The 60,948-nt window shown below is 43.3% G+C and overlaps 1 protein-coding gene across 1 annotated transcript; it reads right to left on the bottom strand.

Annotated features, from left to right (window-relative positions):
- Window positions 1-6,553: 6,553 nt before the first annotated feature.
- SERPINB5 (serpin family B member 5) lies at window positions 6,554-44,354 on the bottom strand. Its single transcript, XM_079982810.1, has 14 exons — window positions 44,198-44,354; window positions 36,510-36,687; window positions 35,199-35,336; window positions 34,202-34,319; window positions 31,396-31,538; window positions 27,625-27,792; window positions 25,239-25,625; window positions 19,201-19,395; window positions 17,877-17,987; window positions 16,604-16,723; window positions 14,210-14,327; window positions 12,689-12,822; window positions 8,719-8,874; window positions 6,554-7,152 (listed from the first exon to the last, which is right to left on the bottom strand). The coding sequence occupies exons 2-14, from the start codon at window positions 36,675-36,677 to the stop codon at window positions 6,748-6,750; spliced, it is 2,361 nt and encodes a 786-aa protein (XP_079838936.1). The 5' UTR covers window positions 36,678-36,687; window positions 44,198-44,354; the 3' UTR covers window positions 6,554-6,747.
- Window positions 44,355-60,948: the final 16,594 nt, after the last annotated feature.

The raw sequence follows: 60,948 nt of genomic DNA, 5'->3' as shown, positions 1-60,948 counted from the left end.
AGAAGGCTCGACCTAATGGTTACATAAAACGACTGCCCATGTATGGGCTGATTCGCTTCATTTCATTAGGGGTGTTGGATAAGCCGCCAAACCATCTTGTCATAGCTTCTCCACCACACTCTTTTTCCAAGAGCATGTGTGTGTTTGCTTGACTACTGCAGATGAAAAGGTGGCAGTTGTCTCCCAAGCTTCACACTTTTTTTTATTAGTCCCCTGAAGGGGAGGGAGAGGGAGAGGATAAGGGCAAATTGTCTGTTTGTCCACACTGGTGCATCATGCCCCAAAGTTCCCATTAATATTACACAGGCACTGTCACGGTATTGTTTTCAGCTCCAGCTAAGCTAAAACTCAAAGCAAACATCTCATTACCCAGGCATGTGATTTTAGCATACAATTTTAACATGTGATTTTAGTTAATATACTTGTTTTAAAGTTTTACATTAAGTTTTTATGTGCACATTTGTGTAACTTGCTTTTAATGCTTACTTTTATTGGCATTTTAATGAAAGTTTTAGAGTGCTTTTTGTAAAGCACTTGGAGGTCTTAAGTTTGAATAAGCAGCAGTGTGGTGTAGTGGTTAAGAGCGGTGGACTCGTAATCTGGGGAACCGGGTTCGTGTCTCCGCTCCTGCACATGCAGCTGCTGGGTAACTTTGGGCTAGTCACACTTCTCTGAAGTCTCTCAGCCCCACTCACCTCACAGAGTGTTTGTTATGGGGGAGGAAGGGAAAGGAGAATGTTAGCCGCTCTGAGACTCCTTAGGGTAGTGATAAAGCGGGATATCAAATCCAAACTCTTCTTCATGTAATTATGTGAAAATAACAGCAGCAGCAGCAAGTAAAAATAAGCCAGAAGTGCACTCTGGAAAAGTGTTAACATCCCAGGCTGTGCAGAAAGCCCATTCAATTCCACTTCTAGCTTAGAAGGGACAGAGCAATGATTCTGTAGCACTGGGTGTTCTACATCTGGAAAAGTTATCCATTACCAGTATATTCCTCATATGAGATTGACACTTCAGGTGACTCCGAGTAACCCTGAAAGTAAATGAAAGCTAATTGCTTCATGATCCCTAAGCTATCATTAATGGAGATTAGCAGAGCATCCGTCTCTTCAGTGCCTGCCTTGTTGGCACGTATCACTAGAAATGGCAGCAAGAAGTGTGTTTATAGAAATGTCTTCCCTGTGGGGATTAAACCAGTCTGTGCGTTCGGGAGCTTTAAATCCAGTCACCAACCTCATCTGATTCTTCGCAACTCCTGAGTCATGTCTGCACGTTACCTTGAAACGTCAATCTTGCTTTATTTCTCTCCCCAACCCCAACCCCCCCAAAAAATCAACAAAAAAATTTCCAGATGACTAATTAAAAATAATGATAAAAACTTCATAAGGGGTCGTTTGGTTGAAGCTCCTCAAAGACTGAGAATGTAAAACATCTGAAGGCTTACGTCTAATTCCCTGAAAATGTTTGCTGACCCCTACTGAAAAGGTTTGCTGACCCCTGCTCTAGTGGGTTCCTGTAACTGAATGAGAGTTCAGGTTAGCTAATTTCTCTGCTGTTCCACTGATATTTGCAGCCCGTTGCCATGCATCTGGACTCAGTGGCGTAGCGTGGGGGTGCAGGGGGGGCCGGCTGCACCAGGTGCAACATCTGGGGGGGCGCACTCGCCGCCTCCGGAGTCGCCGAAGAGCCTCGGGCGCAGGCTGTAGCAGAGCCCGCCCCATGTCTCGCGGAACCAATGAGCTGTGCGCGCGTCCAGGCTGAAGGCGTCCAGCAGGCAGCGGCTCTCAGCGCTCGCTGCGGTCCCCGCGCGTCAGGGCCGCGGTGGCCCGCCAGGCAGCCCCTCCTCACAGCCCCGCCACCGCCGCTGCTGCTGCAGCTGCTGGGCCATGTTGCATTTTCCTTGCCTCTCTGCCCTCCTCCTCCGGGCAAGCGGCGTCGTTTGGGCGGCAGTGCCAGCGGCAACTCGCCTCAGATCACCTGACACGGACCTGATCATTGTTGACATTTATTAATGATTGGAAACCCCTTATGGACTTTTTTGCACAAAAAGGAAAATGAGCTTCTGATATCTGGCTTTGAAGACTGAACAAAAGTTTGGTTTAAGGAAAGTAGAAGAGTTGGATGTTATTATAAAGTAAGGGTTTTGTATAAGTTTTTTAAGCTGATAGTTGGAGAATTGGGAGTCTTTTCTTTCGTTTACTTCTCATGTAAAAATATGCTTGATATTTGATGTTGATTTCTGTATATATATTTTCAAGCTTTCATAAAAATTGCTTAATAAGCTGGGGAAATGCATGCTAGGAAAATGTCATTGCCCTACAATCCTTTTTTAAAAAATAAATGCATACTTCAGACATTTTCAGCTGGTAAAATAACCAGATAAGTCACCACTCCTTGAAAACAAGATCATTATAATAGGTAATAAAGATTGCATCTAAGAGTCAGTTTAGACATACTTAATGTTCAAGCAGTTGCAGGCAGTATCAGGATCAAATTAGTCCATGATAATGATGCTTATGAATGTATTTTAAGTAACCCATGGCCACACGCAACTGATGGTGATGCTGCAATTCTTCCTTTGATTACACAGATTTCAAAGGAGCTCAGGTAGCACAGCACATTTTCCACCTGTACGTAATGCAGGAGGATGCAATAACTTCTCTTTTTAAAAATAGGTGAAGGGCAAATCTCCCTCTCACACATACCCCTGGATTGATTCGGAATTCAAAACAAAGCAGAAAATAGCTTAGTAATTCTGTATCCAGTACACCTTCAACTATTATACCTAAAAGAAAAGCTTATGTGCTTTTAACAAAAGATTTTTAGAACTTTTTTTTTCAATTCATTATATATCATCTCCCAGTAAGTCTTAACCTTTTCGTCCACCATATGTGATAGAATGTACCTTCTTTTTCTTTGCATTTCTAGCAGATATCTGGTTCAGATTTATATATTTTAGCTAATTTACTCGGTGTCAATTATTTTCATGCAATCAATCTGCTCTCTCTCCTATAGAAAAGCAAGGACCCTTGAACCATACCTCCTTATGGGCCTGTCTCTCACTGTGCTTGATGATCAGGGCTAATGTTCTCATGCGTTGCAAAAGAGCTATTCTGCTTTTCCTCCCTTGTAGGATGTGGAGTGGAAGACTTTTAGCACCAGTGATAAAGGGAATAATGGCAAATGAGGTGTGTCAGCTTGTACTTGAATCAATGCACACATTCCCATTTCATCTCAGGCAGCAAAACAAGACCCCTGTGTCTCCTGATACTAAAAATTGTCCTTAATTGTAAAGGGAACAATTATTCTCCAATACATGCTGTAAAAAAAGAAGAAAGAATCACAGATCATCTTATGACCTTATCACTTCAGCGTGCTTTTATTTCCACCTTCAGCTAAAACGAGATGCTAATCCAGCCAGTTTCAAAATGCCATAAAAATATGCATCTTATTCCAATTACCATTTGTGCTAATTTCAGTTTCCAGCCCTTATCTCACTGCAATGATGCTCTGTTTTCCATGGGGGCGAGGCCTGAGCAAGCAAAAAGCTGCTCGGGTGGAAAATTAGTTGGGGCCCTTGGTTGACTCAGTCAAACATCAGAATCTCTCAAAGTGGCAAGGGGGCAGATTCCAGATTCAGTCAGTATACTCATGGGGACTCAGTTGTCCTCCTTTCTCCAATGTGGGGGGAGCTTATTCAGGGAGGCAGGGTAGGGCAGCATAAAATGTTCATTTGCAAGCACCCCTACTCAGTTACTTGTGATACACCAAATGCTAGTTTAAATGTCAGTAGAAGACTGGCCTTAAGTAGTGCTGTTTTTCTAGCAAAAGAGGTTCAGGAACTCACCATGCATGCCTCCCTTGTTCACTTAGAATGGCAATGGCACCCACCTGAGAGGTGCTATTGGAAGTGAGTCCTGGTAAGTTCCTGATGGAAAAAAAGTCCTGCCACTAGCCATAAATGATAGCTCAGCAGGAAGCCCGACATGCCTTGGACTAGCGAGCCACGATACATGCCTGCCAAGCCTCATTTGAGGGGCTGAAAGACAAATTGTGCATTCAAATTTCTAGCCGCCTGTTTGCTGAGGCCAAAGGTACGGCTCGGTTCTTTATGTTCTATGTGTAAAGTGCTCCCCCTGGTGATCATTGCTAACTTGCACTCTTTCGTGTTTGTTTGGGAGCGCTCCTAGGTAAAATGACCCCTGACCGTTAGAAGAAGAAGAAGAGTTTGGATTTGATATCCCGCTTTATCACTACCTGAAGCAGTCTCCAAGCGGCTAACAATCTCCTTTCCCTTCCTCCCCCACAACAAACACTCTGTGAGGTGAGTGGGGCTGAGAGACTTCAAAGAAGTGTGACTAGCCCAAGGTCACCCAGCAGCTGCATGTGGAGGAGCGGAAACACGAACCCGGTTCCCCAGATTACAAGACTACCACTCTTAACTACTACACCACACTGGCTCCCAGTTGTAGACGTGGGGTTGTGGCGCTCATCTCGCTTTACTGGCCAAGGGAGCCGGCATTTGTCCGCAGACAGCTTCCAGGTCATGTGGCCAGCATGACAAAGCCGCTTCTGGTGAACCAGAGCAGCACACGGAAATGCTGTTTACCTTCCCGCCGGAGCGGTACCTATTTATCTACTTGCATTTTGACATGTTTTCGAACTGCTAGGTTGGCAGGAGCAGGGACCGAGCAACGGGAGCTCACCCCGTCACAGGGATTCGAACCACTGACCTTCTGAGTGCTCCTACTTTCCCTTTATTTTTCCAGTATTAAGAGGATAAGAAGCTGCCTTCTTATTGGTGTGTCTACCTCAGTATTGTCTACTCTGAGTGGAAGCGCCTCCCCAGGGTTTCAGACAGAAGACCTTCCCAGCCCTACTTGGACTGAACCAATCTAGGACCTGCTAGATGCGAGACAGATGAGCAAGACCCTCTCCTAGCCGCTTTTACTACTGAATGTGGTCTTTCAGTTTTAATGTAGCATCTTGTGCCCCTCCCCACCCTGCAGCAAGTCTGCTTCCTAACTTGCTCTGCTGCTGCTTTCCATTATGGCAGAGAAATCTCTTGGCATTGGTTAGTGCTGGTAAAATAGTAACTCAGTGTTTCCCAAAAGTGTGTGATACCACCCCTTCGGGGGCATTGGAACGGTCCAGGGGGGCTGTAGCCTCGGGTGCAATGGGAGGGGGCATTGAATAAAAATAAGGGGTGTGGAAGCATAAAGAAAGCAGAGAAGAAAAGAAAAATGGCAAAACCATTTGTACATGTTTCATCTGCTGGGAGCCTCTGCACTAGCTGAAAACATGGTGGCCAACATCAACTTTGGTAGAAGGCAGGTGTAGGGAGCATTTTTCAGGGCCGTGTCCCTTGCTAGGAAACTTTCAGGGGCCCACTTGATGGTGGTGGTTGGAGCCAGGTGCAAAGGCGGGTGGAGCAACAAATGTTTATTTAGAGAGGCATCCATCTGCCCAAGGCATGATGGACAACAACAACAACCAGGGGAAAGAAAGACGTACAGAATAATTGCCACAAACAGGAAGAACAAGGATATACAGTGGTACCTCAGGTTAAGTACTTAATTCGTTCTGGAGGTCTGTACTTAATCTGAAACTGTTCTTAACCTGAAGCACCACTTTAGCTAATGGGGCCTCCTGCTGCTGCCGCGCCGTGGGACCCCGATTTCTGTTCTCATCCTGAAGCAAAGTTCTTAACCTGAAGCACTATTTCTGGGTTAGCGGAGTCTGTAACCTGAAGCGTATATAACCTGAGGTACCACTGTAGTTTGAGTTCCTCACTTGTAGTTTTGTAAATCATTTAATGTGTCAACACGAATAGAAGCTATTAATATTGCAGTTGTTGTATAAGGGATTATTATTAAGACCAGAATGTACTGGAAATTAGTAAGACTGAATTTTTTTGAGATTATTTTATTTGGTTTTTCAGATTTAAAATTTACAGCCACATATCCAACATACAACGTACAAACAAGAGTCCAATGAATTTCTTGAACTTCCCTTTTCCCCATTGTTTGTCCTACTGTTAAGTCATTTCCTCCTGCATCTTTTATCATAATCCAAATCTTTTATCTCTCCATTGTATCTAAACTACAAGTGATATTCTGAAATTACTGGTAATAAGATTTTGGAATGCAGAAATAAAGCAAAGAATCAAACCATCAAATCTGGCACACAGGGAGCCATTTTTTCTAAATTATGCAATTTGGTATTTGAACAATTGGTATTAATAATTGTATTATAAATTGGTATTGTTATAATGAGGCTATTATTGCATTTGTTATGTACTGAAGTTCTCACCCTGGGCCAGCAGGGGGATACTGTAGATAGTTCAGGTCCACATATGCAAATAAGGGATCGAAAGTGATATTCAGTGATTGGATAGTTACAGAAAATGTTTACTGTTGAGTTCTAGTGGGCTGGCTGAACCCTTCAGTTCTGTTCTGGCCTGTGAATAAACAAGAGCTGTTTGAAGAATCACTGTGTCATCTGATATGTTCACCCACAACTTAACAGCATTGTAATTCAAAACTAATAATTTTTTTATCAAAAATAAAATAAAATAGAGAGGCATCAAGGGTCACATGCAACTCCCAGGCCGAAAGTTTCCCATCCCTGGTGTAAGTGGTCCCCTATTGCAAAAAAAATAAAAAACAGGCCTTAATATTACATTGGACAAGGCACTTTGTTTTCAGCCCTTTTCAATAAGCTGAAAGAAGGAATCCGACTTGTGTTTTAAGGGGAGCAGAGTTTGCCAAGGAAAAGGATGGCATTGCTAGGATTGTGCCGGATGCAGAAGAGGAATGGGTGATTAGCCTCAAATAGTTTATAGGACGGCAAGGATCTGTTGGAGACCACAGCGCCTGTGGCAGCGGCTGCTTTTGTCCCCACTTCGTCAACATCCACAAAGGCTTTGTGAAGCACTTTGGATAAGTAGAGTTGATCCGAGGCAGCCATCCCAGAAAGGTCGGCTCTGGATCTGTCAAACACATCAATCATCCCCAGGGCTTGCAAAGGCGAGTTGAGGTCGAAGGACTCTTCAAGCTTGAACTGGGGGAGATACACCTCAACATTCTCCTCTGTCAAGTTTTCTGAAGCAGTCCAGCATGCTAAATTCTCACTGGTCATGGTGTTTTCAACCTGTATGGCAAAAAAAAAGGATTAAGAAACAACATGGCTAAAATAAACATCACCAGGGCCCTAAGCTACTTGAAGGGACGCGGGTGGTGCTGTGGGTTAAACCACAGAGCCTAGGACTTGCCAATCAGAAGGTCGGCGGTTCGAATCCCCACAACGGGGTGAGCTCCCGTTGCTCGGTCCCTGCTCCTGCCAACCTAGCAGTTCGAAAGCACGTCAAAGTGCAAGTAGATAAATAGGGACCGCTCCGGCGGGAAGGTAAACGGTGTTTCCGTGAGCTGCTCTGGTTCGCCAGAAGCGGCATAGTCATGCTGGCCACATGACCCAGAAGATGTACACTGGCTCCCTCAGCCAATAAAGCTAGAGTCGGCCACGACTGGACCTAATGGTCAGGGGTCCTTTACCTTTACTTTAAGCTACTGAAGGTCATGAGGCCCTTTATATGTCCAGCTGTCCTTCGTAAACAACAAATTGCTGCTTTTTTGTGTTGAATATATATGGTAATTTATGGACCCAATAGGTATCTAATGCCATTTGCACATGTTGTCATGCAACCAGTCCATGCAGAATGTAGGCACCCTATATATAGAAATGAGCAAACCAGTGATATTTTAGGGAGCAGGCTAGCTACTTTCATCGTAGGAGCCTACACAACACAAAACACTGTTGCTGTGTGTAGGTTTTATTTTATTTGTTTTTTATCTTATATTTTGGAAATGTACATCCAGGTTTTTTTCTTTAATTTTTTGGGGGGCCCCCAAGAGAGTGGGGCCCTAACCTATAGCTTGTTTAGCTTATACGTAAATCCAGCACTGAACATCACATACAGGAAATATATGGGATACAGAACTCCTCTTGCAGAAAAATGAAATTTATTAAATGTGCCAATATGATTGGAAGTAAAAACAACTTTGTAGCTGCTGATAAGGGGTCAAGATCAAGACTGAATGTAATAGGACTAATTAAGACTTCAGAAGCAGGACGAAATAAAATGATCTCACCTTGAAATCTAGCACATGGGAGGCCACACAAAATTTATAATTGGCTTTATAATTAATATATATTTGAATTTGAATTGTAATTTGAGATTGATATAATGTGGTTTATATTGGATTTTAGTAAAATTAGTAAAATTATTTACAAAACCAAACATGATTCACTCTAAGTTATGGGGGCAAATCATACCAAGGTAGTTCAAAACAGTTGAGTTTGTTTTTTAAAAAAGTAGGGATTTTTTGAAAGAGCGGGGCTTGAAAATGAGAGGTGCCCTACACTTGCGTAACACATTGAGACTCATTTTAAGGTGATCCAGATTCTTGCTTGGGTTGATCCTCACAGTGATCCTTCCTTGCCCCAATTCCAGTAAGCATATCTCCTGGGTTTGGCCTTAATAGAAAACGATGGTTAATTAAACCAGGAAGTCTCCAATCATGGTGTGCAAGGACAGAAAGAGGAAAAGGGAGGCATGAACAAGGTTCAGATAAATTAAGATACGTATGTCAAAACCAGACCATTATTCTGCAACTCTGTGATTTATGTTTCAAACATTGTGACTTGTTTGTGACTTACCTGTTTCAAATTGCCGATGTCATCTGGCAATATAATGATCATGGACAACACTTTGCCATGGTATGGGAGGCAAAGGATCTGTGCATCCCTCTCCATTGTGTATCCCAGCTTAAATCGACCTTTCTGGTGCATCATCTGTACACGTTTACTTTCATTCTGTTTCGAAAGGCCGTAGAGAAAGACTTAGGTTTAGCAGAAACACACACACTCTGGTTGTCAATAAATATGGCAAGAAGACTTCACTACTTTGGTCAGCCGAATGCACAAATGCTGAACAACTGTTTGATAGCATTGTACAAACCAATTCTTCAGATGGTCGTAGCTGGCAGGCGACAGGACTGGCTAAGAATGGGAGCTGTGGGACTATATGGAACTAGTGGAAATGACTGGCAGAATCCGAGACCAGGGAGAAGAGTCGGTGGAAGAAGACTGGAAAGAGTTTAAAGATTATTTACAGAAATATTGTAAAATTAATGAATGCTAGAAAAATGTTGGAATGAAGTTATATGGCTTTAGTAGAAATGTTATAAGGAATTAAGGATAAATAGATTAATAGAGTATTAAAGGAAAAATAAGGTTAGAATGTGTTAAGATAATTATAGGATTGAAAACAGAGGAAGAGGGAAAGGAATTGTTGAAAAAATTAACAGAAGTGGAATACAAAAAGGGAGGTGTGAGGAGGTCGCGGAAATAAGTGAATGAAAGATAAGATATTGAAATTATTTGATGTGTTTTGAGTTGTGTTTGTTTTGTTTTGTTGGTTTAGTGTGTTGATGTTGTATTGTATTGTTTTTTCTTTTTTGTAGTGTTTAAATTGTTGAAAAAAGTAATAAATATTATTTTTTATAAAAAAAAAAAAGAATGGGAGCTGTGAGGAAATAGATGATTAAAATCTCAGTTCAGCCACAAATTTGCTAGGTGAGGCTACTATGCTTCTCTGCTTGACAGAGGGTGGATCAACACACAGGAAAAAATGCTATAAATAAGTCAGAAATTAAATTGTTATAACAAAAGAAAAAAACATGATGTAAAAATCACATAGAAAATTTCTTTTTTCTCTGGTGCCATCTGGTGTTACATATTTATTCTGCATTCAAAGTGAGGGGGGGGCGGTTACAAATATTGCTGCATCCAGAGTTGCTGTTGGGTTACTGAGCTAACGTATGTGATGTGCTTTGAATATTTGAAGTGAATTGAGTGTACGCTCCATTTTTATGTCCACCAGAGATGCCCTTATTTTCTGCTACCTTTCCTTGGTGAAAACACTGCCTCTCCCCCCGCCCCTTGGTGAATTTTTTAGGAATGCCTTTTGACCATTTTTGTAGCATTTGTAGTAAATATTGCTGAATGTTCTGCAATAAGTTGCAGGTGTTCCATGTATTTCTTTAAAAACGTAGCACTTAATATAATAAAAAAAATCTAAATGATTTAGTTGAAAACATTTAAATACAACAAATGCCTATAAAATTTCCTGAAAACAAGATAAAAATGTGACTGTGTATCATAAATGAAACTGAGCACTGTACAAAACAAAAAATTAAAAACAAAGAGTCAAAGTCCCAGTAAGTGAGGGGAAGCATATATATCTTCAGCTAGTGGGTCAAGACCCCATGGAAATATATGGTAAAAAATATATGGTTTTTAAAAAAGGATCCCCAAATGCATGTTTGCATTAAAAGCAGGTTCTGAGTCTGAAAGGGTTGGATATATAAATTTTCTACGATAAGTACAGCAAAATGCGTTGAGGGATTAAACATTTTACTACATGGTCTTAAATTTTAAATCCCTTTTGCAAGATATTCCTGTGGCAACACACAGCCTGGTAGTGGAATGGAGGTCCTGGGCGTGGAGCATACTTATTTGTTTAACCTATTTATTAAATGTACCGTATTTTTCGCCCCATAGGACGCACCAAGTTTTTTTGGGGGGAAATAAAGGAAAAAAAATTATTTCCCCCCCAGGCGCTTGTGGGGCCGGCAGCAGGGAGAAGCGCTCTTCTCCCCGCAGCCCGCCTGCAGATCAGGTCCGGGGACAGAGGGAGGACGCGCTGCGCCTCCCAGCTGTCCCCGGAGCTTGCGGGGCAGGCAGCGGGGAGAAGCGCTCTTCTCCCCGCCGCCCGCCTGCAGATCAGGTCTGGGGACAGAGGGAGGACGCGCTGCGCCTCCCCAGCTGTCCCCGGAGCTTGCGGGGCTGGCGGCCGGGAGAAGCACGCGTCTCCCCGCCATCAGCCTCCAAACCACAGCGGGAGACAGCGGGATGACGGCGTTCCGCCTCCCCGGTGTCCCCCGACCTTGTGGGACTGGCGCTGCGGCTCTCCTGAAGCCTGGAGAGCGAGAGGGGTCGGTGCGCACCGACCCCTCTCGCTCTCCAGGCTTCAGCGAAAGCCTGCATTCGCCCCATAGGACGCACACGCATTTCCCCTTCATTTTTGGAGGGGGAAAAGTGTGTCCTATAGGGCGAAAAATACGGTATATGCTACCCTTCGGTTGAGGACATAGGGCAGTTTACAATATAAAAATGCGAAAATGCATTATATAATGACGAATTGCACATCTAAAAACATATCCACATGAGCTAAGCTGATGGACTACGACGAAATGGCAAAGCTGTCTGGAAAGCTCAGGAACCAAGAAGGCAAAAACTTTTTTTAAAAATGGGAAAAATTCATAATTTATTTATGAGACCACTGCATGCAAATGAAAACATTAGCAGGATTTTTACCTCACTTGTAATGTAGCAAACACTATGGAAAAGATGGATAGGTATAAGATATATAATATGGCAGTTGTAAATGTTGACAATAGGACCCATAGATAGAATGGGGGGAAGTCTCAAGTCATCTCTATATATGGATATGTATTTGGATTGTTCTTTTTTTTATTTGTAAAATCAAATAAAAATTATTTCAATTTTAAAAAAAAAAAAATCTCCAAATGTAATCGTCCTCTCTGTCGCTGTAGAGATTGTTTAGTAATAGAGGAGCGCCCTCTTGTGAACCCTTGGAGTAAAATCATTTGCATTATACAGACTTTAGCTTGAGCTACACATATAGCTGGAGGAGACTCTTGAGAGTCCCATGGACTGCAAGAAGATCAAATCTATCCATTCTGAAGGAAATCAGCCCTGAGTGCTCACTGGAAGGACAGATCCTGAAGCTGAGGCTCCAATACTTTGGCCACCTCATGAGAAGAGAAGACTCCCTGGAAAAGACCCTGATGTTGGGAAAGATGGAGGGCACAAGGGGAAGGGGACGACAGAGGACGAGATGGCTGGACAGTGTTCTCAAAACTACCAACATGAGTTTGACCAGTTGCAGACGACTTCACTTAAACTTAAAATAGCTTATAATAAGTCTAAACCTTAACACTAAGGATACTATTTACAGAACACCACATCAGAAGGAAAGGAGATGGAAAGAGAAAGTGAAACTCAGGCTCCTTCTGGCCTCTTATTATAAGCAGCATGACCTTGAAGAAAAGATAACAGAACCATTTTAAACCAGCTGTACTGTACTCAGCTTCTCTGAAGGAATAACCCAAACTTCTGCTTGTTTCTTTCACACACATAAGCTTCCAGAACCCTCTTGAATTAATTAGAATAGGAAAGATCTCAACACATCAGATCAATATTTTTCTGCACTAAGAAATGCAAATTGACATATATATCTAGCTCAGCAGCATTTACACAGACTAGCAGGCATTCTCCAGAGCTTCCGGTAGAAGTCTTTCCTAAACACATGTAGAGATGTTGAGGACTGAAGCTTGGACCTTTTGCATGAGTTATGGCCTCTTGCCAAAGGAAGTGCAAGATCCATGGCTTGAGCCAGCCAGCCAACCAAGTCCTTGACCTGTTCTACTACTCAGCTGAGAAGGCATTAGAGTGCCACTGGGCCGCCATTTTGTAACATACTTGAATCAGCATTGAACATTCACACAATTCTAAAACAATAGATTCAGTTGTGCCACGATACCTCATTCAGCTTAAATTCTCGTTCTGTCGGGTCAAACTGGTGTTCCCAAGTTGCTTTAAAGTAGACGGCATTTGCCAGCACCAACATAGTGTCTGGCTGAATAGTTCCCGGAGGGAAAAGGTCCTTGATGTTTCCTTAGAGAAAAGAAATTTGAATTAATGTGGATTTTTAAAAAACATATAACCTCATCGTCTTTCATACACAGTAAAAGCGACTGAATTGTTTTTGATTCACAGAACCGAGGAATTGTGCTTATCACACTTCCCCCAACCCCTCAATTGCTGTCTTATTTTTATTATTTATAGACTACTCTCCATCACATTGAGGTTATCCCGGGGCAGTTTCCCGAATATAAAAATAAATACAACTGACAATAAGAACCGAATGATCAGCACAGCAGCATAAAGCTCCAATAACAGTGGCAACTCTCATTATGAGCTCCTCTAGGTTGGACGCGGGTGGCACTGTGGGATAAACCACTGAGCCTAGGACTTGCCGATCAGAAGGTCGGCAGTTCAAATCCCCACGACGGGGTGAGCTCCCGTTGCTCGGGCCCTGCTCCTGCCAACCTAGCAGTTCGAAAGCACATCAAAGTGCAAGTAGATAAATAGGTACTGCTCCGGCGGGAAGGTAAACGGCATTTCCATGCACTGCTCTGATTTGCCAGAAGTGGCTTAGTCATGCTGGCCACATGACCCGGAAGCTGTACGCTGGCTCCCTTGGCCAATAAAGCGAGATGAGCGCCACAACCCCAGAGTCGGTCATGACTGGACCTAATGGTCAAGGAGATATGGAAGGTGTTTGTAGAATTTGTACTGTTAAAATGAAAAAGGGTCAAACCATTACAAGAGCTGTTGAAATTTTGGGAGGTTGGATAGTTACAATGAAATGGTCTCAGTGGTGGGGTGTATATTTTTATTCTTATTTATTTATGGTTATTACTTTGTCAAAATAGAAGGAGAAGGAGAGGAGGAGAAGGAGAGGAGGAGGAGGAGGAGGAGGAGGAGGAGGAGGGGTGTATATTGTTATTCTTATTTATTTATGGTTATTACTTTGTCAAAATAGAAGGAGAAGGAGAGGAGGAGGAGGAGGAGGAGGAGGAGGAAGAGGAAGAGGAGGAGGAGGAAGGAGGAGGAGGAGGAGGAAGAGGAGGAGGAGGAGGAGGAGGAGGAGGAGGAGGAGGAGAAGAAGAAGAAGAAGAAGAAGAAGAAGAAGAAGAAGAAGAAGAAGAAGAAGAAGAAGAAGAAGAAGAAGAAGAAGAAATAATAAAGGCCTGGGATACTGCAAGAAAAATAAGGTGGTGATCTTGGTTTTGTGCTACAAATCAATGATTCCTGCAACACTGAGTGCTTCCAGGCTGTTGCTTTTCCTGAGTGGGGTGATGGGTAAATTCACTGGGAAGTGTGGAATAATACTTGATGATGTAACATGGTCTAACATCCCCACAAACAAATGAGAATGGATGCTCAGGAGGAATGCTCAATAAACACGTCGTCGGGAAGTGACCTTCAGCTTCCTTACCCTTTGTCTGCCTGGCAACTTCAAGGTTAATCTCCTGCCTTGCTTCTTCAGTAGCATTTTGAAAGTCGACCGTTTGCAGTGTAGCTCCAAAGATTTCCTTCATGCGTGTGAGATATTGCTGTGGAGTTTTTAAAAATGAAAGAGAAATATTGTGAATTCCCCAGGCGAGCCATTTGTAGATGACGGTATACAGGTACTAATCACCTCTTACCTAGTGCCTTGCTGGGTAATCATGAGACCTTCCCACAGAAAGGGAATCATCCACCCCACCAGAGCAACACTTGATATGCAGTGTAGACTGCAGCTTCCTCTTCTGGGGCATTTGGCCACAAAAGTGAGAGGCAGATAAACACTCAGCACTCATGCAAAGTGCACAGAAAATTTAGCCAACCATTAAAATATAGTCAAGGTAATTCTAGTTATACACTTGTCAGGATGCTGCCAGTGGCCCCCGGCTGGTTGCCCAGGAAAGTATAAAGACAAAGGAAAGTTTCTCGCAGTCCTTTTTTATTTCAACGTTACAGAGAGAGGCCATAGAACCCAGCCTCTTGGATAATGGCGTTGTCCCGAGTGAATCTCCACCCCTCATCTCTCCCACTTCCTCATTTGTCATCAGCATCACCACCTCCTTTACAGGTGCCACTAAGTACCCTCTGCCTTCAAGCTCTTTGCTCTCCTACCTTTAAGGCTCACCGGTTTCTGGGAGATGGTGGGTCTGGAATGCTTTCTAATGACAATGTGTCAGTCGGCCATTCTGGCTCTCCCATGATTTCCCAACTTTCCCCCTCATCTGCCTCTGAGCTGTGACCTCCCTCAAACTACTGTTGTTAATCTATACTGTCTTCCTCTTCCTCCTCCCTGGAAGGGTCAGGATGAGGAGGCCTCCACCATTCCTCCTCTACCCAGTCCCTGACAACACCCCTCCTTTCTGTTCACAACACCTTTTTTGGATCTAAGGGGGCACCTTTGGCCTTCCATATGATGCTTGTCTCTCAACTCCCATCACCGTCAACTGGTATGGACAGTTGTTAGGGCTGAAGGAAGCTGGAATCCAACAACATTTGGAAGGCTACATGTTTCCCACCCTTGATTTAATGATGAATGTAGCCTGGGTTCAGAAGACTATCATTTAAACCATTTTAAATTATTGGCAACAAGCCCTGGTGAGCTTCCACCTTCCCTTTCCTCCTCTTCCTTCTTCATGCACAAGAGGACTGTGAAAACGTTTGTGATGGCCTGGGATTCAGACTCGGATGCTGAACCTGAGGGACCTCAGCCTGCACAGGATTCCCCGCCTCCAGAACCAGCTGAGCCGGGGCTGGGGCATGAGCCTGAAGGGTCCTCACTTGTGCTGGATCCTCAGGTGCAGGCACCAGCTGAGTCTGCTCTGGCTCCTGAGGTGATGGAGGACCCATTGCCTGCAGGTGCTCCACTCTCAGCCCCATCAGGGGAAGGTGAGGTTGCCTCTGGGTCCGGTAACCCTCCAGCCTCTCCTGAGCTGCAGAGGCTCAGGGCAGAGAGGCGGAGGGAACTAAGTTCCCACAGGAGGAGTGTTCGCCTCCAGGCCAGGAGAGGCAAGTCACCAGAGGATCGGGCCGCCCTATGCCTCGGGGCAGATAAAAGCCGGCCAGCCCCAGTCCCAAGAGCAACATTGTTGGTTGCTAGTTCCTGCCTGAACCCTGACCTGCTTTGTTGCCAGAGCTCCTGACCCAGCCTGGCTCCCTGCTTGCTTGCCTGTTCCTGACTTCACCCGACTCCCTGCCCTGCACCCAGCTTCAGCTACTACAGACTGCCTCCATGTTGCACCTTCAACCACGAACCGGACTTGTACCTCGCCTCTCGGGTAACCCATGGGACCAGCACAATGTCCACTTTCATTTTCTTTTTTACTAAGCCACAATTTCCCAGGATGACCTCGGCCCAGTGGGAGTATATATCTCCACCCCCCCTATTCAGCCCAGACATTGAGGTCCAGCTCCGAGGGCCTTCTATTGGTTCCCTCACTGCAAGAAGAGAAGCTACAGGGAACCAGGCAAAGGGCCTTCTCAGTAGCGGCGCCCGCGCTGTGGAACACCTTCCCGTCAGATGTCAAGGAAATAAACAACTACCTGACTTTTAGACGACATCTGAAGGCAGCCCTGTTTAGGGAAGTTTTTAACGTTTGACATTTTATCATGTTTTTTAATATTCTGTTGGGAGCCACCCAGAGTGGCTGAGGAAACGCAGCCAGATGGGCAGAGTATAAATAATATTTTATTATTATTCTCATTATTATAATTCTGGGATATCCTGCTCAAATCAGGACTGTTGACGTGTATAAGAGACCTTTTGCATGCATGTGGGCAGCTCTGCAACTGAGCTACGACTTTCCTTCCACAGTGAGAAATCACTTACCTTTAAAAATTCATATCCCTTCTGCATGAACAGATTGTTGGCCACGTTCAGCTCATAGTCGTTACTGAGATTATTCAGCTGAAACAGAAGTTTCTTGATCTCTGGAAAGATTCCTTCTTCCTAGCCAGAGTATTAAGAAAAAGATTTCAAATGAGGGGAAAAACCCAAGTAGATTAATGGATGTAGAAATGTTTGGCAGCAAGAGCTCATTGCTATCTATTATTTTTAAGGGCTTGTAATGAAAAATGACAGAGGCCAATCATCAGCAACAATTTACCAATCAGGTATCCCGAAGCTTCTAAAATTGGGATTGCCCTTCTTCAGTGAGCCTCTGGAGGTTGCTGCAGTCAGTGTATGGCTCGCCTCATTGCGTGCATCAGCCCCTCCATTTGGATGCTTGGCCAAAGGGCCTCTCCCTCCCCTAGTGGGTCTTCAACACTTGTCACAGGATTGCTGTATATGCTTGCATTCTAAAGACTTCCTGCCTAGGGAGCTATGTGGGTGTGTTGCTGTATATGCTTTCCCCCCATTCTGTTGTGTGTTGTGCTTCAAAACAGTGCTTGAAAGGAGCATAAAGGAATCTGTTCAGAAGGATGCTTGAGGGCTTCCAGTTCACTACTGGCAGTGTCACTGGGGCTGATGGACTGGGGAAGCCATAGCAACATCGCATGTGTGGTTCAAGGGATTTGTGTTGGGGAGGGTGTCATTGTCATTGTGAATTACAGTCATACCTCAAATTGCAAACACCTTGGCTCCCAAACAAATCAGCTCCTGAATGATCGAAACCCGGAAGTGAGTGTTCCAGTTTTCAAACAATTTTCAGAAGCCGAACATCCAGTGTGGCTTCCACGGCATCTGATTGGCTGCAGGAGCTTCCTGCAGCCAATCAGAAGCCGTGCTTTGGTTTCCAAACATTTTGAAAGTCCAAGGTACGGCTGTGATTGACTCCCTCCAAAAGTGGGCGACATGCGGCTTATGGGTGCGATTGCTGGCACTGTTCCTGATTGGTCCATTTCCCAGGGGTGCTGTAGGTTTGCCTGCCATTTTTATGTCATCTCCTGTTTTCCTGTGTTGCTTGCTTTCCAGGCTGAGCAGATGTGGCCATTCTACCAGTGTGTTGATGGTATATCTACCCACCGCCAACTCAGTGCAATTGGTGTAGAGGCTTGCTTGGCCTGACTTCCTTGCCACATTTCTGGCTACAGGTCTTGATAGTACCAAAAAAATAACCCGCCGCTTAGTCCTATGGCTTTAAGAATAGTTCTGGACATACCACTGAAAACTGAGCTGCAGTATCTCTCTTGGGTTCTGACGCAAGAAGACACATTTTCCCCTCAGAAGCAGCTCGTCTTGCGCTTCCCAGAGTCCTATTGAAGTGTAGCACCTATAGCAAAAACAAGTTGTAAGCAATGCAAAGCATCCAGGATAGGAAGGGGGCAAAAAAAAACCCCACTTACCTTGATTAAATAAACAAGAGACTACAACTGCTAAAAATATTGTTACTGCTGAAACAGCTGCATTGGTTTGTGGCAGTAGTTGTTTTAAAAGGAAAGCAAGAAATGAATATGAAAAATGAAGAACGTAGCTTACAGGTTTGTACCAACGGCTTCTTTTAATCACTCTTACAGCTACTTTGAATATATAGTGTTTCGACACTCGTTTTCTTACAAATTTTCTGCTTTGCTAACACTAGTCGAACAAGTTCCTTTGTTAAGGCAATGGCCACAGCCTATCAGGTAAGTACCCATCACCTGCATTTTAAAGAGTGAGCTCTGCTGCCGTAGAGACACGTGGAAGGGCTTTTCCCCATCTCACACCATGGGAATGCCATGCCATCCTAGGATGGAGAACAATAGGCCAAGGGAGAGCTGTGTATGTGTGAGTCTTGGCTGACAATGGAAGCTGAAGACATAGAGAGTTGTCTTACAATGTGCTGGGGCGAAAGCTGTGGCTCAGGTTTCCCTGGAAACCTAGTGGGAAAGCAAGATCTGTGGGAATGTTAATGCTGTCAGCTCCTCCATCCTATGCTCAGGTTGTATAGGTGTGTAAAAAAAAGCCAGCCATATATCCTAATGACACCTCAGTCCCACTGACCTTCATTCCAGAGAAACCAAGTCTTAGGTAAGTGGAGGGATGTTATTGGGTTGTTGTTAATAATAATAATAATAATAATAATAATAATAATAATAATAATAATAATTTATTTCTACCCTGCCCATCTGGCTGGGTTTCCCCAGCCACTCTGGGTGGCTTTCAACAGAACATTAAAACAGAATAAAACTTCAAACACTAAAAAGTTCCCTAAACAGGGCTGCCTTCAGATGTCTTCTAAAAGTTGGATAGTTGTTTATTTCCTTGACATCTGATGGGAGTATTGTTTTTATTCTGATTATATATGTATAATCAGATTATTCTGATTATATATGTAGTGGTTTTTTCTGTGAACCACCCTGAGACCTCCTCCGGGTATAGGGCGGTATATAAATTCAATGAATAGATAGAATAGATAGAATAGAAGAAGGAGAAGAAGAAGAGCAGGAGCGCCTGCAGCCTCTTGCCACTTAGAGATGCCATTGTATGTATTTGTTGATGCTCACCTCTTCCATCTGAGTTTTGCTGCTTCCCCTGGCACCAAGTTGTACCATGGCGAGGGCGGATGTGATACTTATTGGAGAGAAGAAGATGTTTTTGCAAGTGTCACTTCTATTCAGCTTCTTGTAAAGATCAAGACCAAAAGCAATAATTGCTGTAGGAAGGGGGTCCTTGGTGAAATGCAGATCCATGGTGACTAGCTGGTGAGGGGAGAGAGGGAGAAAAAAATCAATAAATAGGTAGCTAAATGATTGATTGCTCAAGTTAGGAAAACTTAACTTCGTGGAACTGGTTGAATTCTGCTGCAGATATATGACTGGAAAGGCACACACCCAAGTGGAAAGTTTTTTTCCCCACAGACCATTTTTCCTCCCAGAGCATTTCAATATTGAAAAGATCTCTTGAGGAACACCTTTCCAAGCCTATTTCTCAATTGTTCACTTTATATTCAAAGGGTACGTGCAACTGGAAGTTATTAGCAACGCAAAAAGGAGAATGCAAAAAGCTGTAAGATTCATAAGAAACTTTTGATGGCGTTGTAGAGGAAAGTAGGGTTGACACCAGGCAGGACATAATGTAGTTGGGACCACATTTGCATAGCAATTAAAACAAATAAGACAGGCTGAAAGGCCATGCTACAGCTTTTCAAAAGTAGTCCTCAAGCATTACAACCACCACCACAATAATAATAATAATTTGTATACTGCCCTATACCCATAGATCTCAAGACAGTTTACAACTTGAAAAGTGTGTGTTGCTTTTAATCTTTTTATCATATCTATGCACTATAATGTCAAAATGTACAAGACTGAAATATCATGTGAAGTCTTGTAATCCATCCTTGTTTTCAATGTTTCAAAAGTTAGTACCTGAGAGTAGGGATTGTTGCCAGCTTCATTAATGTATGAACCCAGAATTCTAGAGTCCCCCAAACTGATGCCAAAGTTTGGTGCTAGTTTTGTGCTAGATGGGGTATTGGTGCTAGATGGGGTATCAGTTGCAGCACCAAGTTTCCTTCCCAATTTACATATCATGTTTAGGAGGTGGGCGTGAGGTTTTTCATCTGGACCACATCAGGGGAGAAATAGTTAAACTTTCCCTCCCCCCCCCCCCCGGAGTTCTACTGCTGCTCTGCCCATCCCTATGGCTGCTGTGTTTTTAAAATATCTATATATATGATAATTAATTGTATTCACCCAATTAACATCATGCCTAGCTTGGCCCCGTGGCTGTAGGCATGTGAACACCTTGATTTTAACAAATTAGCCTGAATTTGTATTGTATAATGAACTGAAGGTATAAGCTGACATTTCATTTGCAAACCCACAAATTTGGGCTTCGTTTACAACCCTTAATCTGTTGTAAACGAGATGACTTGCGAAATCAACCTTTAGGCTTATTGTTATTTAAACAATAATTTTAAACATATATTTACCTCCTTGTCTTCGGGAGTCAAGAGATCAGTATATACTCAGTATTCTCTTCCTCTGTCTCCGGCTTTCTGGAGGAACTGGAATATTCAAGGTGTGGTCACGCCCACTAATAAATATTCCACATGACTTCATGATCATTCCCGACTTCTGGTCTTCCCGCACTGATTATATTTTCTCAGATTTAGATTTGATTACACAGAAAGCTGTATATTTTAGGAGAATTCTCTTTCTTCTCAGACTATCCAAATCTGCTGCAACAAATGTCTCAGCTTCCTTTTATCACATGGAATTAGCAAACTCATCCGAATGTACTCAAAGCAGAGAAGCAGGAGTCTGCCTATACAAATTATATCAAGTTATATGAAAGAAAGGAATGAGCAGGATTCATTTTATGTTCCATTGCCTAAAGTAACTCTCCCAGTGGCTCATATGTGTATGTACGTGTGTGCGTATGCATGTACACACACACACACACACACACACACACACAGATGTCAAGATGATAAAGAACTACACAACTTTTAGAAGACAGCCCTGTATTGGGATGTTTCAATGTCTGACTTTTATTGTTTTAATATGTTTTGGAAGCCGCCCAGAGTGGGATATAAATTTTATGTTTGTGTGTAATTTAATAATAGTAAGCAAAATGAATACTAAATACAAGATAAAAAAATAAATAGAAAAGATAAAAAATAAATAGAAAAGATAAATAAGATAAATAAATAAATAGAAAAGATAAAAAATAAATAGAAAGATGGTAAAGAAAAGAGGGGATACAGCAGATTTGAAAAAACACACTTTGATAGAGAATTAAAGTCAATACATTACAAGGCGACACATCATGTGCTCTTTCATTCCCATACTGAATAAAAAGAAATACATTTATTTTGATAATTATTATTTGATTCCAACCAAGCAGCTCTTGGTGCTATCTCATACCCTCATAGCAGCTAAGAGTCTTATCTGTATGTCTGCTGTCTCCTCCCACATTCTGCCTTTAGGCTCTCACCAGATGCAGAATCATGGAGTTATCTCCAGCCAAATTTTGTACCTTGTCACCATTCCCGTAACATAATTTTTATTATTGTTGTTATCTAGTCTGATGAAGAGTTCTGTAGAACTCCAATGATAGGATTGGCCTAATAAAAGTATTGTTGTAATATGGATGTTGGGGCTGTTCTCACTTGAAATGGAACTGTTTAATTCAAACACGTAAATAAGCTTAGGAAAGTGAGTAGCCTGCAGAAAAATTACCAGACTGCTGGTAATTCTGTCCCTCCTTTGGCAGCCTGTTTGGTGACTATGCTGAGGTTCAAGAAGGGGTGTGGTACCCAATATCCTCCTCCACAAGTTTCCTCACTTGCTTCCCTCACTCATCTGCATGCAATTTGTTGTTGCCTGTGACTACCATCTTAGTTTTTAAATACAAGGCTGCTTTAATTGGTAATACCTCTTTGTATGTTGGGACGCGGGTGGCGCTGTGGGTTAAACCACAGAGCCTAGGACTTGCTGATCAGAAGGTTGGGGGTTCGAATCCCCATGACGGGGTGAGCTCCCGTTGCTCGGTCCCTGCTCCTGCCAACCTAGCAGTTCGAAAGCACGTCAAAGTACAAGTAGATAAATAGGTACCACTCTGGTGGGAAGGTAAACAGCGTTTCCGTGCGCTGCTCTGGTTCGCAAGAAGGGGCTTAGTCATGCTGGCCACATGACCCAGAAGCTGTACTCCCGCTCCCTTGGCCAATAAAGCGAGATGAGCACTGCAACCCCAGAGTCGGTCACGACTGGACCTAATGGTCAGGGGTCCCTTTACCTTTACCTCTTTGTATAATACCCAAAATCAAAGTCAGAATGAACAGTTTAGATATAAGATTTTTTAAAGAAAAGGAAACAGCTTAATGACAATAGACAAGGTAGCTAAAAAGGCATTTATTCTCACCACTACAGTGGCCCCATAGTAAAATAGCAGATCTTCACTGTTATAGTTATAGTTGCTGCCTTCTGTTTTGGTTTGCAGTTCAGATTTAGTGCTTGCTTCACTGCACGGGTGCACAATAATTCTCTGGGCAGAATTATTTCCTCCTCCTTCTTGTCATGTGGGCGTTGCTGTGCGATTTCTCCATAGAGATACTATCCAGGCTCAGACCTGCTGCAACTTGTGAACTTTTCCTGAGATGAGGTGAGTTGCTGAGAACCTCAAAAGCCTAGCTATTGAAACTGGAAGGGTGTGGAAAAGTATATGCTTGGAGTGCAACTTAGTAGTTCACATGTACACGTAACGTTCCTTACAATTTAATGATTCACTGCTGACTCACCTGAAAGCGTTGAGTCTGCAATAGTTTGGAGCCATATGGAGGCTTATTCATGTATGTACCAGCCCCATGAATGGAAAGACCAGAAAACTTGTGTAGACTTCAGTTTCTAAAAGCAACCTTCTTCTCTCTCTAGGGTGTGGTTCACACATGTATGCACAGCACTTGATTTCTCATCACTTGAAGACTTGAATACATAAACCGACTCCATTGCAAAGTTAACTGAGTTTGAGTTGAAATTATATTCATTTATTTATTGCCTGCTTTTCACCCCCAAGGTCCCAGGGTGGGTTACAACACTAAAACATATTAAAAACAGATATCTATAGATGATAGATAGATAGATAGATAGATAGATAGATAGATAGATAGATAGATAGATAGATAGATGATAGATAGATGATAGATAGATAGATAGATATAGATGATAGATAGATAATGATAGATAGATAGATAGATAGATAGATAGATAGATAGATAGATAGATAGATAATACATAAACCGACTCCACTGCAAAGTTAACTGAGTTTGAGTTGAAATTATATTCATTTATTTATTGACTGCTTTTCACCCCAAAGTCCCAGGGTGAGTCACAACACTAAAACTTATTAAAAACAGATAGATGATAGATGATAGATAGATAGATAGATATAGATAGATAGATAGATAGATAGATAGATAGATAGATGATTGATAGATAGATGATAGATAGATAGATAGATAGATAGATAGATAGATAGATAGATAGATGATAGATAGATGATATAGATAGATGATAGATAAATAGAGATGATAGATAGATAGATAGATAGATAGATGATAGATAGATAGATAGATAGATAGATGATAGATAGATAGATAGATGATAGATCATAGATCATAGATAGATGATAGATAGATAGATAGATAGATAGATAGATAGATAGATAGATAGATATAGATGATTGATAGATAGATAGATAGAGATAGATAGATATTCTAAAAATATACACTTCAAGTGTCAAAAGCCAGAGTAAAGAGGTGTAGCTTCCACATTCTCTGGAAGCTGTATAATGATGGTACCAGACACGCCTCTGTGGAGAGGCAGTTCCATAGCTTAGGGCAGGGGTAGGCAACCTAAGGCTGAGGGGCCGGATCCGGCCCAATCACCTTCTAAATCTGGCCTGTGGACAGTCCAGGAATCAACGTATTTTTAACATGAGTAGAATGTGTCCTTTTATTTAAAATGCATCTCTGGGTTATTTGTGGGGTATAGGAATTCGTTCTCACCCCCCCCCCCCAAGAAATATAGTTTGGACCTTACTTTTCATTTCCTATATAACAAACGGTGTTGCTGATTAAATTCCCTTCTGTCCTGGTATCTGAGGCCAGATTTTATGAAGTAAAGGCAGGGCAGCCAAAGAAATTTTGCTGCCTGAGGCAAAATACAAGATGGCCACTCCTCCCCATGCCATGTACAAAAGCTGACCAAGCTGGCAGCTGAATTGTATTTCAACACCCTCCACTGTTCCTGAGGGCAAAAGGTAAGAATAGGGTGCAGCACAGACTGAATGGCACACACAACTCTGTCTACCCATCACTGCTGAGACACCTCCCTCCCTCTGTCTAATGGTAGGGCTGGGCCCTAGGTGAAAGTCGACACTTATTCCTACATAAACCATTTATCTTTGGCAATAAGAGAAGACACTCAGTTTCTGCAATGCTTTATTTGGAATGATTTAAGGTAATCTTGATTACCAAACACAGGCAGCAGGAAGGAAGTTAACAAAAGATGAAAACTTACATTTTTACTCTATTCAACTTGAATTTGGTTCAATCCCACAATAATAACTGGATTTCAATTTTAGAACAACTCTTTTTCCCCACAGGCAGAAAACAGCATCAAATCAAAGGCCATATAAACTTAAGATGTCAATGACTCCAGTAACATACTGGTATTTTACTTCCAGAGGGTTGTTTTTTTTACAACTGAGGAGATGCTACAAGTATTTCCCAAGGCCCAAAATTCCAGAAAAGTAATTAATTACTGTAGATGAGTAAGAAATGAACCACATTATTTTGGAGACATAATACAAAGTTACATGCTATGTTAATTGCTGCCTCTGGAAAGTGCATATTGTCAATTCTGCTTCGAGTAATAACTTCATGTAGAAAGTAAGTTGTACAGCCTACTCAAAATATGAAACAACTTAGATTACCTTTTCAATACTTCATACTCAGCCTTGAAAGGTTTGCAGAAAAATAGTTGTGATAGAAATATAGAAATCAGGCTTCTGGTTAATTGCTTTTTTCCATTTAAGGAGAACAGAATCTGCCAGCAAAAACAATATTGCGAGTTTTGGTGTGCCGGAAAAAGAAGAAAAATGGATGATCAGCCTTAAATTCATCTTTGTGTTGCAGGATCCGGTACCCTGGTACGTCTAGGGACTCTGCCCCTTCTTCAACGACTTCCAGAGAGACTTTGTGGATGACCTGAGACAAAACTACCCCTTTGGTCTCTGACATTTCAGAGAAATCTGATGCACTCTCATCAAACATGTTGGTCATGCCAAGACTTTCTAAAATTGGCTTGAAATCGTATTCCCCATGCACTTTGAATTTGGGAAGAAACACATTGACTTTCGTGTTTGCCATCACACTTGGATTTGTCCATTGTATTAGCTTCTCGGGGGTGAGTTCCTTCTCAAGCTAAAGACATAAGACAAGACAGCAAATGAATTAGAGTGCAGTATCAGTGGTCACAGTGCTCTGTTAGCCAGCCCATTAGTTGCCACAATAAACTACAACAGGGCTGCCTAATGTTTCACAGATACATAGCTGAAACCATGTGTAACAATGCTGCAGCAGTTTCTTATGCAAGAGTACAAACGTAAATCCATCTTGCAATGCTACCCACCCGGCACAACCCCCTTATGACACCATACAAGCAAGCAATTAGGATATGGTTAGAATAATAGAATCATAAGAGTTGGAAGAGACCTAAGGGTCATCTGGTCCAACCCTCTGCAATCTCAGCTAAAGCATCCATGATATATACCACTGGCTCCCGGTGGAGTACAGGATCAGGTTTAAGGTGCTGACTTTAACCTTTAAAGCCCTATACGGCCTAGGACCCTCGTACCTACGGGACCGCCTCTCCTGGTATGTCCCATGGAGGACCATACGGTCTTCAAACAAAAACATCTTGTAGGTCCCGGGCCACAGGGAGGTTAGGCTGGCCTCAACCAGAGCCAGGGCTTTTTCGGCCGTGGCCCCGATCTGGTGGAACGCTCTGTCACAAGAGACTAGGGCCCTGCGGGACTTGACATCTTTCCACAGAGCCTGCAAGATAGAGCTGTTCCACCAGGCCTTTGGCCAAGACACAGTGTGACCCCCTCCTTTGGTAATCCTCCCAGAACTCTAGCCCAATGGTTGCCATTAATTTGATTTTGAATTGATTTTAAAATGAGTTGATTTTAGAATGCTGTGTTACTTTTATTGTTGTTAGTTGCTCTGAGCTTGGCTTCGGCTGGGGAGGGCGGGATATAAATAAAAATGTATTATTATTATTTATTCATGACAGATGGTCATCGAAGTCTATGGCAGACTTATACAACTTGTACAACTTGTGGCTTCCAAAGTTGGATGCAGCCCATCAGCCATTTATGGGAGGTTCAGGAAACCTGGTATGGCTGGCTGGTTGGGGCTGCAAAAATAGTGGGGTTGTCAAACACCTGGAAAGCCACAATATACAGAAGAAGGGGTTCATTTGGCTTGGTAAGCCACAACTTAAACAGGTCTGAGCAATGCTGGCCACACACCCTTCTGTCCCTGTGAACAATCTCTATGTCACGCTTTGAGATGGCAATTGTCACCTGTTGCATTGGTGCAACATTTTAGCATCACTAAAGGAATAACACTAGTTACCAGAGATCTGCATGGCCCCACTTCCCGTGTGCTGGGCCAACCTAGGGACCACCCACCACAGGAGCCAACTCCTAGAGAGCCAGTGTGTTGTAGTGGTTAAGAGCGGTAGTCTCGTAATCTGGGGAACCGGGTTCGCTTCCCTGCTCCTCCACATGCAGCTTCTGGGTGACCTTGGGCCAGTCACACTTCATTGAAGTCTCTCAGTCTCACTCACCTCACAGATTGTTTGTTGTGGGGGAGGAAGGGAAAGGAGAACGTTAGCCACTTTGAGACTCCTTTGGGTAGTGATAAAGTGGGATATCAAATCCAAACTCTTCTTCTTCTTCACCCCCTCCAATAAAATATTTGAGGGGGCTGCCCCCCAAAGTTGATGGGCAGTGCCATTCGAATGGTATGTGTGCACTGCATCATGTGATCAATTATGCAGGATGGGGCTTATCTGCACTTCCCAAAATATTTTATTCAAGTTGTCACCCCTGCTACCTCTGGATCAATGCGGTGGCAGGGCTAGTGTTTAATTGGAGCTTTTAAAACCCCAATGAAGTATACGGTCAGGAATGAGTGACCTCCCTACAGGGAACACACTGGTGAAGCAGACCCCTGTATTTTTCCTGCCCAATACCCCGACTCCTGACAGTTCTGGATGACTCTGGGCAGCCTGACCCAGGGCAATTTGGAGACATATGTATTTGCTCCCTTCTCAATGGACCATTATGATGCATTTACCAGCGTGTAGATCTTACTTGAGCTATCAAAGAGGGCTTTCAAATGGGTTTTCTACCTGTTCGAGTCCAGTGGTATCATCCTCAATGTCTTTGGGCAGCAAGATAAGCATGCTCATGTGCTTGTTATGACAGGGCAGCTCCAGAATCTTGACTTTTAAATCGTTTACGTAACCGAGGCAAAACGTAGCTTCCAGGTTCATCATCTGCACCGGCTTGGTTTCCGTCTGTTAAGAATGAACAAAAAATTTAAACGAATTTGCTTGAACGCTCATTGTGGATGATCCCACAACGGGGATCCCCGTTGAGCATGTTCACATTCGCCTTCCTGCATTCAAAATGTGCCTGGAGAATGAGTTCTTAGACGGTTTCCAGGCAAGGTTTACCACTAGATAAAATGCATTACTGCTCAACTATGTGAATGCATATAAGACAACCCTTTAATGGTGCAATCCTCTGGTTGCCTAGGGGGCAGTCATAAGGTGGTGGGAATTATGAAGGCTGTCGAACTCTCTCACCCAATAATAATAATAATAATAATAATTTATTATTTGGACCCCGCCCATCTGGCTGGGTTTCCGCAGCCACTCTGGGCGGCTTCCAACAAAGATGGAAAATACATTAAAATGAGTGAGAGGGAGAAATGCTCAATTCAATATATAAATTGTATTCTGGGTTGGGGGCAGGTCAGGAGAGCATCTTGGGGACTATAGGATATTTCAGGTGATCCTTTCTGATGCTGAAGAAGGAAGTCCAATGTCAGTAAGGTCAAAAGGGAAGTATGCTAGGATGTAGCTGGGATCCGAAGGATATCCTGATCCACCCCCAACTGGGATAAAATTTAGATATGCTTTTCATATATCTAAAACCCTTGTTCTCATTTCCCCCCCACTTCTTCCATCTGGGAGAGGGAAAGGGGGGGAAGTCATCGTCCCTTAAGATAAAAAAAATGAGACAGGTAGAACCACCTCGATAATTTATACCACCAACACTTTAGGATTGCAGTGATACCTTGGTTTACAACTTAATCCGTTCCGGAGGTCTGGTTGTAAACCAAGGTGCGCTTTCGCCAATGGGGCCTCCAAAAAAAAATTGGTTGTAATGCAAAAAAAGGGACACACATTTCAGGGTTTGACGTGGTTGTAATCCAGGGGTTCAGGAGCAGAAGCACAGGGAAGAGGGGAGATGGAGAGCGAAGGGGAAGAATCTGAGGGCAGCGTAGGAGAAGATGACAGTGGCCCGAGAGATTCCATGAGCCTCTCCAGCAAATCGGAAGATTCACAGAAGGGGGCGCCGGTAGCCAGGGCAAGGGGATTCCCAAGGGGGACACCCCAGAAGCAAGGGGCCAGCGGGGACTCCCAGAGCAGCAGTTGGAAATCAGGACCAGCTTCCCCACCAGAGCATAGTGGGGGGGAAGAGTCACAGGTATCGGGAGTAGCGTCTCCCCCAGCAGGGAGAGGAGAGGAGTCAGGGCTGACCACGCCTCCATCGGAGAGTCAGACAACGGAGGGGAGGTCAGATCCGGCCAGTATCCCGGAAGAGGGAAGCAGTGACAGAAGTAGTGTAACGGTCAGGAGGAAGGTCACTGGGTTGGCGCGAGAGGCAAGTTCAAATGTACAGGAGCGTGGGACAGCAGAGAATGAGGATTGTGAACCGGGTCCTAAAGCCCGCCGGAGGCAGGGGGAGGAGCTAAGCGACTCAGCGTCTGAGGAGTCCAGAAAGGGGAATGCCCCAGCGGGCAGGAGGACCCAGAGGAGAAGAGAGCAGCGGAAAAGGTGGAGCAGGGCTAGGATCTTAAACTGGTGTCAGAGGGGAGGAGATTCAGACGGGACTTCGCCGATCTAGGGTTTAAGATGTAGGGCTGCACGCTGCGGCTTTGAAATGGAAATTGAACTTCAATAAAGACTTTTGTACATTACGACAGCCTAGCGTTGGTCCTCTGTGAGCTGGGACCTAGAGGCAGCTCTGACAGGTTGTAATCCAAAACAGTTGCAAATCAAGGTACCATTGTACAGCTTAAGTCAAGGTTTGGGGAGATGCATTTAAAGAACACAGATCTCTCACTGGTTTTCTGGGATTTCTGACAGAACTTTAAGTAAATCCGCTCCACTTCCCAGTGGGGAGGAGTTGCGGTGGACCACGTTGCCACCCACTCCCACCGGGGGCGGGGGACTCTGTCCCCCATTGCCTGGGGGATCCCAGCCACGTCAGATCCTGGCCGGGGGGCGTGGCCAGGGCCGTTTAAACGGAGGAGCGAGCCAGAGGACTTCCTCTTTGGCTCGCTTCCTCAATCCCCCGCCCTCCCTCCCTATTTTGCAGGTTAGGCAATGGCCTTGCTATGGACTTTGGTTGGTCGCCTTGGTTGTCCAAGGGGCCTGGTAGGAATTTTTCCACTTGGCAAATTGGCACTGGCCACTTGGTTTTCGCCTACCTCGTAGCAATCGTCACTACTTTGTTAGGGCTGCGGTTAGGCATTGTTTGACCTTGTGTGGGGGAGGGGAGGTCTGGCCATCACCTGCCCCTCCATGCTTAAGGGTATTCCGTTAAAGGAATCCGGGGGTGTTGATCTAGTCTGAAGCCCGGCTGGGGGACTAAGGCCTTGACACAACCGCGACGGGAACACCAGGGGGAGCCTGAGTTGGTTCACATCAACAGGGCTCCCCCTACCGATGGCTTACCCTTACTGGACTTCCTGCACAATGGGCAGGAGTCAGGTATAGTCAGGTCCAATCAATGCCTAAGCCAGTACTGCTCACATTCTGTCATTTCAATAAAGTTGTGGCCCAAATTTGCCCAATAACATAAACCTAATATCCCTGTCCTTGTGTGAGTTATTTCCAACGAGGGGGTGGCTGCGGGGTCTCGACGCACAATGTGATGCTTTGTGAACAAAAAACTTGTCTTTCAAGTCATAGAGTTGGAAGGGACAATGTAGCCACTCCATTAGTACAGCATCTCTGATATGGGGGGCCATCTGCCCTATATTTTAAAACTTCTAATGAAGGAGAGTCCACCCCCTTCTGAGACAGCCTGTTCCACCGCTGAATGGCTCGTTTTGCCAGCCTGCTCTTCCCAATGTCTGACCAGTTATTGTCATGCAAACAAGTTTGTTAATTCCTATGTTTCCAGGAATCCAGGATCAGAAGGGAAGGGAGGAGAGGTGGTGGAGAATCATTAACCAACTGGATGATGGAAAAGTGGTTACAGTGGTACCTCGGGTTACATACGCGTTAGGTTACATACGCTTCAGGTTACACACTCCGCTAACCCAGAAATAGTGCTTCAGGTTAAGAACTTTGCTTCAGGATAAGAACAGAAATCGGGCTCCGGTGGCGTGGCGGCAGCGGGAGGCCCCATTAGCTAAAGTGGTGCTTCAGGTTAAGAACAGTTTCAGGTTAAGAACGGACCTCCGGAATGAATTAAGTACTTAACCTGAGGTACCACTGTACTTAGTCATGGTATCTATGTAAATAAATTACGGCTCAGTTGGCATGACCCCCAAACATTTCTCTGCTACACCATCAACTGCAGCATGCTAAGTAGTCATCTTATGGTCTATCAGCTTTAACTGCATTATAAATATCTCTGTGTCTTCTAATCATGTTGCCCGTATGCTTAATACTGGTCTGTCTGTGAAACAGAGCCTAAGGGAACCTTTTTGCCATAGAGCACTGCTTGAATTAGGTATTGTGGATAGAATCAAAGACTGCTTTAAAAGCTCAGAAGGAAGTCAGGGATTTTCGTGTAATATTTAATTTCTGTTTTGAATACGGGTTCTATCTGATAAATGAGATACCATTATTTTAAGGGGGGAATGCTTTCTTCCATACCTTGTTTATCCTAAAAGGACATTCCTTAGTTTGAGCCTCAGGAAATCTCTTCATCCAGTTGGTTACAAAATAGGCAGCATTTATCAAGAGGATCTTTGTCTGGTCATTGACAGTCCCCTCAATCAAAATGTTCTCCATTTTACCTGCAGATGCATTGGTAATAATACTTCATTAGAACGGTATCCCCCCCAAAAAAATGTCACAGTTACAGGGTCACAGGTACATCCTGCCAAAGTTAACACTTTAGGATAATTGCAGTTCAACAATTTCCAGGATAACTGATGAGGAACAACCAATGTGGTGACTTCCAGATGTTGCTGGACTTCAACTCCCATCATCCTTGACCACTGGCCATTCTAGCTGGGGCTGATGGGAGTTGTAGTCCAACAACATTTGGAGGACACTATCTTGACTTTCCCTGGCCTAGATTCTTAAAGTGTCAACTTCATGTCATAAAACTGGCAAATTGACTGCTTGCAGAAAACGTTGCCTATGGAAGGTAGATCCACAATCAGATCTTCCATCTCTTTTTTTAAAAAAGAAGTGTGTGTGAGAGAGAGAGAGAGAGAGAGAGAGAGAGAGAGAGAGAGAGCAAACTTGATCAGGATTGCAGAGCTAGGGGAAGGAGAATTAGCCTGTTTCCAGACTGTTAATTGCCTTTTTAGGAAAAAATATGCATGCGTTCATACTTTTGCCCTAACAGGACACCTGCTATTGACACTTATAATTAAGAGCCCATTCATGCAATCGCTAATTGGATGAATGAAATCACATTTAGTTTAGTCTGCAATGTTTGCTTGCAAACAAGCACACACATGGCCCCAGGGGTGAGGTACCTCATTTACCACCACAAAAAGGATGTTTGAGTGTTATTTCTATGTTCTTGCCACATGGGGGCACTCAATACAAAAATATCATGCAGTGGTTAAGGCTTCAAGTGAACAGCCTTAGGGTTGCCTGTCGACAGCATAATTACTCTCTGCCAGTACAAGGTATGGCGAAAGCACACCTAATATCAAACATCTGTTACTCTTTTGGAATTAAAAGGAAGGTGTGCTTCCTTTTGTCTGTCCGGAACCTTCCAGTGATCGGCTTCATTGGGTGACCTGAGTTTTAGTATTGTGTGAAAGGGAGAACAACTTCTTTCTATCCACATTCTCCATAAAATGCATATTTTTATACAGTTGTGTCATGCCTCCCAATACTCACATTTTCTCCAAATTAACAAGCCCCAAGTGTTCAATCAATTTCTTTTTTAAAAATCCTGATGTGTAGCTAAGTTAGGGTGTCAACAATATTGCAGGAGAGATCCAAGTGCATATTGTAAATTTAGGTTTGCGCAATTAGTAGATTAGAGCATTTTGTTGCCAGAGTGCAACAAATTCACTTTTTAAAATAATCAGAAATGTTTTATGGTTTAGCAGGTGATGGGGGAAATGCATTGAAAAGTGCAGGATGAAGAAGTGATAGAAGGGAAGACAAGCTGAATGCAAAATTTAGGCTCGTTGTCATATAACTGTCCTGCAAACAAATCAGAATTAAGAACAGATATCTAACCTCCATGTAAGCTTTGTGCAAGCAAATCAGGACAAGTGCTTAATGAATAGTCATCTGGCTCTATAGGCCAAGGGAGCCAGCGTACAGCTTCCGGGTCATGTGGCCAGCATGACTAAGCCGTTTCTGGCAAACCAGAGCAGCGCACGGAAATGCCATTTACCTTCCCGCCAGAAGCACTTTGACGTGCTTTCGAACTGCTAGGTGGGCAGGAGCCAGGACCGAGCAACGGGAGCTCACCCCGTCATGGTGATTCGAACCACCAACCTTCTGATCAGCAAGTCCTAGGCTCTGTGGTTTAACCCACAGTGCCACCCGCGTCCCTGATTACTGTATTAGGGGACTTTAAACTGTAATTTTATCACAGCGACCCAGGAGGAGAGCTTTTTCTCTTTGTGGTCCTGCCAGGTTTGGGGTGCTTTTGCTGCTTAAAATGATCAAAGAGGGAGAAAGGACAAACCTGGCCCTCATATATTATGGAGAGGAAAGGAAGGATCAAGCTAGCAACAGGCAGAGGGGTCGGAACAGGAAGAAGATCCTCGTGAGAGGGCCAGGTGTGAGGTGCAATTGTGTGAGGAGCTCCAATCTGCCAAGGGTTTCTGAATGCTGTGGAGAAAAGGAGTTCAGGGGTGGAAGTGCATTGATGGGGGAATGAAAGAGCCATTGCTGGGGCTTATAAAATATGGAGCAAAACAGGCTGGGAAAGAAGTCAGACCCTGTATTTCCAAAGTACAGTCCTGGATTTACAGAAGCCATCCCAAATTCTGATTTGACCCTGGAATGTCCCACTTTTCCTTAGAACATCCCTATTTTCATCGGAGAAATGTTGGAGGGTATAGTATGTGGCCCCCAAGCTAAGCAGATAAATAACTTTACAACCTTTAGAAGATATCTGAAGGCAGCCCTATATAGTGAAGGGTTTTAATGTTTAATGTTTTATTATGTTTTTATATGTGTTGGAAGCTACCCAGAGTGGCTGGGGCAACCTTGTCAGATGGGTGGGGTTTAAATTTTTTTAAAAAAATTATTATTATCATTATGGGACAGGACATCCCGCTTTTTGTTGGAGAAATGTTGGAGGGTATGAGAAGTTCCTCTGAAGATCCCTGGCAAAGTGGAAAGTGCCATTTTAATATTTGACCTATGGTAAGCTCCGCTCTGAGAGGGACTCCTGATTCAAGGAGTTTGTTCATTGGAGTTCACTTCTGTTTTTAAGGATTTTGAACAGAGCACTCTGTTAAGATACGCTTACCATCAGTAAGATCAGAAACAGATTTGTTGATTTGCAGTCTGGTGTCTTCTGTTTTCTCTTTGAAGTCCACTAGTTCCAATTCAGATGGGAAGGGTCTTTTCACAGAACTTACAAACTCCTGAAAGGCACGAGGAGCCAAGTTAAATTCTAATGCATAATGCTGAACCAAACTTCCTAACAGATGTGCCCAGTGGCACTGACACCATTTCAAGAAAGTGGATTTTGTAGAACCATTTTTCTTCTGCTGGAAGTGAAGCTTTTTTCAGTCACTGATGAGAGTGGGGGCTTGCTCCATGTGGCAAGCTGTAATGTCTGTGCTGAGGGAAAGACCATAACAACACAAAGTTGAATTCCACCCATTATGCATTTTAATCCAGTATAGGATATAAGCACGCACAAATTAAGGCGATCCGCCTTAACAAAAAATATGTGTGATTTAAACATCAATTGTAATGGTACTATAGCTGTTGTTTATGGGATTATGATTTTGAAGGGAATGTAATTGAAATTATTAAGATTTTGGAACACAGAAAATAAAATAAAATAAAAAACCAAAGAGTAAGCCATGAAATCCAACATGTGAGGAAGCCACTTTAACTAAATTGTATAATTTGGTATATAAATAATTGGTTTTAATAATTGTATTAATTGGATAAAATTGGCATTGTTATAATGAGGCTGTTATTGGAATGATATTGAAAAATCAATAAATATATTTATTTATTTTTAAAAGAAAATCTGTAAACAAAATACAATGCAACTCGTGCAATAAAACTATAAAAAGAGAAATTTATTGTAATTTCAAAGGAGGTTTTACAAAGAAAAAAGTACAGAACATGTTTGAATAAAGTGCAGGTATTATTATTATTATTATTATTATTATTATTATTATTATATCAATGCCGACATGTAGAAACACTATTTACAGTGAGATTTAAACCACCATAGTCAACCAGTTGACCCAGACAGAAACAGCTAGAATTTCTTAGCAGCTTACCATAGTGGGGTTAAGGGATTTTTCTACAAAGAGTCGCTTGACCATTTTCAGAGGATAAAAAGAACTAAGTTTGGCAGCATCCGTTGTTATTGTTTGGAATCCGAAAGGTACATCTTTGACATCTTCTAAATGTAGGCCCTGTTAAGAAATTAGTTTAGATTTTAACATTGCTTCCATTATGCATCTCTGAAAGTACTGGTCTGTCAACACAATTGTGCCAAATATCCTGTAACACATAATGCAGTGTGTGTAGAAACTTCTTACACGCAGGCGGGAGCAAGAATTGGGTTGGTGGAGGGAAGGGGAGACTGTCTCTCAGTTGTCCGTGGCAGAGGAAGGTGTGCAGAAGTGTAGAGGGGGAAGAGGGGCCAGCAATTGGGGAGGCCCCCCCAAAAATATTTTGTTCAAGTTGGCACCTATGTTCCCAGGGCTGGCCCTATCATTAGGCAGAGTGAGGCAGCTGCCTTGGGTGAGAGATACTGAGGAACTTGTGTGTGTATCACACAGCCTGCCCTGCGCTCTCTAAGATAGTCCACATTCAGGTATGTGGGACGATGCTGTCCCATTGGCAGCACTGTCCGTCTCACTGACTTCTGCAGGTGGAATGGGGGAGGCATCATGTTGCCCGTTGCCTCGGGCAGCAAAACGTCTTAGGCTGGTGCTGCATTTTCCTGATGAAAATCACACCGCCCCCAGCTGCTATTTGCACTTAGGAGGAAACTTACAAGTACCAGCTGTATTTTGGAAACAACTGCAGGGGAATTGAGAATAGTGATGAACTCTTTTATAGCAAGGCTCCCTCCCCAACACTCATTTAGAGCAAAGTTAATGCTTTGCTCCTGGCTACAGGGCATTATGATCTCATTGCATATGATTCCTGATTGGTTGGGTTCGCTCTGCCTGGGACAGCAGGAAGAAATGGTGCCGCCACAACAGCAGCAGAGGAGAACAAATACTATAAACATAAGCAACAACATAGGTAATATTTAAGATAACTGTTTAGGTTCTCCAAACTCCCTCCTTAACCCCAAAGATGTTTACAAGCAAATATCTAGTGCAACCTCAGACTCTGTGTGTGTGTGTGTGTGTGTAGTCTCATGTTATTAAGGGGGAAATGTACGTTTTTAAATATAACACACAAGCACATTTTGCACACAGAGAGAGAATTCTGGAGTTCTAGTTTAGTCCTCACAGAGCTACCCTTTGAAAAACTACAGATCCCATGATTCTTGGGGGAGGGAATGTCCTTTGAATGTTCTTGAAATGTATGTGCTGTGTTATCCTACATCCAATTTGGAAGCGAAAACCTACCCGTTTCATTTGGGTTGCTGTGTCGCCCTTGGCAGCTTTGTATGCAAGAGCCAGTGAGGTTGAAGTGCAAAGGGGAGCGAAAATAATATTAGCAGTTTTGTCCTTTTCAGCCAGTTTCTTGATAACGTCAACCGCAAATGCAGTGTTTGCAACTTGTAGGGCATCCATTGCTGTGGTTCTGAAACAGAAAAGACACATTTACCATACCAAACAATCCTGCCTATAAAGAACTACAGTGGTACCTCGGGTTAAGAACTTAATTCGTTCCGGAGGTCCGTACTTAACCTGAAACTGTTCTTAACCTGAAGCACCACTTTAGCTAATGGGGCCTCCTCCTGCTCCTGTGCCGCCAGAGCCCGATTTCTGTTCTCATCCTGAAGCAAAGTTCTTAACCTGAAGCACTGTTTCTGGGTTAGAGGAGTCTGTAACCTGAAGCGTATGTAACCTGAGGTACCACTGTACTGCTTTACCTTCCTAGTTAAGGGTGCTTAACTTCATTGATTTCAACAGGCCGAAACACACTTCATTCAGCACTGGATTGTGGCCTTAGCATCTATTTTCATAGGTGGTGAATTACTCATGTGGTGACTCTACCATATCACCATCTAGGACAAGGTGATTTGAAAGCATTCCCTTGTGGAAATAATGGCTCACATGGAAACTTACCATGACAGAAAGAGGGCTGGGCTAGGAATGAAGAAGGAATTTCATACAGTTCCAGGAGCGCCAACTCCTTGGGACCCAACCCTTTTGCCCCCCCCAGCTCCTCCCAATGCCATGATATCGTGTCACACATGACACCACACACACAACGTTTCCCCCAGTCTCGCTCACAGGTTGGGGCCTCTGTTCAGTGCTCATTTGAAGCTGGACCAAAATTGGAGTTTCCAAAACAAGAACCAAAATGCATCTATTCTTCAGAATCTGCACTTCTCAAAATTTTGCAGTGTCACTCTGCAGCCAAATAATGTGTACAGAAATGAATATCATGAGGTAAAGTGTCCATCAAAATGCAAATATTAGTGGAAAATCACATACCAAAAGGCATTATATTATGGAAAATTGCTTATGTTATTAGGCTAATTGCATATAAACATTTATATTAGGAAAAAATTACACTCAAATGCAGATGAATCTTCATAATAACATGGGTGGTTGTTGTTGTTTTTACAAACTGATGTAGAAATATGGAGGGCTCAACAGATGATTGGAAAAATGAGAAGCTGAGAGAAACCAAAGTTGACAGATTTACCCATCTCTATGTCGGTCTGGAAGCATTTGCTCTGATGTGGTAAATTTTGACATAGTGCCTGCTTTTTGTAGGGGAATATTCTTAAGTGACTTTTCCTGTGAACGCCACTGAGTTACAGGCCTCACCGGTGGAACAACTTGTACTTCTGAATCAGCCATACAGTTTTCCAACCAGACAAAGAAGTGTGTCAGAAGCCAACAGAGAGTGATCAACAGCAGGAGAAAAAGAGCTAGAGAAAACTACATTCAGAAAAGCCCAGTTTGTTCTAATGGTACACCAAATTTGCCCAGCCTTAACCTTCCCATGGGAAGCAAACAGCCGTGTGAGGAGGGCTAGGACTTGTGCCATGGGAACAGTGATGCTCTGCAGTAGACCTAGAAGCGCAATTTTAATATTGATTCACAATGAAGCAACATCACTGACAATCACTACCCGCTCTTAGGCGCTGGGAAATCTCAGGCGGGGTGGAGTCAAGGAAAAACTGAAACATGAGTTAAGGAAACTGCTGCTGTACAAGCTCATACCACATTCTTTCTTCCCTACGGAGGAGAAATGTTAAGTCAGCATCTAACCAATTGCCCATGGCATAGCGGTATCCTTGAAGTACAGTTAGCTTGCAACCCGCCCACATATGACTGAAATGTCTAGGTGAGACATTACCCTTATTAAACTTTCTGTTCGGAGCCTTCTTAAGAAATCCGGGTTGTTCATGTTTAAGCACCGCTGATAACTCCCAAGACGTCGTGGGTTGTTAACGTGCATTGTTAAAAAGATTGATGAAATAAGGAAATGTACATATTTATACAAATACCTGGGTGAACAAAACACGGGTAGTAGGATAGGGAGCTCTCTGTCCTCAACTTTTTAAAGTCAGCTTAAGAGTTTTCCACATGCTAGGAAGCAACAAGTCATCCTCCACTTGTGTGTAATATGTGGTCAGTTTGACTGTAATACGTGGCAAGATAAATGTGGCATATATCTGTTGCATCACATCTCAATATGCCATTAGGTCATATTGCAGCAATGGTGGGGAACCTGTGGCATTCCTGATGTTATTGAGCTCCGATTCCCATCATCCCGAATCAACATGGCCAATGGTAGGGATATTGGGAGTTGTAGTCCATGACAATATGAACCTTAACTGTCAAAGGGTTGCACCCTGAGAAAACCTCTCAACTGTTGTCCATGTGGTTTGATTTCAAACTACATAGGCCAGGCATGTACAAAGTCTGTTTTGGGGGCCTAATTCAGCCCCTGTGGCAGTTTATTTATTGGGGTCAAATCCTTAAAAAAGCTCATCAAGTTCAATCCTAAGAAAAGCTCAACAACTTTGGGGTAAAATTGTAAAAAAAGGTCGGCCCTCACACATGTTCACTTCATCAGATCTGGCCCTCTTTGAAAAAAGTTTGGGCACCCGTAACATAGGCAAAGGAAAATCCTTCACTTGACAACATGGTGTCATCAGGTTATTGATAGATGGGCAACTGTGTCCACTGGTCAGAAAGGCCCAAGGCAGTTGGGTGAGGTAAATAACTCACCCAGTAGCCAGATCCAGTTGCTTTGGGCTGAGTGAGTTGATGGCTGAGTGGGGAGTATCTAGTCTGACACTCCGACCACTAAACCACACTGAGGGTGACAGAAAGATTCCAGTCCATTTTCTGGGAAATGTTTGGATTTAAAATTATTTGACAATCAAAACAAATGGGGGGGCAGGGATTTATAGCTGGAAAATGCTATAACCTTAATGTCACAGCAGCCACAAAGGGACAGAGACAGAATTTCCTTAACACTCCAAAGTAAACACCATCTACTTAATACCATTTCCTGTAACAGTTGCAGAGACAGAGATAGAGAACCAATGACTTGGAGCTTTCATATCAAACACAGATGTGAGGCAGGCCTCCGCCATTTGCAAGTCAGAAAGCTGAGCACAGCCTACAAGGTACACACTGTGGATTGCCTGGTGCTATGGCAACCTGTCTCTTTTTGCAACCCCAGGCAGGCAGTGACCAAAGCAAGAGGTTTATTAAGTCCTTCATACGGCTGGTGGGCTGGACTTGCCTTGATGGGTTCCAAATTGTACAACACCCTCCACCCATCGCTCCCAGGACTCTTGGCTGTAGATCTGCCTCAGCACCCTTCCTTTGTTCTTACCAAGACAATGTTAAAAGCCCTGGACCATATGCAGGAACCCTGTGGCTTTCCCCGCCCCTCTCCCCATGCCAGCATCAACCAATTTTTTTTAAAGGTTTACAGCGGCTTGGAAAGGAGTCACACCACAGCCTTCTCCTGTGCGGTCCAGGGCTTCTCATGTGATCTTGCCAGCACAGGCCATGAGGAAATATGAACACCTTGCATTTAAATGCATTCATTATACTCATATAGTGACACTATTAGACCCTTACTACTGGACACAAGTCTTAGACCTCAAAAGACTCTGGAGAAGTCAGCAGTCTTTGAAAGCAAAGAGTAAGATTACCATAACTTCCATCATAGAGGTTCAGTATGCTGATGACAATATAGTGTGCGCACACTCGGAAGATGACCTCCAAACCATCCTAAATATATTTGCAGAAGCTTACAAAGCTTACAGAAAGCTTGGTCTATCACTCAACATCCAAAAAACCAAAGTGCTGTACCAAAAAGTACAAAACAACCACTCTGCAGTACCACCAATCCAACTCAATGGTGTAATGTTGGAAAGTGTCGATCACTTCTCCTACCTGGGCAGTTATGTCTCCACAAGGGCTGACATTGATGCCAAAATTCAGCATCGACTGAGCTCTGTGAATGCAGCTTTCTCCCAATTGAAGTGCAGAGTGTTTGAGGACTGGAACATTCACAGGGAAACCAAAATGCTTGTTTACAAAGCTATTGTACTATCAACCTTACTGTATGCTTGTGAAACATGGAACACTTTTAAATGCCATCTCCAACTCAAAAGATTCCATCAATGGTGTCTCCAGGGAGGGGGGGTTACATATCACTTGGGAAGACAGGCAAACTAATGTCAGTGTACTGGAAGAAGGAATGATCACCAGTGTCGAAGAATTGATTCTTCAACATCAACTTTGTTGGACTAGTCATGTTGTTCAGATGCCTGATTATCGTCTTCCAAAGCAACTACTCTATTCCAAACTTAAAAATGGAAAGCATAATGCTGGTGGTCAATAAAAGAGGTTTAAAGTCTCTCTCAAGGCAAATCTTTAAAAAGTAATATAAACACCGACAACTGGGAAACACTGCAAGTGCTCCAACTGGAGAACAGCCTTTACCACAATTATCATGGACCTTGAAGACACTCGAAATCAGGACGAAAGGGAGAAACATGCTAAGAGGAAGGCACATTTGGCAAACCCTCACCACGATCAACTCTGATCTGGAAACCTATGTCCTCACTGTGGAAGGACATGCTGATCCAGAATTGTCCTCCACAGTCACTTACGGACATACTAAGACTGTGTTCATGGAAGACAATCTTACTCAACTATGAGTGATGCCAAAGAAGAGAAGAAAAAGTTCTCCCCTTGCTTTTGGAGGCCTTTAAATAGTAGTTACTGGGAATTGCAGGTGTGGAGAGTTGTGTTTTACTCATCTCAGGATGCTGTCAGTGGCTCCCGGCTGGTTGCCCAGGAAAGTATAAAGACAAGGAAAAGTTTCTTACAGTCCTTTTTTATTTCAGACTTTACAGAGAGAGGCTATAGAACCCAGCCTCTTGGATAATGGCGTCTTGAGTGACTCTCCACCCCCCATCTCTCCCACTTCCTCATTTGTCATCCTCATCACCTCCTCTATGGGTGCTGCTAAGTGCTCCCTGCCTTCAAGCTCTTTGCTCTCCTACTTTTCAGGCTTGCCGGGTTCTGGGAGATGGTGGGTCTGGAGTGCTTTCTAATGACAAAATGTCAGTCAGCCTGCTGCTCCAGCTTTGCCTAATCCTCTCCCATAATTTCCCAACTTTCCCCATCATCTACCTCTGAGCTGTGACCTCCTGCAAACTCCTGTTGTAAATCCATACTGTCTTCCTCCTCCCTGGAAGGGTCAGGATGGGGAGGCCGTCTCCACCATTCCTCCTCTGCCCAGTCCCTGACATCTTGGTCCTATTTATGGGCTTCTCATAGGCATCTGGTGGCCACTGTGATGACAATGGTGCTAGACTAGGTGGTTCTTTGGTCTGATCCAACATGGCTGTTCTTATGTTCTGGCAGCGCTCCTGAACTTATACCCTGCTTATCATACATGAACAAAGCTCAGAGCAGCATACATGAGGTTCTCTGGTGGTCTCCCATCCAGAAAAAGGCTAGATCCAGATAAGTTTTAGCAAAGCTGCTACATCAAGCCCATGCCTTGGCATCAGAGTCCTAAATGTTCATAGTTCTATCAACTGTAACTGCATGAACAATTTCTGGAGCTCCTTGAAAACAAGGTGAATAGGATAATTTTGCCTTCAGAAAACCCACAAATTGCTGGTGAAGCACATAGGGACACAGGCACAGTTTTGGCTGCCACTTGTTGGGTGCTGTGACAGGGTGGGGTAGAACATGTGCAAGCACTCTTGGTGACTCACTCCATCTCTTAACCCAACTATATCAAGGTGGAAGATCTAGCAGACCTTTTGTGAAGGTTTTCAGACAGATTCTTGGGTTGAGAAATAAGTTCGTGATGTAAAAAGGACCCAAATCCGGGGGTGGGTGGGTGTCTACGTCTGCATCACAATCCGGCGGCTTTTAGATGCTGTTAGATGATGACTCCCATCAAGCTTATGGGAGATGCATTCCAAAGCACCTCACTGGCAAAGGCTGCTCTGCTACCAGCTTTTAGCTATACAAAGCAACAGCCCAGCTATGCAGTTCCTATGGAAGGTTAGTTTTGAGTTCTTTATGGGGTAGGGATACATTTTTAAAAGTAAAGGAGAAAAAAGTTGAAGAGAGAAAACTGTTATTCTTCCCCCTCTCTTGTGACTGGCGTTCAAATTCAGAGACACAGAATCATAGACTCTTAGAGTTGAAAGGGACCCCGAGAATGGTCGAGTCCAGTTCCCCTGCAATGCAGGAATCTCAGCTAAGACATCCATGACAGATGGCAATTCAACCTCTGCTTAAAAACCTCCAAGGAAGGAGAGTCCACAAACTCCTGAGGAAGACCATTCCACTGTCAAACAGCTCTTACTGTCAGAAAGGTTCTTCCTGTTTATTCGGAATCTCCTTTCTTGTAACTTGAAGCCATTGCTTCGAATCCTACCCTCCAGAGTAGGAGAAAACAAGCTTGTTTCCTCTTCCGTGCGGCAGCCCTTGAGAAATCTGAAGATGGCTATCACATCTCCTCTTTTCCAGGCTAAAGATACCAAGCTCCTTCAACCACCCCCACCCCCATACACTCACGCAACCAGAAATCCATGGGGTCCCACTCAGCCTCAGACTCCCACCAGCTACCTCTCCCCATTGTAGCAGCTCTTTGGGAAAGAGGAAAGATAAGAGGGGAGGGAACTCTAGGCATATGGGAGATGCCCTATTGGTGCATGTCCAGGAATCCTCCTCTCCTCTGCCCTCTACCTCAAGGGTGGGCGAGGACCACAGCTCAGCAACAGAGTGGCTCTTTGCATTCAAAACAGCTCCAGGTAGGGCTGGAAGAAAGCCCTCTCCGAAATCCTGGAGTTTCTCTACCAGTCAGTGTAGACCATACCGACCTAGCTGGACCAATTGTCAGCTTCCTATGCTCACCCTCTCAAGCTTTATATTACATCTATTTGGTTGAACAATGTGAGGTCATCACATGGGCTATTTATTTGCAGCGTCCTATTTATAGAGTCACATCGGAAGGCAGTAAACCCAGCCAGGCTGAAAGCGAAGGTTGGTTCTAGCATTCTCTTAGCTGGAGCAAGCATTAGTCATTTGATTAACTGCATAAAGAAAGCTGAGTGGGTGATCCACACCCATGTGGAAAATTCTGCCTGGAACAGAGTCTCTTCTAGCAATCTCCGATCATGAAACACACGCCGTGCACAAAAGTTGCATTCAACCTACAATACAGTTGTCTGGGTAAGGAAGCTTATCATTCTTGTGTGACAACAGAAGGCCTGACTTTTTTTAAAAAATAATTTGTTTAGAAATCTCTCTGCCATCAGGAAACAAATGAACGATATAGTTCTGGGTCTTTATCTTGTTACAGCAGGAACAGTCACAAAAGTTCTTGCAACCAGGCAAGGAAGCTGCAGCAACCTAATAAAACTTTTTTATCTGCCCGGGACTGAACGATCTGAGCTCAGACTGAAAATGAGACTCACATCTTACACGTGCTCAAGTTTCTCCTGTGCTAGTTCAACTTCTACAATTTTTCCCCACCTTCTTCCTTCTCTTCTTGCTTCAGTTCCAAAGAATTCGAGGCACTTCCTAGATAGAGGCAATTAAAAACAACAACTGTGTACATATTGAACACTCACCTCTCTGTGCAGATAGTCCACTCACGGAAATGGCGGAAAGAAAAGAAAAAAGGTTGAAAGAGGCAGAGTAAAAAGAATGGGTGTTGGTGGTGACACTGCAGAGCAGCAAGAATGTTTCGGCTCACCTGAACTCCGACGCCACTCCCTCTTTCGTGATTGTGCTTTCTCTCTCTCTCTTAATCATCCCTCTTGGCAATTTATACATGATAGAAAAAATGGATTCAGGCTGAGCTTGCCAACTACAAAGCTTCACAGGGCTATAACATGCTCCGGCAGGAAGCGGCCACCTTGTGAAGATTCCTCTCTGAGGTGAATTTCACACAGGAGGTCTGGCACTGAGGGAGACACTCATGTGTGCCATCCCAAACCACACAAGTTAAGAGCTGTTTCAGCTGTGCCTAGAAGAATTATTCCACATTTTTATCCGGGTCCGTTTTGGGAATAATTCTACAATCATAAGAGCCAGTGTGGTGTAGTGGTTAAGAGTGATAGACTCGTAATCTGGGGAACCGGGTTCGCCTTTCTGCTCCTCCACATGCAGCTGCTGGGTGACCTTGGGCCAGTCACACTTCTTTGAAGTCTCTCAGCCCCACTCACCTCACAGAGTGTTTGTTGTGGGGGAGGAAGGGAAAGGAGAATGTTAGCCGCTTTGAGACTCCTTAGGGTAGTGATAAAGCGGGATATCAAATCCAAACTCTCCTTCTTCTTCTGTCAGTGATATGCTTTTTGAGAGTTTGTGGTCTCTGGTTAAAAGATTCCTGAAATGTAATTTGGGTCAACAGTAGTCAATCAGCAGGACTTTGCTTAAACCTAAATGATTCTGGGTAGTGTTTCGGGATGGAGGGGGGGTTTCAATTTTGCTTGCAAAGAAGTACCCTCATTAGCATTTCTTCCAACGAACATGTGAACCAAACCCAATTATCTTTTGAAGTTTTCAGTTCTCTTAATTTTGCAACGCCGTTCTCCTTCCAATGTGTATACAAACACATGTACTGGTGAAAATGGCAAGACATTCATTATACTGGGGGTAAAATTGCTTACAAAATTGTTTACATTAGTCAAAGCTGCATAAGAAAATGTGCATACAGTGGTACCTCGGGTTAAGTACTTAATTTGTTCCAGAGGTCTGTTCTTAACCTGAAACTGTTCTTAACCTGAAGCACCACTTTAGCTAATGGGGCCTCTTGCTGCCACTGCGCCACCAGAGCAAGATCTCTGTTCTCACCCTGAAGCAAAGTTTTTAACCTGAGGCACTATTTCTGGGTTAGCGGAGTCTGTAACCTGAAGCGTTCTTAACCTGAAGCGTATGTAACCTGAGGTACCACTGTACTTAGAAACTTTCACATTAAGATGCTGGTGAATTTTCATGAGTTTTTTTAAAAAGGAGAAAAGAAGACGGCAGATTGGTGTAGTAATTTGGGGAACGGAATTTAAGACTGGAGAAATGAGAAACTCGGAGAAACTAGAATCGGCAGAGTCATAGCATTTCTGTGTAGCCTTTTAAGGAACATCGACTTAGGGGTAGGAGATACTTTGAGGCTTGGTGCTCCTTGGTCTGATTCGTTTTAACACCTACAGTACTGGTACTTGTGTTGTCTCCTACATAGTCAATAGCAGCTTCAAGAAAGCAGATCATCATCCAGCAAACAGCATGAGCTAAGGAATAAAATGTCCTCCCTCTGCTTTGTGGCCTGAACCCACCTTCATGGCTGCTCTCAGCAAAACCTTTAAAAAGACACCAGAAAATATGATCATGAATCTCCTGTGTTGTGTCTAGTATGGTGGAGAAATTCCATTTAGTTCACATTTCAAAGCAAACCTATCTAATTCTCACTGCCCCAACCAGAAACACAATTATCCTTTGGAATTCATACCTGGTGCAGATTTTGTGATGTGGTTCTCCAACCCCCAAATGTGTTTTAAAATGTGTATATTAAGGGGGACAGTGCGTATTAAAACACGCATATTCTGTATTCTTGTGAAAATTATGTACACAAACGCATTATATTATGGAAAAAGAAATGTGTATGTTGGGCAAAACTGCATGCAAAATTGTATGTGTTAGGAGAAATGCAACACTGAAATATTGCAGCATTCGAGGAACTTCAGTAATAGTTGCAAGTTAGACATAAGAGTTAAGATATATTAAGAAAAAGTGTGTATTGGCAATAAATAATATGAAATTGAAATAAGGAATAGATGGGAGGTCGGGTCTATAGTGTTAAGACCAACTTATGTTTGATTGTTTGTTAATAAAATTTTCTGTTTATTGTTATTCCTGTGTGTACAGTAATTCTGTATCTGTGAGAACTTTTTAAAAAAGAGGAATAAACAGATGCAGAAACGAACTTCTGACTGGAAAACTGAGAAACCGAAACTGACAGGTTTGCCTATATTTTAAAAAAATTAAGGTGTGGGGGGAGAATAGAAAACGAGGGTTACAAACAAAACACAGTCACAGAACATGATGTGCCAAATCTTTAAAAAGCAAAGCAAATGATGGTGTTTCTGGGACTGAATATCCAAAGGTGCTAGACACAAAAATGTGTCACATTCCAATGTAACAAATTGTTCAGCTGGAGAGCTGGCACTGCATAAAACCTGTAGCCCTATAATCAGCATGTTCAGCTATAATCTTCAACTAAAGCTCTGCCACGCCCTATACAGAGCCGAAGTGGTTTGTTCAAACATGTTGTGAAATCATTCTCTTCTTCCAAAACTTGCTTTAGCAAAATCCCCAGAGTGTTCTGGATATTATACAGCATTCATTCAACGGGGCTGTCCTAAAATAGCACAGCGTTTATTTACACCAAACCTATATAGCTGTATGTTCACTCCAACGTACACGCTATTTCCAAACATACAAGACACTCTGAATTCAACCTAATCCACCTCCTTGGGCAGCTGCTGGACCAGCCACAAGACTGGTGCCGATTTATTATCAAGCACAACAGCTCAAGCCTGGATCCCTCACGACTGCTCTTTGCTTCTTAGACTTAGCATCGTATGCAAAAACATACGATCCTAACCCCGTTTTTGTGGAGTAGATCTCGTTGAATTGAATAGGACTTAAAGGTAAAGGTACGGGCCAGTCTTGCCAGACTCTAGGGTTGTGCGCTCATCTCACTCTAGAGGCCGGGAGCCAGCGCTGTCCGCAGACACTTCCGGGTCACGTGGCCAGAGTGATGAAGCTGCTCTGGCGAGCCAGTGCAGCACATGGAACGCCATTTACCTTCCCGCTGGTAAGCGGTCCCTATTTATCTACTTGCACCCGGGGGTGCTTTCGAACTGCTAGGTTGGCAGGCGCTGGGACTGAACGACGGGAGCGCACCCCGCTGCGGGGATTCGAACCGCTGACCATGCGATCGGCAAGTCCTAGGCGCTGAGGTTTTACCCACAGCGCCACCCGCTGAATAGGACTTGTTGAATAGGACTTACTTCTGCATAAATAGGTTTAGGGATGTGCTGTTAGGGAAGGCAGCTGGATATTAATGGGCACGTGATTATGCCTCCAGAGATTTCTAGATCTTCTTATTGCCATTCAGAATTAGATCTATTCGCAGAACAAGACTCTACAAGAGACCGAAATAAGAAGCTACAAGGTATTGCAATAAAGCACGTGTACATATTTTCCCTTGACTCGCAAATCAGTACAGTGGTACCTCGGGTTAAGTACTTAATTCGTTCCGGAGGTCTGTTCTTAACCTGAAACTGTTCTTAACCTGAAGCACCACTTTAGCTAATGGGGCCTCCTGCTGCTGCCGTGCGATTTCTGTTCTCATCCTGAAGCAAAGTTCTTAACTCAAGGTACTATTTCTGGGTTAGCGGAGTCTGTAACCTGAAGCGTATGTAACCTGAAGCGTATGTAACCCGAGGTACCACTGTACTAATATCAAAATCTTTGGCAGTGTAAATAGTCTCTTACAAAATGATAAAATGTGTAACTTCTGTGACAGCAGTGATAAATTCTAGCCATACATTTTTGGTTGTTATGAGGGGAGTAGAAGTAACTACAACAAATGCTTCTAATTTGAATCTTGAATATATCTGAAAAGTCATTGAATTTTTCCACAGCGCTTGCTCCTTTGCTACTGAATCATTTGCCTGACTTGCGACAGATAGCAAAGACTGTCTGCAATCTTATACAGCACTGATTTTAAAGCGCTTAGGTGTAATTTTGCATAAGATTAGGTAATATGTCACCTTGTTAGAAAAGTCCTGCTTGGGTGACTGTAGAATGAGATCCTGGCTACACAGCAGGGATGGGGAACCTGTGGCCCTCCAGATATTGCTAGACTGCAACTTCCATCATTCTTGACAATAAGCCATGTTGGATGGGGTTGAGGGAAGTTGGAGTTGTTATATTGAGGGCCTTCTCAGTAGTGGCACCCACCCTGTAGAATGCCCTCCAATCAGATGTCAAGGAGATAAGTAACCTTTAGAAGACATCTGAAGGAAGCCCTGTATAGGGAAGTTTTTAATGTTTAATGTTTTATTATGTTTTTATATATGTAGGAAGCCACCCAGAATGGCTGGGGCAACCCAGTCAGTTAGGTGGGGTACAAATAATAAAGTTGTTATTATTGTTGTTGTTGTTGTTGTTGTTGTTGTTGGAGTCTAATACCAATTTTCCCATTCCTGGTATGTGGAATTGAATGCACTGTGCCCATTGACATCATTGGACATGGGCAAGCCATAGATCTTGGCTTGTAAGGTGACCTAGAAATTAGTAGTGCCTTCTTTCCTTTACAAAACTCATTGACTCTGATTGATTCCCATCCTGGCTTCCAGATGGATTTTGACTGGGAGCTGTGTATAAACTGATCAAACACCTAGTCCTATGCCTTCTGCAACCGCTGAAGGATACTGTATCTGAATACCAGATGAGGAGAGCATTGTTGCACTCACATCCTCCTTCCGGGCTTCCCATTGGCATCTGATTGGCCACTCTGAAAACAGGATGCTTGGCCTCTTGTGTGTTCTTATGACCTGTATAATCAGAGCTTTCATTACGGAAAATGGAAAACTGTCTCTTTTAGTCAGTCCAAATGACCATTTCCATTTTTTCTTGCTTAGACTGTCTCACAGATTAACACTTTGCAGATGGTCAGCTAAAATTACACCTTCCAGTAGCCTTTGATTTTGTTGATTATATGGTGCTGGTGGTACAAATGGCACAGCTTGAAAAGTATTAAAAGTATTGCTTTAGTATGATTTATGTGGCTTTAAATATGGTAAGCAGCTGCCTGTGAAATATGAGCCATTTACAATAGTAATAATCTTCCTGGCTTGTATGGCTTATACCTTTGTGAGTATTGGCAGTACGATGGTTGAGGGGCGAAGGAGAAAATTACTAGGATTAAAAAGATACTTATGCATCAGAATGTCAACCGGAGTGATCCTCCAAGCACCTCTCCATTCTGTGATGATGACACCCATTGGTCACAAACATGCAGCTTGCTTATTATTACACTGATCTTATTTACATGATGACATGTCCATTTTTGCACTGTAAACAGAACACCAGCTTATTACACAGAAAATAAATAAATAAACTACCGCAGGCTTCACAGCCTACAGTAAATATATGTATTTAAGCCACTAGTAATGGTTACTTTTAATGCAGGAAAATTGCACGATGTTGTTGGATGATTTAGGGATATAAATAATAACGATCAGGTAAACTCGGTTCTCCAGGAGCAACGAGGTATGAATTGCAACTTCAGCACAACATCTCCAACCCTTGTGTTTCAGTGGTGTCCAAAGGATGCTCTGCCAATTACTCAGGCATATCTTCTGGGCAGGATGGTGATTAGCAGAGTTGTCGTCTGGCGGCATAGGAGCTTGTAGCTCCTTTGCATATCCTCCCAAAAGCCTCTGCTGAAGCCACCAGAGATCACTGTTTAAGATGATTGGGGCCTGGGTTTCTTGCCACTATCTGCACCAGAGGGACAAAACTGCTGAGGTCTGATGACCTAGCAGTTGGTCTGCATACCCTCCAAACAGCCTCTACTGAAGAAGCGAAACAGAGGATGGCCACTTACACGAAACTAAGCAGAAGGAAATGCATAACAAAAAAAGGAAGGACACCAATATGTGTAAAATATGCACATAAATTTGTGCAAATAGATGCAAATTTATGATTTAAATAGAAATGCAATGCAATATGACCTATATGCCCACACAGTCCGCTGTCCAGGTGCTGATTGTTATTTTTGAGTAGAACAGTAGAAGTATTCATGGGTAACCTTATAAGGTTGTCCCATGTTAAAACTCATTATGGTGTCACTTCCTGTTTTTTTATTAAAACAAGAACTGTGTCACCTGATGATTTTTTTAAAGCTTTTTATTTATACTCTTCAAATTTATATATTTCATTAGTTTCACAATCAAATTGACACTTCAAAATTTGACTTCCTTCCCCCTGTTTCAGCGGTTCCTTAAATTTATTTCTTAATCTCTTCTGCATATCCAAGTTCATTTAACTTGCTCATTTAATAATCCCCTGTAAATATATACTCTTACAAAACTGCAAGTTATTACACTAATCCTGCTAATGTTTTTATCTGTTTACAATTTACCTGTCAATATTCAATAAACCATTTCCATTCTTTTATAAAAAGTTTGTTATCTTGATTTCTTATTCTTCTGGTAAGTTTTGCCATTTCTGCATATTCCATGAGTTTTTGTATCTATTCTTCCTTTACTGGGACTTCTGCTTCTTTCCACTTTGGGGCAAGTAACATTCTTGCTGCTGTAGTAGCATAAGTAAAAAAAAATATTTTAAAAAATATTTTTTATTAAGAATTTCAACACAATAATTTTAACAAAAGTACATCATCCACATTGCTTTTTTTTCCCATTTCCCCCCTCCCCCCCTGAACATATGCCGATCCTCCCATCCCCACCCCCGACTTCCCTCAGCTCCTATCTCTGGTTTCTCAACTTATATTTTTATCTGCATGTTATAAAATTGTAGAGATCCTCAATTTATCTGTCTGTATATTACCAATAAAGATTTTGTGAGTGTTTATTCAAAACCTGCCAAAGAGTCCAGTTCCTATTGTTGTTTCTTCAAATATTTCGTAAAAGGTTCCCATTCATCTTTAAAGTCACAGTTATCCTTGTCACGTAGTTTGTGTGTCAGTTTTGCCAATTCCGCATAATTCAAATCCGCATAAGTCGGGGTTTCTTTGTTCTTCCATCCTTGTGCTATTAAGACTCTTGCTGCCGTTGTCACATACATAAAAGTGTTTTTAAATTTCTTTGGCAGGAGCTGGGGGACTGGTATAAAATATGTCCCTATTTTCATCCGATAGATGTTGGAGGGCATGCAGATGTTTATCATCAACTGCTGCCTGGTCCTTTCAGCTGAAGACCCCAATAACTGAACCTGGAGCCTTCTGCATTCTAACTCTGCTGTCAGGGATTGGCCAGATGCAGAGGAGAGGTGGGAAGCACCAGCTGGGGAAACTGCCGGGGGAAGAAGGGGGTTGGTGGTTAGATGACAATGAGGAGTCAGAGGGAGAAGAGGGAGCAGACTGGGAGGAGACAGGCGTCAGAAGCTGAAAAGGCAACAGGGTTTAGTGAGCAGAAAGAAGCTGAGGCAAAGAGCAGTGCTGATTCAGAGCTGGAGAGGAGGGGAGCCAGGAGACAGAGATGAGGTCGGCTGCTGAAGAATCTAGGGCAGGGGTCAGCAAACTTTTTCAGCAGGGGGAGGGTCCACTGTCCCTCAGACCTTGGGGACAAACTCCTATGCCCCACAAGTAACCCAGAGATGCATTTTAAATAAAAGCACACATTCTACTCATGTAAAAACACCAGGCAGGCCCCACAAATAACCCAGAGATGCATTTTAAATAAAAGAACACATTCTACTCATGTAAAAACATGCTGAGTCATGGACCATCCACGGGCCAGATTTAGAAGGTGATTGGGCTGGATCCAGACCCCAGGCCTTAGTTTGCCTACCCATGATCTAGGGAGTCTCCCCTCCTGGGAGTCTCCCAGAACACATAGAAAAATAAAATGAGCAGAGGAGAATTAGGTTGTGCGCAGACACAGTCTCCAATTGCTTGGAAAAAATACCCTGGGGAGCAGGAGACTTAGGCAGCTGTAAGAAGGCAGGGACCTTCAGTCCTTGCAGCTGCTTCATTGAGGCAAGACCTACAGGGAAGACTTGCTGGGACAACCAGGTCTGCACTGTTTTTGTTTCTTTGAAGTTAACTTCATTGACACCTGTGTTTTTTATTGCTGAATTACGCCTGACTCCGGCTCCTGACATCGGCATTCCACCACTGAGTTTCAATCTCTTCCTTAAACAGAGCCTGTCCTTATCTGTGTCAGAGTTCAGCCATTATGGGGAAAGGATGAGGGCATAGGTGCCATCTCACACCAAAGATTGCGGATGCTTCAACTTTGCTCATTGATTTTGTGGGGGCTCAGCCCCACAAATATATTATTGTGGGAACCGAAACACCCTGGAGTTGGCCATATTCCACTATGGACAACCTTCTGAGGGCCACGTGCAATGGTGACCAGGACCAAAAGCAAACATGGACAGAGAAATGTTACCTTTGTACAGCAGGCTAGTTTCTGTGCGCGCGCGCACACACACACACACACACACACACAATCTATCCTCCATCAAGACAAGGACCTTTAATAACGTAAAGGCCAAAACCGACATTTTGATGCATTCAAAACAGAATGGCAGTACATTTCCAGGTTTTAAATGAATTGCTAAAAATGAATAACAGATAACTGATATAAACTTCTCATCAGAATGTAGGTGAGGCTAAGTTCGTGCTACAACTTGCTTCTTCCCTTAGAAGTTGGCAACGCGGTTGCAAGCAACGAATACAACATTCTGCCTTTCAAAGTTTTTGCTGAAGGGACACACCCTGCATTCCCACATGCATGTCTGTTTAATCATGCCCAATGCAGCTTTCCAGATTTGAATGAACTAATAAGCCCAGTCCGCAAATGGACATGAGCCGTGGAAATGGCCACACCTTCAGTGTCAAGAGAGCCGAATACATCACAGCATCCCAAGGGTGTCTTCGCAAAAGCATCCTCCTCATCCGTGATTTGTTCACTTTGGGCAGAGCAGCCAGATGATATCGTTTCCAAATTGTTAACTTCCAGTGTTTGATTTCATGGCACCATCAAATGAAAAACATCCTCTTGGCAGAGCCAACCCTTCCTCCTGATCCCAACTGGAATAACAGCTCCCCCTTGAATACCTTTCCTGGGAATTGCCCTATGCCAGGTTTTCCCCTGGAAAAGGAGGGATGAGTCTTTGCTCAGTAACTGCTTCACATACGGAAGGTCCCAGGCAGTGGTGAAGGAACCCTCTCCATCACCCAGGGTGGTACGCCGAGGGGCGGGGCCAATCAGACTGCGCACACATGACATCCCGATCGAACTACTCACGTGTGACAGCCCGTATGGACACTGTGTGAGCAGCAGCCGTACGAAAGCCTATCATAGATTCCTGTATATTTTACAAAAACTAAACCATTCAATATTCCATTAATGCATCCATCAAACCTTATTTACGCTGTTGAATTTATCTTAATGCTGCCAATGTTTATACTCAATTTCCCCCCATATATTCAATAAACATTTTCCAATCTTCTCTAAACATACGTTCTTCTTGTTCTCTAATTCTATATGTTAAATCTGCAAGCTGCGCGTATTCTGTCAGCTTAAGTTGCCATTCTTCTTTAGTTGGGACCTTGCTCGTTTTCCATTTTGGAGCTAACAAAACAGTAGTGGCATACATAAATAACCTTTTTTGATGCCTAGGAATTTCAGTCTGAATTATCCCCAACAGAAAGGGCTCTGGTTTTTTGGAAAAGTACTTTTAAACTTTTTTTTTCAATTCATCATGTATTATTTCCCAATACTCTTTTACACTTTTACAAGTCCACCAGATGTGAAAGCACATTCCCTCCACCTCTTTGCATCTCCAGCACGTGTCTGAGTCAATCTTATACATCTTTGCAAGCCTACTCAGAGTCTGTAAATCATTTTCAGGTAGTTCTCCTTCAAAGAATAGCATGCTGTAAACTTCAAATCACTTTTCCAGAGTTTTTTCCCAGAGGTTAAAATCTATATTGTGTCTGTGGTGGGGCGCTTTCTACCAGCTTGGGTTGGCATGCCAGCTGAGATCCTATCCAAAGGATTGAAACTTGCTAGAGTTATTCACACACTACTGACTCCCAGGCTCTATGCACAGAGAAAATTGCCTCCCCTCTTCTTATGCTAGGAAACACCTCTGCTGGGGGGAAAAAAACATCCCACAAGCATCACCACTGTACTGGATTTCACCAAGAGCAAATCACCAGTGCTCTGTCATCACACGGAAAACCTTCCCTGTAAAAGATGGCCCTTTTAAAATATGATGCTCCTCAGGCAAACAGGGAGCCTGAAACAGTATGTTTTCTTTAAAAGGGAGGGAAAGAGACATAATAAAGGAAGCCGGTGTTGCTGAAACAATGAATGACAAAGATCCTAAATCTGCAGATGAGCAAAGGAATTAAGACACTGAATGAAGTCTTTAAACAAATGCTGGTGAGTCAACAAAGTGCACTCACGCTGCGCTGCCTTCATCAGCCGTAGTTGCGATACTCTGCAAAGGTGCATGGTTCATTCAGTGATATTAAAATAGCTGTCAACCCTGTTTCTCTAGGGAACCGAGATTTGTAGTTTTACAAGAGCGTTGAAAGCCCCAACGCTTTCACATAATTGCAGCCCCGTAACTCCAGGGGGTGAGGGAGACAAGTTACTTAAATCAGCTGAGGTTTGGAGTGCAGATGCAGCCAAAGGTGCTTTTCATAAGTGATGCTAAGAACTCTTATTATCCTGGAACGTATAATCTCCTATGAATATTATTGTGCAACTTAGACAAAAAAAGAAAGCCCTATTAGAACCGAAAACGGAGTCTTGCCCATGCAGATTTTATTTTTTGTTTTTAGCTTGTATTGCAAACTGCATAAAGCGAAGAAGCATTTTAAGTGTCACTTTTGAAATCAGCACAATAATGCAATCCTCAAAGCCTCTGTGTGAATAATTGTAGGGCTTCAAATGTGCAACGTGATATGAAAGGATTTTGGGGACTGTTGGAGTTTGATATACAGTGGTACCTTGGGTTACGTACTTAATTCGTTCCAGAAGTCTGTTATTAACCCGAAACTGTTCTTAACCTGAGGCGCGCTTTCGCTAATGGGGCCTCCCGCTGCCGCCACGCCACCGCCGCACGATTTCCGTTCTCATCCTGGGCAACCCGTTCTCAAGTTCTCAACTACTTCCAGGTTAGTGGAGTTTGTAACCCAAAGTATTTGTAACTCAAAGTGTTTGTAACCCAAGGTACCACTGTATGTGGTCTGGTAAGACTGCAGGTTGAAAAAAAATTACGTAAGAAACTTAATGAATCAGTAAGGGGCAAATTGGTTGCTTTCTATCTGTCACCCTCTACTGATCCAAGTAATTTACTGCAAAGGTTATTGCTTCACTCCTAACAGGGACTAACAGTGCAATCAGAAGCAAGTCTTATTAAGTTAAATGGGACTTAGTCCTAGATAAGCAAATAGGACTGCACACTTACCTGGCAGAAAAGCTGCACTGAACTCAACAGAACTTACTTCTGAATAAACACTGTATATTTATTACCATTCATTTAAAATGGGGAAAAAATAAGAAGCAAGCAAAAAAAGAAAATCAACCCCTCCCATGCCATCTTGCCCAGACTTCTGTTTCCAACAGACGCTGCCTAGAATTCTGGGCGCTGTCGTTTGTTAACAGTTGCAGGGAATTGTAACTCTTTGGGGATAAACTACAGTGCTCAGAATTCTTTGAGGGAAAGAAAGCGCTTCAAATGTGCTTTAATAGTGTGCCGTCTTCTTCTTTGGTGATCACTCGTAGCCGAGTAAGATTGTCTTCCATAAACATGGTTTTGACAGTGGGTCTGTAAGTGACTGTGGAGGCCAGTTCTGGATCCACACATCCTTCCACAGTGGGGACATTGGTTTCCAGGTGGGAGTTGATCACAGTGAGGGTTTGCCAAGCACGCCTTCCTCTTAGCACATTTCACCCTTTCATCCTGAGTTCGAGCATCATCAAAACCCATGACACCTTTAGCAAAGGCTGTTTTCCCATCGGAGCGCTCGCAGGCCAGCGTTTCCCAGTTGCTGGTGTTTATACTACATTTTTAAAGATTTGCCTTGAGAGAGTCTTTAAACCTCTTTTGTTAACCACCAGCATTACACTTTCCATTTTTAAGTTCGGAATAGAGTAGTTGCTTTGGAAGACGATAATCCGGCATCCGCACAACATGACCAGTCCAATGAAGTTGATGTTGAAGAATCATCGCTTCGACACTGGTTGTTGGTACTGGGATACTAGTGTAAACATAGCCAGAGTCATCTAAGCCAAGGGGCACCCCACATCTTGTGGCAATGAATTCTACAAGCTACCTGTGCAATGTTCACATTTTCAAGGCAATAAAAAACATGGTGGCAAAACAGAAATACAGTACTGACAATATGGTTTTATAACATTTTCAGTTGCAGAGACATTTGTCTTTGTGCAGCCATAATCTAGATGGCTTAGGGCAGGCATAGGCAAACTCAGCCCTCCAGATGTTTTGGGACTAAAACTATCATCCCTAGCTAACAGGACCAGTTTTCAGGGATGGTGCAAATTGTAGTCCCAAAACATCTGGAGGGCCAAGTCTGCCTATGCCTGACTTAGGGACTAACACTTACAACTCGCAAGTTTTATTACAGGCTTCTCAAAGGACACATTGTTTCAGGGTGGATTTTAAAATGAAAACCCTTTTCCCCCCATGGTGACAGCCAGTGGAGTCGCATGGGTTTCCAGCAAGTGTTGCACCCCTTAACATGACGCTGTACCCCCCCACCTCCTTGGAGAAGGTTCTTTCCTTCACATTGAAGATGTAGCTCACTTCTTCTCTCCGATGTGGTTTTCTGGAGGATGGGGTCTCCCAAGGCCTGCCCCCGAGCGAATGGGCAACTGTAACAGTAGTGCAGGTAGCCATATTCAAGGTGGTGGTGTATAGAGCAATTCACTTTGCTTGAATGTTGCTCATACATTTAGCAAGCAGTTCAGAGAGGCGGTACATTATTCGATTTCACTTTTGAGCTGTTCTCATGCCAACTCCCCAAATGAGGGAGTTTAGAAAGCAATTGCGGGAGCAGGGCAATGTGGGGAATCTGTACAGGCAGCTGCTGAAAAGGAAAATACCAGAAAAATTGCGGCACATGCAGAGTCAGTGCACACACAGCATTGAGGGTTCACAGCCAATGTTCTTTTTCTTCTGTACAGTGGTACCTCGGGTTAAAAACTTAATTCGTTCTGGAGGTCTGTTCTTAACCTGAAACTGTTCTTAACTTAAGGTACCACTTTAGCTAATGGGGGCCTCCCACTGCTGCCGCTCCGCTGCCATGTGATTTCTGTTCTTAACCTGAGGTATTATTTCTGGGTTAGCAGAGTCTGTAACCGAGGTACCACTGTATTTGAAGATGATTGAAAACACAAGCCAAAAACACAGGAATTGTTATTCTCCTTCTGGGCACAAGATGGCATCATTACTTCACTGGAAACCCAAAGAAGGTCATATGAACTCACTATGCAAAGTGATTAGCGCCTGTCCCAGGCAGGTATTTACCAGTGTCCCAAAGCCAGCAGAGGGCCTCTCTTCCCCATATTTCACATGCAAACCTCAAGGCCACAGGCAGCTTGAGGGATCGCTTAGCTTGCACACCCCACCTCTTCCCCCTTCCCTTGCACGAGGACCTTCATAATCTTGGTAACCCTTCACTAAAAACAAATCCTCTCAATAGGATTACATGTTTATATTCAAAGTTTTCCTCAGGCTAATTTTTAGTTTAACTTACTAAAAAGATATACAGTGGTACCTCAGGTTGCATACGCTTCAGGTTACATACACTTCAGGTTACAGACTCCGCTAACCCAGAAATAGTACCTCGGGATAAGTACTTTTCTTCAGGATGAGAACAGAAATTGTGCAGCCGCAGCACGGCGGCAGCAGGAGGCCCCATTAGCTAAAGTTGTGCTTCAGGTTAAGAACAGTTTCAGGTTAAGAATGGGTTAAGTACTTAATTCGTTCTGGAGGAAGCAAAGTTCTTAACCCGAGGTGCTATTTCTGGGTTAGCGGAGTCTGTAATTTGAAGCCTATGTAACCTGAAGTGTATGCAACCTGAGGTACCACTGTACCGCATATGCAGGATTGCTTCAACTGTCAAATATATTAATTCCATTAGGAAGCGGAGCTAAGCTTTGGGCAGGAGTATTCAATATGGGGCCCTCCAGACTACAATTCCCACCATTCCTGGCCAGAGTTGTAGTTAAACAACATCTAGAAGGCACCACAGCCTCTATGCCTCTCCAAAGGTATTGATGCCACCATCTTTATGACCAGGTGCTGGAACAGAGGTTTACCAGCTCTTTTAGAGACCCTGGCCATACTGTGTGAGAGATAGCTCAGTCGGTAGAGCATGGGACATTTTAACCTCAGGGTTGTGGGTTCGAGCTGCACGTTGGGTAAAAGATTGCAGGGGTTGGGCTAGATGGCTCTCGTGGTCCTTTCCAGTGCTCCCCCCCCCCTTTAAAAATGTTTAGGGGTACTCTCATTTTCCTACCCATATTGAAATAACTGCCCCTCAATGAGGCCAAACTTAGATTCACAAAATGTCTACCCCCTGCGTTCCCCCAAGAAAAAAAAGCACTGGTCCTTTCCAATTATACCAGTCTAGGATTCTGTTAACATGCAAATGCAATTTTAAACCAACAAATAATGGACCAGACCTTATTTCCCCAATCTTTGATAGGTGGGTAGGGCCCGTCTCTGTCTCCCTCCTTCCTGGCTTCCAACACCGCTACAGTAATCCAGCAGCTCTGAGAGCCCAGTTTGTCATTGTTGTTGTTGTTATTAAGTGAATTTATATACCGCCCTTTACCTGGAGGTCTCAGGGCAGTTCACATATATTAAAAAACCCTACATCATGATGTAGTTCAAAGTACCACCTGTTGGAGTCCTTTTGAATTTTGGTGGCATCCACACTGGGGCCTTTTGTTCTAACTCCCTGGATTTACAGCACCAAATTCCTAGGATAATGTTTCAGTTTCCACTTCAGTAGAATTTTTCATAACTCAAATATTTAGTCTGTTGTCTCTGTAAAAAACTATTCATGGACAATGGCTCTCAACTGAGATGTTCCAAGGCATGAAACTAACATTAGTTGAATCATTACAGTACCTTACGTAACACACCTGTGAAAAACTTCCTTGAGTCTTTTAATCACAGGGCATAAGACTGCCACTCGTGCATTTTACAACTGACTTCAAAGCACTGGAGTAGAGAAATATTTAGGAATTTAGTGACAGGCACGTTCTGCAGAAGGCAGCGATGACCAACTCAGATAAACACTGTTGTCAAGCGCTCGGAATGGAAGACAAGACTGTGCAACAGGTTGATGTTGTTTACATCTAAAATGAGGCAGCATTCATAGGAAATGAAGTGTCTTGAGGAAATAATTATTTAACTCACGTTGCTCGTCACAGATAAGAATCACAGGTGATGTTAACAAAGGAAGAAGTACGGTATGTCTACAGGTAAACCCTGTTTTAGGCGCAACTGATATGCACACAATCTTGCACATGTGCTCAGGCCAAACCTGGAAGTGACCTGGAAACATCATAAAAGATGTCGCTAAAAGGGCAGAATGGAGGTGGGGCAGAGCAGGGGGGGCAGAAAGAGGTGTTTTAATTGCACACTATTTCACACAAGTGTGCAATGACCCAGAATTCAACCTCCGCACAAATTGTGTGTACATTTTTTAAAAAACACCTCTGTACATATTTCATTAAGCACCAAATGAGCAATACACCAATACTGCAACACATGTGCTATGGGGCTTTTACATCAGCACCACAGCATCAGCCATTGCCTTCCTTCTAACATGGATATGGAATTAGTGTATGGAGCAGAGGCATATATTGGTACGATTCCCTTCAGCACCACTGCAGAGCATTTTTGGAACCATCCTAAAATGTGTTGTTGTTGTTTAGTCGTTTAGTCGTGTCCGACTCTTCGTGACCCCATGAACCAGAGCACGCCAGGCACTCCTGTCTTTCACTGCCTCCCGCAGTTTGGTCAAACTCATGTTTGTAGCTTCGAGAACACTGTCCAACCATCTCGTCCTCTGTCCTCCCCATCTCCTTGTGCCCTCCATCTTTCCCAACACCAGGGTCTTTTCCAGGGAGTCTTCTCTTCTCATAAGATGGCCAAAGTATTGGAGCCTCAGCTTCAGGATCTGTCCTTCCAGTGAGCACTCAGAGCTGATTTCCTTCAGAATGGAGAGGTTTGATCTTCTTGCAGTCCATGGGACTCTCAAGAGTCTCCTCCAGCACCCTAAACCTGTAGCCTAACCAAAAAAAAAAAACAAAAAAAAAACCCCACCGTTAGGTGCTCTTCCACTTTGCCCAGTTACATGGCGGTGCTGTTGCTAAACGCCAGGCCAATATGTGATCAGGTGATGAGGATACATGATTTAATCCTGGATGAGAGTTCCAATCCGGCATGCTGCCCTTATCAGGTACAGTATAACGTGTGGAAATAATGTGTGTGATCCTGCAGCTGCTAGTAAAAACAGCTTGCCAAAGATTATACAGATTTTATAAGCCTGAGTAAGAAGGGAAGCAAA

Source organism: Podarcis cretensis (genome assembly GCF_951804945.1).
Source record: "Podarcis cretensis genome assembly, chromosome: 7".
Taxonomy (NCBI): domain Eukaryota; kingdom Metazoa; phylum Chordata; class Lepidosauria; order Squamata; family Lacertidae; genus Podarcis; species Podarcis cretensis.
This window is presented reverse-complemented; position numbering and strand designations above follow the sequence as displayed.

Coding starts and splice junctions, on each gene's coding strand:
- SERPINB5 (XM_079982810.1), bottom strand. CDS start 36,677: ATGGATGCCCTACAAGTTGCAAACACTGCATTTGCGGTTGACGTTATC. Junction 31,539..34,201: donor TGTTTCTGATCTTACTGATG/GTAAGCGTATCT, acceptor ATGCATCTGCAG/GTAAAATGGAGAACATTTTG. Junction 16,724..17,876: donor CTGCAGCTCAGTTTTCAGTG/GTATGTCCAGAA, acceptor TACTCTGGCTAG/GAAGAAGGAATCTTTCCAGA.